The following is a 72,089-nucleotide window of genomic DNA, read 5'->3' as shown; positions in this document are numbered from 1 at the left end:
CGAGACCATAGGCGACGACGACGCCATAATTCGACAAACAACAACAACAAAAACAAAATAAAGTTAAAATTGAAAGAAGTATAGTTTAGTGTTCTTTAAACCCAAAACATGACTAAAACCTCTTCACCCAGGAGAACAAAATTGGTAGCAGAGCGTGGTTTTGTGAGAGACTTATAGGGTTGTTGTGTTTTCGGACGAAGAATAAAAAGTGGTATAGTAATTCGGACGAAACATTCGGACCACGTGAAATATTTACCTTTAAAAATTAGTTCATATAAGTTTATATCAGCATCATGTCTGATCACGAGGATAGTTCACAGATATCTGCAGAAATAGAATATGCCTCATTAAAACAGAAGAAGTCGAGAACCAAAGCAGGTTATACCCGAATAAGAAATAGACTTTTGGATCTGTGTAAATCGGACTCTGACACTAGTGGTGAGGAGCTAAAAGAATGTTTAGACCGATTGGAAGCAGAAATGGACAAATACCAAAGTAGCCTAGACAATATGATTGAACATTTAAAAATTACAAAGAACACAAAAGAGTTGAAAAAAGTTACAGAAGAGGTGGAAGAGTGCGATAGTAGTTATGAAAAAGGGGCAAAAGAGTACCACAGGAAACAGAAAGAGATAAGTACAGGTCAAGGAAGTCATGGCGCTGAAGAAGAAAGTAAAATTGGTAAGGATCTTTGGAAACAATTGAAAAAGGTTTCTATACCAATTTTTTACGGAAACAAAATTAAGTACCCCGCATGGAAAGCTGCATATTACTCATGTGTAGACAGCGCAGAGCATTGTAGTGCCGAATATAAACTTTTGCAGCTCAGGCAATATCTAGGAGGGGAGGCATTGGCTTCTATAGAAAATCTTGGTCATTCTGCGGCGGCTTATGATGCCGCGAAGGAACGATTAGAAAGGAAATATGGAGGTACAAAACGCATTGTAAATAGATTTCTGGATGAACTAGAGAAATTTCCACCTCTTAAAAATGAAAATGTGAAAGGATTAGAAAATTTTGCTGATTTATTGGACATTGCCGTCATAAATTTGAAAGAAGTAGACCATATGGAAGATTTGAATGATGGGTCACTGTACTATAGACTTATGAAAAAGTTGCCGCAGTCTATGCTTATTCGCTACAATAGGAAGGTTCATGAACAAGAATTAGTAGAAGGAGTAGAAACGTTAAGAACATTTGTGAACCAAGAGGCAGAATATGCTGTTAACGCTGAAGAAACCATCTATGGGTTAACAAATCACCATTTTAACAGACAAACTGAAAAGCCAGCTAGATCCTATTTTGGAAACACAGATCAGAAGAAAGGTGCATGTAGAATTTGCTACAAAGATCATAGAGTTTGGGAATGCCAAAGATTTAAAGATATGACAATAGAAGATAGGTGGAAGAAGGCAAAAGAAAATCGTTTATGTTTTCGTTGTTTACAATCAAGTCATACTGGAAAAGAATGTCGATATAAAGGGAAATGTGGCATAGATGGATGCGAAAAAACCTACAATCGATTACTGCACAATGTAGGAAGAGCTGTAGATGCAGGATTAAATGCTCAGGCTGAAACATTTGAACCAAAGGCACAAACACAAGAAAGAGTGTTTACATCTAGTCATTCAAACTACATATCATTAAGAACAGTTCCTGTAATAATCAAAGTGCATGAGAAAGAAATCAAAATAAATGCATTACTTGATGATGGTAGTACAAAATCATACATAAATGAAGATGTTATTGCTGAACTTGGAATTAGTGGTGAAAAACAAACAGTTGAAGTCAATGTAATAAATGGTAAAACTGAAAGATTTGACACAATGGAAGCTAACTTTACTTTGCTTGATACAAGCAAAAACTTTGAAATTGAAATGACTGTTCAAACAACAAAAAATGTAACAGGAAGGCTGCAAGCTATTGACTGGAATAGAAATGCAAAGAAATGGTCACATCTTCAGGGAATCAACTTTCCGAGAATTGGCAAACGGTCAAAGGTTGATCTGCTTATTGGACTTGACTATGTTGAATTACACAGATCACTAGGTGATACAGAGTGAAAATGGGTCTCCAGTGGCGCGATTAACTCCTCTTGGCTGGACATGTGTAGGGCCAACAAATGAGCATCAGACAAATTTCTTTACCTTTCACATCAACAATGATGAAATGGATAGCACGTTACAGAAATTCTGGGAAATTGAAAATGAAGGAGTGCAAGAGAAATCAGTCATGTCAATGAAAGATAGAGATATTTATGAGAGCACAGAGAAAACAGTGAAATTTGAAGACAATCACTATGTTGTAGAAATACCATGGAAAGAGAACAGAAATGAATTGTTAAACAATTATGAAATGGCAAAAAGACGCCTTGAAAGCACAGAAAAGAAACTAAGAAAAGAACCAGTAGTTGAAAAGATGTATAATGAGACACTTCAAGGTTACCTTACAAAAGGCTATATAGAAAAGGTGGAAACGGATGAAAAGGAAGAAAGTTTAAAAGAAAATAACTGGCTGTTACCTCACTTTCCAGTTGTGAAAATGAACAAAGATACAACAAAGGTAAGAATTGTCTTCGACGCGTCTGCTAGTTGTAAAGGAGCAAGTTTGAATGACGTGATAGAGCAGGGGCCCAGCTTACAAAACAATTTGTTCGATGTTCTGTTGCGATTTAGAAGAGACAAGATCGCAGTAGCATGTGATATCCAAGAAATGTATCTTCGAGTCGGAATCACACCTCCAGATAGAAGATTTCATCGCTTTTTATGGCGACCATCTCCAGAACTAGAACCAGATGTCTATCAGTTTAACAGACTTGTTTTTGGGGTGAACGCATCTCCATTCCTGGCTCAGTTTGTGTCTCAATATAATGCTAGACTGTATGAAAATGAGTACCCTTTGGCAGCAGAAACAGTGTTGAAATCGACATATATGGACGACAGCATGGACTCGGTTGATAATGATAAAGTTGCAATTAGATTGTATAAAGAACTTACAGCCCTTTGGGAAAAGGCAGGAATGAATGCTCGAAAATGGATATCAAACTCCAAAACGGTACTAGAACAGATTCCAGTAGAACATAGAGCAAAGACGGTAGATTTACAAAAGAATGAACTTCCCAAGGTGAAAACACTAGGGGTAACATGGGTACCTGAAGAAGATATATTTTCATTCGAATTCACAGCAGTTGATGAAAACAAGGGCATGACAAAGCGTGAATATCTCAAGAAAATATCGACATTATTTGATCCGCTGGGATTGTTAACTCCATACACCATTATAGCTAAAATGTTAATGCAGGACATTTGGATATCAGGTGTTGATTGGGACGAAAAAGTACATGAAAAAACCAGAATAAAAATTGGTGATTGGTTTGAAGAACTAGCTTGTGTTCATCAAATTAAGGTTCCAAGATGCATTTCAAGTTATGAAAGAACTGAAAAACTAACACTGCATGCATTTTCTGATGCTTCACAAAGTGCATATGGGGCAGCTGTTTATGCTAGATGCCAACATGAAAAAAGTGAAATTTCAGTGATTTTAGTAGCATCAAAAAGTAGAGTGGCACCGATATCTGCTATAAGCATTCCAAGGCTAGAACTAATGGCAGCTCAGTTGAGTGCACAACTTACATCAAACATTTGTGAAGCTCTTGAAATAGACATTAGTGAATGTACATTTTGGACTGATAGTATGGATGTGGTATTTTGGGTTCGGAATCAGAGCCGTGTATTCAAGACATTTGTAGCCAACAGAGTTGGAGAAATTCAGAAACGCACAACACCGAGTCAGTGGCGTCACATACCAGGAAAACAGAATCCATCTGATCTTCTTTCAAGAGGGCTGAACATTACCAAACTCATTGAAGATAAAACATGGTGGGAAGGACCAGAATTCTTGAAAGAAAATGAACCGGAATGGCCTCAAACATCAGTACCAGAATCGAAAGAAAGACAAGAGATGAAAAAGTCTGCAAATGAAAAAAATGATGAAAAGACATTTAATGTAAATGCCAAGGACAGTTTCACTATGAAAGATATAGAAACTAGAAGTGCAAAACAACCAAATGTTTGGCGATTGGATCCAACTAGATACTCAAGTTGGAAAAGGTTGAAACGAGTCAATGCATGGGTTATGAGATTCATCCAAAACTGCCTGTTAAATAGTGAAGACAGGAAAGTAGGTGAACTGACATTTGACGAATTACAAGACAGTGAAAGACAAATAACACAGGCAACACAGAAGAAACAGTTTCCAGAGTATAGAGACATTGTAAATGGAAAGTTATTGCAGAAAAACAGTATTTTGTTGTCATTGAATCCAGTGTCAGACACAGATGGTGTTATCAGAAGCAGTTCAAGGTTAAAATATGCTGATTTCATGCCATTTGAAAGTAGAAATCCAATCATATTACCAAGACATTCATGGACAACAAAACTGATTGTAAGAGACATTCATGAAAAGAACGGGCATAGTGGAACAAATCTAACTTTGTCGGAACTGTCTACAAGGTATTGGGTAATACACGCAAGAGAAGTTATTCGTGAAGTTGAAAACTTGTGTTCAGAATGTAAGAGACGTAAGGCGAAACCTGCACAACAGATAATGGCTCCATTACCCCAGATAAGACTGAATATGCCATTAAGAGCTTTTGCGCATGTTGCTGTAGACTATGGAGGACCATTCTTGACAAAACAAGGAAGAGGAAAGAGTAGGCAAAAGCGGTATTTGTGCCTATTCACGTGTTTAGCATCGAGAGCTGTACATCTGGAAGTGGCATATGCGTTGGACACTAGTTCATTTCTTAATGCATTTTATAGGATGGTCAGCAGAAGGGGCTTACCAGTCAAAGTGTTAAGTGACAATGGTAAAAACTTTGTTGGTGCTGAAAAGGAGTTGAAACAACTAGTGAAGTTATTTGATGATAAGGAAATCATAAAAAGAACAGCGGACAAAGGAATAGACTGGCAGTTTAATCCCCCATTAGCACCACATTGGGGTGGTGTCCATGAAATCATGATAAAGGCAGCAAAGAGAGCAATATTTGCTATACTTCATGGAGCAGATGTAACAGATGAAGAGTTAACTACAGCATTTGTAGGAGCAGAATCATTAATAAACTCAAGGCCGTTAACATACCAGACAGCAAATCCTGCAGATGTTACACCCTTGACGCCGAATCACTTCTTGTTTGGACAAGTCGGCGGGCAGTTTGCTCCGCAATCAGTGGACATTGTAGCCTATCATCCGTTAAATAGGTGGAGACGTGTACAAGAACTTATGAGACACTTCTGGCAAAGGTGGCTAAAAGAGTGGCTCCCCAGTCTTGCACCAAGGAGACGCTGGTTCCAAGGGAAACGAGACCTTGCAGTGGGGGACGTAGTGCTCGTGGTAGCTCCAGACACTCAGCGTGGACAGTGGCCGTTGGGACGTATCGTTGAGGTTTACCCAGGAGTCGATGGACATGTTCGTTCAGCTAGAGTGTTCGTCAACGGAAAAGACATGAAGAGACCAATTGTGAAGCTTTGTCCTCTAGAGTGTGATGTGTAATTTAACATAATGTTTGTATCGTCTAGCTTTGTGTTAATTAAAGGGCATAATACTCCCTGAGCTAGACAGAACTATTAATTTAATCCTAAAATACATTTACAGGAAACACACAGATGAAGAGTTCAGAGGAACAGAAAGTGTTGTTTTTGTCAAAGTAGATAATGTCAGCACTGTGCTGGGGCATAATAATCCTTGTGCTGTACAAAATATTTTTGCCTTACATGCACACCATATACTGAACACAAATTTGAAATGTTATTGATGTTTGATATGATGTTGGTATTAATGTTCATTGTATTTGGTGGGTGACATTGTTATGACTGAAGTGGAAATATTTGTTAACATTGCATTGTTTACAATTTATTGGGAATGTGCTTAGAATTGTATTAATTTTAATTTGTGTAAGTTCTGGAAGGTAACATTTTCATATCTATCAAAGTTAAGGCAATAATTCGCAGATTAAATTGTTTTATTTTTTGGAATAAGTAATTTCAAAAATATGTTTAGTGATTAAATCATTTGTATGTCTTTGACAAGTCTGAGTTAAAATTTGTAAGAAGAAATGCTGATTTGTTTAATTTAATAGTTCTATGGACAGTTATAGGTATTACTTTGATGTTGATCAGACTATGTCTTATCAAGGAGGGGAGAATGTTGTGAAGGACTATTGATAATAGTTTTATGTAACCTTCGCTGGGGGATATAAAAAAAAAAGAGAGTTGTTGACTGCTACAAAATGATGTAACATAAAACAAAACAAAATAAAGTTAAAATTGAAAGAAGTATAGTTTAGTGTTCTTTAAACCCAAAACATGACTAAAACCTCTTCACCCAGGAGAACACTGTTAATAAAAATAGAAGGTAACATACTGAGTCTCACAACGAAGGCTGACATTGTTCTGTCAATCATTGAAAACCTTGTGCATTACTTGAAATGTTTACCTTTTTAGCTCCACTATTCGAAGAATAAGGAGGGCTTTACTACTCGCCCCAGCGTCGGCGTCCAGTTAAAGTTTTAGGGCAAGTTGGGATTTTCACTTCGAGGGTTGAAAGCGAAAAGGTTCTAAGTGACATTAAATAAAGAAACAGATAGAACCTTTTCGCTTTCACCCCTCGACTTATAAGTCCAATACCCTTCATTCAATTGACTTAATACACAGTCGTTCAGGGCCATCACATAATGAGGTTAGATAACTCCATATCATCCTTTATACAAATTATGGCCCCTGATTGACTATGGAACTTAGGTTAAAGTTTTAGGGCAGGTTGGGATATTTATTAATAACTTCTATACCCTTCGTTCAATTGACTTAATACTTCAAACAGTTGTTCAGGACCATCACACAATGAGGTTCCATAACCTCATATTATCCTTAATACAAGTTATGGTCCCTGATGGACTTAGGTTGAAGTTTTAGGGCAGGTTTAAAGTTTTGGGGCAAGTTGGAATTTTCACTTATAAGTCCAATACCATTCATTCAATTGACTTAATACTTCACACAGTTGTACAGGGCCATCACATTATGAGGTTAGATAACTCCATATTATCATTTGTACAAATTATGGCCCCTGATTGACTATGGAACTTAGGTTAAAGTTTAAGGGCAGGTTGGGATATTTATTTATAACTTCTATACCCTTCGTTCAATTGACTTAATACTTCACACTTTTGTTTAGGACCATCACACAATGACGTTACGTAACTCCATATTATCCTTAATACAAGTTATGGCCACTGATTGACTTAGGTTGAAGTTTTAGGGCAGGTTAACGTTTTTGGGCAAGTTGGGATTTAATGAAAAACTTCTATACCCTTCATTCAATGCACTTATTACTTCGCACAATTAATGACGACCATCTTACATTAAGGTCACACAACCCCATTTTAACCCTAAATACAAATTATGGCCTTTGATTTTTTTTATGTATTTATTTATTGATTTATTGATTTTTTGATTTTTCTTTTAATTTCTTTTGACATGCACATTTTTATATTCTTAACCACATTTTCATAAAGGGAAAACAAGTTATTCGAAGACTTGCGTCATTGTTCGGGCTGGTTGGTGGGAGGGCAGCGTCAAAGTCATCTTATGTATCGAATAATTTTAGCTAGGTTTGACATAAAGAGACCAAACTTGTAATATACGAAGAGTTTATGAAGACCTGTTATGGGAATGCGTTAGAGGCCCCTAGGATCAAGGTCAAGGTTACTATTAATAGAAAAGGGGTTGGTATTGAATAACTAAAGTAAGGATCTACATATTGTGACAAAACTTGGTATATAGGAAGAGTTTATAGAGACCTTTCTTGAGATTGTGTTTTGGGCCCAGAGAGTTATGGTCTAGGTCATGGTCACTGTTGCTAAAACAATGGGTATATGGTAAGTACTAAATAACTCAAGTAAGGGTTGACATAGTGTAACCAAATTTGGTATATAGGACAATATGCAGAGCTTTCATTGGATTGCCTTTTGGCCCCCTAGGGTCAAGGTCACTGTTACTAAAATAGATTACTGTTTTAGTTATGGTTGACATACTGTGACCAAACTTGATATGTAGGAAAAGATTATGGAGGACTTCCATTGGATTGTGTTTGGGGCCCTTAGGATCAAGGTCACTGTTACAAAAAATAGAAGAGAGCAGTTGAAACTGAATCTCTTCCGCCAATCATTAAAAACCCAGTTTTGTCACATCGCGATTCTTGTTAACTTTTTTAATTTGATTGTTTTATTGCTTTTTTATTGCTTTTGACAGGCACATATTACATCGTTATTGTATTCACTTCTAAGTCAAAGCGGCGTAGTCGAGCGCGCTGTATTACGACAGCTCTTGTTATTATTGCTTTTGACAGGCACATATAACATCATTTTTGTATTCATTATATTTATGTATGTATTTCTTTAGACCTTGCGTTCAAGGATAACCCGTGAAAGTGCAAGCACTTATTTCCAACGGGGTCCTTTGTTTTTTTGCTGAAGGGACAGCACGCTGAAGAGACAGTGGTGGGATACAAGGAAGTCCGGGTGCGATACCCTAGCTCTTTTTCGAAGAAACCCCTTGGTTCTTTTACGTGCTCGGTGTAAAGCGCCGATACACGGGGTACAACTTTCCTGGGTTAAACCAGTACTGAGTACACCACTTTTCCTTTAACTTTGGTATGACGCGGCCAGGGATCGAACCCACGACCGCCCACTTCCTAGGCGGATGCTTAACCACTATGCCTCGGAGACGGTATATAACGACAAAGCGTTGTAAAGTCAAGCGCGCTGTCCTACAACAGCTCTTGTTTTACATTAATTTTGAAATGAGATATTACAAAATTAAATCAATCCCACTCTGTGACACGACGCGAGAGTGTGCTCTTGTGTTGTGGGGGAAATTGGAGTACCGGGAGGAAATCCACTTGTCCGGTTTGGTGACACATGCGCGCAAGGTTCAAATAAGAACAGTCCGGAACACATAGTGACTTAAATTCGCGTCCTTGTCCAGAAATGATACCATTTATGATAACAATCCTGAATTCAGGATAGAGAGGATTCAACCTTAGACAATCTGTTTATGATTTAAGGTTGTTTTGAGATAAGATAATCCAATTATATAGCTGAATGTGATAAAAATGATAGCAGTATACTAGCAGTACACAGGGCCCAGATATCACGAAATACTTCAGTAAATGTCAGTCTCAACTCATTTAGCCACATCACATCAAAAGTTATAATCTCATTCGACTTGAATGATAAAAGCAAAATTAAAACCCATATGATATGTGTACATATAAAAAATGCGATATATATTGGTGTTTTTCGTTTTAAATGGAAAATTTGTGGGCACGAAGTTTATTAATTGAAATCCCCATTTTTTTCAAGAGGCTAATACATTTAATTGTACACAAATCATGTTTTGTGTGTGTGCGTTATTTCATTATTATTTAAAAAAAGGCAAATGAGTAAAACATTTAAGATGCACTCTCACAGATTGAACGTTTTGACTTGAGACGAGCCAATTTTTGCGAAAATCCATGGAAACCAGTTTTATAAGACTGCTGATTTTTTTTTTAGATCGCATATTTATATTTAAGTTCAAAAATTGATGTTTTATGCATTTTTCTTAAACCGTTACTAACGGTTTAAGCCATAAAACATTAATTTTGGAACGGAAATAGGACAATCTACGATCTGATGTTTTGTCAGCAGTCTTATTTCACTGGTTTGCAGATATTTACGCAAAAATTTGCTTCTTCCAAGACAAAAAATAAAAAAAAAATTGTAAAAATGGTATACCTGTGAGAGTGCAGCTTTAATGAATTATATTCAAAAAAAGAAAGGAAAAAAAAGATCTTCATCTATCAAGTGTAAACTTGTAGTGTGCCCCTTTTGCATGAGATTACGTGAGGTCGGTGATGTCCCTTGATCAGTGTAATGTTTGAACTAAGAGATAAACCCCTTCTGTCACTCATCATATTCATGTCTTCATGTGACATCAACACCGTGTGAATCACAACAAAGGAAACAAAGACAATACGCACTTAAGATTCTTAAACTCAAAGCAATCTGTTTGTGTATGTCTTGTATAAACAGGATATTAAGTATCTTCTTCAGCGATCTAATAACGACTTTAAGGGGAAACTCAGGAAATTGTTCTTGAACTTTGACATGTTAAATTTGCACATCACTTAAGCAGAAGCTGCAGGTTAAGTGAACAAATCTCAGTTTCCCATCTTAATTCAAAATCCACAGTTCTCATGTACATGGTTAAGCTCTTTGTTCATATTTTGATTATCATTTTGATTATCAGATATATGCATGTGATACAGAGTACAAACATCTTTAGTCATTTCCGTACTTAAGCCAGTTTTCTATTTTAAGTATCTCGCTGGTCACATGATATAAGTACATGCTCATTTCTGAAATACTTTGTACGCAATTACTGCGTTGAAAATACACACAGGGGCATAGCCAGCGTTACGCACTTACGCACATGCGTAACATCAATTTGAAAAGTGAAAAAAATGGCCAAACATGGAATCAAAGTCGAGGGCTAAGCTATGTTTTGACATCAGAATAAAACCTTAAAGGGAAGATCAGCTATAGAAAGCATTGTTTCTCTGTGCTAGATAGCTAACAGAGCCTTAAAATCACTTGGTTACTACAGTCGTCGACCTCGAACCTATAAATTCCGACAAATACAAATCAATGCTAAACATGTTAGTTCTATGTTCCACTTTTCCGTGGGGAGCACCCCCCCCCCCCCTTTAACCCCTACGGTTACAGGGATTACCCATCCCATAGCCTCTCACATTTGTGCGTAACATTCAGTACAGCCTGGCTACGCCATTGACACACATGTTAAAAATATACATGCCGACGTAGCAGCTGGTATACAAAGGCTATCGTTTGCTTGTTCTTTAATGGTCGGTTGCTGACAAAGCAGCTGGTTTAAAAATGCTATCATTTGCTTGTTCTTTAATGGTCGGTTGCTGACAAAGCAACTGGTTTAAAAATGCTATCATTTGCTTGTTCTTTAATGGTCGGTTGCTGACAAAGCAACTGGTTTAAAAATGCTATCATTTGCTTGTTCTTTAATGGTCGGTTGCTGACAAAGCAGCTGGTTTAAAAATGCTGTCATTTGCTTGTTCTTTAATGGTCGGTTGCTGACAAAGCAGCTGGTTTAAAAATGCTGTCATTTGCTTGTTCTGTAATGGCCGGTTGCTGACCCAGAAGCTGGTTTAACAATGGCTACCAATTGCTTGTTCTGATGTGGTCGATTGCTGACTCTGAAGCTAGTTTAATAATGGCTACCCATTGCTTGTTCTGATATGGCAGGTTGCTGACACAAAAGCTTGTTTAATAATGGCTATCAATTAATTGTCTTGTTATGGCCGGTTGTTGATCCTAAAGCTAGTTACATAATGGCTACCGTTACCAAGTGCTCGTTCTGTAATGGTTGGTTGCTGACCTAGCAGCTGGTATTAAAAAGGATATCAATTGCTTGTTCTGTAATGGTCGGCTTCTGACCAAGCAGCGTTTTTCAATAATGGCAAGCAATTGTTTTTCTGATATGGTCGGTTCAGTCCCTGCAGCTAGTTAAATAATGACTACCACTTGGTTGTTCTAATATAGTCTGTTGCTGATCTAGCAGCTGATTTAATTAGGACCTTCAATAGCGTTTCTGACGCGAGAAGGCGTTCATTTCTTAAATATAGCTGCACTGAACTGCTCAGGGTAGGGAGGAGGGCAACTAGTGGTAGGTTGTTCCAATGGTACACAGTCCTGGGGAAGAAAGAACATTTATGATAATAAGAGGTTGCTGTAATTAACCTGTAACTCAGATCTTTTGCATGAATTGCTTATCCTTTTGTGCTAAATGATTTCTAAAACCACTTTTCGAATGGTCATGAAAAGAAAAAAGGGATAATATTTTTAAGTCATTCATCATTGCTAGTTCCATTAATCTGTGTGGGACGTTTAATCACTATACAACTTTGATGACTACGAAAATGATTCAAATCACTAACAAACACTTGTCACTTACAGTGCACTTACAGTGATTCTGCTTGTATAATTAATAATTATTTAATTTCAATCGCAGAGAGGTTTATATAGTTGACTCCTAATCCAGTTGCACAGATTCGATTCTTAGGCGAGGAAGCTATCGAAGTATGTTACATCAGATCAGGATTAGACGAGTTCTGGTAAGAAGTCCAACGATACTAGATTGAAATCCAGCCACCCTCGCCCCCTGAAAACTAGCTAGTTCTGTGATTATAAATATTTTTGATTGTTGATATTCAAACAGGCCGTAAATTACAACAAGTAGTTGCGTATTTTGTTGATGGAACGTTCCTATGCAGTCCATCGCCTATGTTTTAAATGATAAACTGAGCAGCGCACAGTTTGTATGCCTGTCACCCATACACGACCCTGGTAGGCGTCGAACTCACAACGGTGAGGGGCAAGTGATTCTCGGTCGGAGACTTTAACCATTTTTTCTTTCCACACAAATAGGCATCGGTAGTGGTAATCCCTGAAGCTTGGATCAATTCCATCTAACTGCGGTCAAAAAAAAAACGTGCAGTATGGACGCATGCACGGACGGGTGCCATCTCTCCTCCGATGTCTATGGATGAAGATAATTATGTTGTGCAAGTGTACCTTAGATAGGTTAGGTCAAGGTTTGGATTGGGGGGGGGGTCCTTATTCTATAGGGGGTCACATTTCTACGTGAGGGGTCATTTTTCTACGTGTGAGGAGTCATAATATAATGACCCCCCAGTCATAATATAATGACCCCCCGGTCAATATTTTATATAAAATAATGACCGGGGGTCATTATTTTATATAAAATAATGACCGGGGGGTCATTATTCTATGGGGGTCACTTTACAACGTTACACCGGCTCAATAATGTGTGTCGGCTTATTTTTTTAAAGCAGCTCAAACCCGTGTAAATTTATTTTTAGAAGTGTATATTTTTATTGACATAATGTGTGCATGTAGTATTTATTTAATTTGTGAGCTGCATTTTTAATATATGTATTTTATTATTTAACAATGTACTCAACTTAAACATATTTTATTTCATAATCAGAAATTGGACTCACTACAGGGCATTTTGGGGATGAAAGTATGCTTCCACGTCTGCGCTCGAGCACAACGGCAGAAATGACACACAGAGGGAAGACACTGGTTGCCGTTGGGATGCTGGAGAGGGGACGGGGGAGGATGGTGAGCTGCTTCGCCTGGATACCAGGATTGAAGATTTTTTTGTCGGGATCCACGCGTAAAGACAATGACGAAATCATGCAAGAACCGGGTGAAGATACAGGAACCGCCTTGTAAAACAAGCTGCATTAGCCTGTTTCATTCAGACAAAATTCAGGATTATATCCTTTCAGTGGGAGAAATGGAAAATTTAAAAAAATAGAAATATACGCCATGGGTTGTTTTCATAGTTTAGCACATGAACAAACAAAGGGTTGAAAATAGAGAGTAAGATACGGATGTTTATGATGGGCGAAAAGTGAGCAAGTCAGCCTTTCCTGAGATATTTGATGTAAAACTTAAGACATTAAGAGTGATTCGGCATTGTTTTAGAAATTATTAGACTTTCTTAATAATTCAAAACCTCACTATATGCAAAACTTTTCCGAAGGCCCAAAATCGCACGACGCGCTTATTAGAAACAGTGGATCCTGTATTGACCCCTGTGGCATGCCTGGTGATATGGGAAGCAGGCCAAATGGTATGTTTCAAACCTATACTAATTGTTTCCTGTTCGTCAGTTAGATTGATAAAATTGTAAGGACATACTACGAAAAATGATACAATTTTAGTTTACACAAAATAATTTGATGGTGAACTAAATCAAAGGCTTTTCTAACCTCAAGAATTATAGCCCAAACAAGCTTTACACTGTCAATATCTTTTAATCCATGCGTCTATTAACCTAGTTGAAGTAGTACTGCAAAAGCGATTTTCCCTTAGGCCTCTCCAAACTGATAACTTCTTCATCGGATTTTTCCCCCAAAAAAATGGGGCGAGCGAGCGAAATAATAATAAAAATATTAGTTTTGCACTTAGCAAAAAAGAGGAGCGAGCGAAGAGCGAACAAATATATATAGTCATTAAACTCACTTTTGCTCACATTATATTCACTTATTTACTTAACAATGATATTGAAAACAGTACAAGGATAACATTAAGTGATAGAATGATAACACTACTAGATAGTTCTATACAAATATCAGTTTTGAGATCAAACAAATGCTATTGAAGATCAAACAAATGCTATTTGAGATCAAGCAATTGTATTTTTTAAACTATTTTAAAAAATGAGATAACTCAAAACCAAAGTTTTCCAGTTTTTTAAGTTAAAGCCTGGACACAAGCGCCAATGATCACAGCCACCTTCATGCCCAATGACATACCCAAATCTAATAACCTAGGTTTTCCACTTTTCCTTTGGAAAACTTAGTCAAAAATAATGATCTATTAAAATACATTGTCATATCTCATGCCATGGAAAGGACTAAACAAGGTGACTTGAAAAATAACTCACAGAATGAATATAGGCATTTGCAATCAAATATAAACTACAGCTATCACTCTTGCAATGACTACAGGATTGGCCTTGGTAGCCATCTAAGTTCCGGTAGAGAATTTACAAAAAACCTACACCGTATTATAAACCATTTCGGCACCAAATATGTCACAGAAAATTCCGGCCAGCGCCAGATTTATTTTAGGCTTTCTCAGAATTTAATGCCTACTTTTTTGAACTTGCATATTTTCCTTATTTTTTGAGATATCTTGTTCAAATTTAGACAAGTAATTGAAAACATAAGCATATATACAAAAGACATTTTTATTTCTTTTGTACTGCAAATACTGATTATGTCAACTTTCATATATAGCAAAAAAATACTTCAAGAAAATACAAATAATGCAATATTTCTTTCATAGACAAAAATCAATCTGCATGAATATTTAATAATTGAATGATTTCCATATATAGTTTAAATATACACGTAAACATTTAAAAACATTATTTTGACAATATTTACTGGGTTACTAGTAGCTACAAAGGAATTTAAAAGTAGTTCTGAAAGTTGATATTTCCACTCCTTATTTTGCAGTGAAAATATCAATTTGATATTTTCACTGTAGTTATTTCACTGTTGAAATCCTATATTTCATCGAAAAGCATGAAAGAAAAACATATACACATACCCTGTAAGGAATTGAGAAAAAAACTAAAATAAAACAATGATATCTCTTCTCGTATTGATACAATACATTCGTATACGCGCAAGACAAGTATAACGTACATTCATACTTACTCGAAAGCACGGTTATCCCCCGTTTATAATCAATCGAAGAAAATAATACGGACTAAGCTTATATACACTGATAAAGGTTTTAATCACGTTTGTTATTATATAACTTAAATAGAACCACAAAGAGTTATATGACAATTCATTTAATCATAGGATAGATGATATATTAACTAATTACTGTTACAAGACATAAGGATGTCCTCATGAATTTCTGCATTTTTCTTTAGACTAACTTTAACATGTTTCAGGGTTAGCGCGAAGATGATGCTGTATGGGAGGCACTGTATATCTAAGGTGTTTATTTCGCCAGAGGTGTGGATGTGGAACCGGGCTTGCCTAGTCTGTATGGAAGGCAGCGGAACAGGCCAAACGCCCCCGCACAAGACCCATCCACGTACTCAAGAATTAATATGTATCTTCAATTCGTCGACCACCTCATACAAGAGATGGAAATCAGTCTATTGAATGGAAGGACAGGTTCACGGCTGAAAAATTGCCTTTGGATGTGAAACAACTGGCCCCAGATGATACTGCCTTTATCTACAATACGTATTGTCACAATTTGGACGTTGATGAACCAAACCTTGCAAGGGATGTGGACGGATTGAAGGTCGTGTGGACAAAAATGAACAGGAAACACGGCCGAAATCAATGGCAAACACATTGAATGCTATAAACAGAGATTTATATCCCAACAGTTATATGTGTTTTTGCTGTGTATGCCAGTCACAACCACCACCACAGAGAGGTCGTTTAGCACATTGCGCCGCGTCAAGACACACCTAAGAGCAATGATGAAAACTTAGAATATGTTGAACATTTACCGTGAAAAGGACATTGATGTCCGGCGAGTAATATACTATAGTGCACATAAAAAAGATCTGCGATTAACTTTATTTTTCAGAGTTTAAATTCTGCCTACAATGTACTGTATAGTACTTAGACGTCTAAAATGTGCTTACAAAATTTCGTTGTAAAGTGGGATCTGAGTAGTATACATAACTGAACTGAGGTACAAATGGCAATGAGACCAACAGTCGGGCAGATGATGAGCGATTTGCTTATGTATCAGTGCGTATGAACATTGGTATTTTTCATTGAAATACTAATAAATAAATATATTGCATATAAAGTAGAATTATAATGCAAAAAGGGTGCAACTTCACACTTTTAACGCCAAAAAAAAGAATACAGTGTTAACACGTTTTTTGTTTCATTTTAGTCGAAATATGCGTTACCAAGGATCTTTTTAAAGAGGAAAATTAAAGTGATTCTTGGACCCCCTAACCCCTACCAGCGGGAGGGGGCGACCAACTCCCACATCTACCCCAAGACATCGATCTGTATAATCCCAAGTTGGCCCTAGCTACGCGCCTGAATTATGACTATGTACATTCTGATTATAACGGTGAAAACCTTGGAATATATCATATAGTAATAAGAAAATGTTTTGAAATGCAATAAGCCAGGATTTCCATGAGAGCACAAGGCGTGATCCGTAATGCTAAATAAAAACTACCACTCTTGTACATATGGAACTGGTTAGTTCATGGACATTTCAAAATGTGGTGTATATTTAAACTTTAAAAAAACTAGTTCGTATCCAGCTGTTACCCTATGACCTTTCCATATGGTGTAGGTGTTTTCATTCGGCAAATAGTTAGATCCGCTTGACTAATGGTCTGAAATAGATATTTGTTTCGGTAGTAAATTGTAACTGAAAGGATTTAGATACCCACAAATCAAAGTTCTTAAATAAGCATTACATATAGTCTCATTAGAAAGACTGACTGATCGGCTAACAAAAGGAATATTTACTTTTGGTGTTAAGGAAATGAAATAGTTTGCCATATGAACAGAAACAAACATTTTCTTTCGTTTTTAATATTTGCCTATAAGGATGAAAAGACTGAAGTTTCTCAGAAAGGCGCGCCGAATCGTATGCGAAAATGACGTCATATTGTGTAATATCTTCGTTGGAATTGTGTCCCAACCCTGTGCGCGTTGACGTTTGATTTGATAGTCATAGTGGGCTGAAATTTTAAAAACAGTGAAAACTGTCCAACTGATATATCCTTTATTTGAAACAGTGAAATATCATTATTTTGTATTGTTCATATCTGGTATATATACGTGAGTATCAATAATTATGAACAATAAATAACTGTGCAATTGGAAATACTGCTGTCTTATAGAATTCAATACATGAACCATTTGTTTTTGTTTAAAAGCAGAATGTTTTATAGGTTGCGCATCGGTTGAATACATGTGTATAATTATGTATTATTTCATGAGAGGACATGTGTATGCCCAGACCTTATTGTGAACTGACTTTGTTTGTCGTCCTTCTTATTGCAAAGATCGATTTCGTGGAGTGAACTATTAAGCAACGTTTTAAAATTTAAAAAAAACGCGCATATTGATTGATATGACTTTTAACATGCGCACCGTGTATGGAATTCGCAAATGGTAAGTATTGTGCTCAATGCAGGTCATCGGTAAACTTTTTTTTCGAATTTTAAATGTCTGCATTTCTAAATGCCGCGTGAGCTCGGGTGCGGACATTTCACAGATTTAAGACAAAAAATATAACGCATCGCAAAATACACAACAATTTTTAAGAAATTTGTTTGACTCCAAATATTAAATTGACTGGCCTATAAACACAGACTACACGACCTCTAAACGCCATCTCCACCACTTTACGGTGGTGCAAAGAAAAAGAGTTGTCGACAATTCCGTGGTGGAGCTGTGCCCTATGTTTACATGAACAAACGTGAGTATGGTTTATATTTTATTTTATAATTTCATTTAACGGACATATTTCGAAAATCGGAAGATGTGGTACCGTGTAAGAATACTTGTACTGTGGGCTGGTTACTATTTTGTTTCAATAGTGTGCAAACTGTGGTGTCAGAGCTTTTCTCCCGAATCGGACTTGTGCATATTTTAAGATTTGATTGCATACAAATACATTTCTTGCTTACACACCCCGTAGGAACATTCTCACGCATGTAAACATAACTGTTATGTCTAGTACCTATGCCGGAACACAACAAACCTGATAAGCACTTCCTTAAAAGGAAAAATGCACATATTTATAAAAGTGCTGGCGCTGTTGCCCTAGTGGTGGCGCTATCGCTAATGTTTTTTTTTCTTGAAGGAATATAAAAAGTTAACGCTTTTGGAATGAATATAAAAGTTGCTGGTTATGCATACTTCCTGCGGAAACAAAACTCTCCGCGAAATATCTTAACCTTACTGAAAACTATTTCGAAAACAAAAGACTACGTGCTTTATTTTTACCATAGAACTATAAGTATATATCATGTATGTCGGGTACGGCTAGAAAAAATCCAACCCCAGTGCACGCGCGTAAGCCGAATTACCGGCCACGCAGCGTGACCGAGGGATGTTATTTTTAACCGGACCTGAAAAACATAATTGATATTTTTTCTTGCATATCTAAAATTATCAATTTGTGGAAAAATTGACGAAGAAAACGCACTTTTGTACATTTTACAAAAAGTGCGTGAAACGTTGTTTACTGACGTCATAAATCGCAGAAATTTTAAATTTCTATTGAAGCCAAACGTAAGAATGTCCCGTTAAATCAAGTATCGACTTAATATATTAAGCTGAACATTTAGGCCAAAAAACATACCAGTGGTATCAAGATTTGACTTAAAATGGTCAGCCCAAACAAAGATTAAGTTCCATAAGGATGCAAAGATGTATGAGTGCATTAAGGTACGCCATCCACCATAAGGAGGCAAATATGTGTTAATGCATTAAGGTAAGCCATCCATCATAAAGATGCGAAGATGTGTTATTGCATTAAGGTACGCCATCCATTATAAGGATGCAAAGATGTGTTAATGCATTAAGGTACGCCATCCATTATAAGGAGGTAAAGATGTGTTAGTGCATTAAGGTACGCCGTCCATTATAAGGATGCATAGATTTGTTAATGCATAAGGTACGCCACCCATTATAAGGAGGTAAAGATGTGTTAGTGCATTAAGGTACGCCATCCATTATAAGGATGCAAAGATGTGTAAGTGCATTAAGGTATGCCATCCACCCTAAGGATGCAAAGATGTGTTAGTGCACTAAGGTACGCCATCCATCATAAGGATGCAAAATGTGTAAGTGCATTAAGGTACGCCATCCATCATAAGGATGCAAAGATGTGTTAGTGTATTAAGGTACGCCATCTATTATAAGGATGCAAAGGTGTGTTGGTGCATTTAGGTACGCCATCCATCATAAGGATGCAAAGATGTGTAAGTGCATTAAGGTAGGTCATCTATCATAAGGATGCAAAGATGTGTTAATGCATTAAGGTTTGCCATCCATCATAAGGATGGAAAATGTGTAAGTGCATTAAGGTACGCCATCCATCATAAGGAGGCAAAGATGTGTTAGTGCATTTAGGTACGCCATCCATCATAAGATTGCAAAGATGTGTAAGTGCATTAAGGTAAGCCATCCACTATCAGGATGCAAAGATGTGTTAGTGCATTAAGGTAAACCATCCATCATAAGGATGCAATGATGTGTTAGTGCATTAAGGTAAGCCATCCACCATCAGGATGCAAAGATGTGTTAGTGCATTAAGGTAAATCATCCATCATAAGGATGCAATGATGTGTTAGTGCATTAAGGTAAGCCATCCACCATCAGGATACAAAGATGTGTTAGTGCATTAAGGTAAGCCATCCACCATCAGGATGCAAAGATGTGTTAGTGCATTAAGGTAAACCATCCATCATAAGGATGCAATGATGTGTTAGTGCATTAAGGTAAGCCATCCATCATACTTGATGCAAAGATGTGTTAGTGCATTAATGTACGCCATCCAACATAAGGATGCAAAGATGTGTTAGTGCATTAAGGTACGCCATCCATCATACTGATGCAAAGATGTGTGAGTGCATTAAGGTACGCCATCAATCATAAGGATGCAATGATGTGTTAGTGCATTAATTTACGCCATCCATCATACTGATGCAAAGATGTGTTAGTGCATTAAGGTAAGCCATCCACCATAAGGATGCAAAGATGTGTTAGTGCATTAATTTACGCCATCCATCATAAGGATGCAAAGATGTGTTAGTGCATTAATTTACGCCATCAATCATAAGGATGCAAAGATGTGTTAGTGCATTAATGTACGCCATCCATCATAAGGATGCAAAGATGTGTTAGTGCATTAAGGTAGGTCATCCATCATAAGGATGCAATGATGTGTTAGTGCATTAATGTACGCCATCCATCATAAGGATGCAAAGATGTGTTAGTGCATTAAGGTACGCCATCCATCATACTGATGCAAAGATGTGTTAGTGCATTAAGGTAAGCCATCCATCATAAGGATGCAATGATGTGTTAGTGCATTAAGGTACGCCATCCATCATACTGATGCAAAGATGTGTTAGTGCATTAAGGTAAGCCATCCATCATATGGATGCAATGATGTGTTAGTGCATTAATGTACGCCATCCATCATAAGGATGCAAAGATGTGTTAGTGCATTAAGGTACGCCATCCATCATACTGATGCAAAGATGTGTTAGTGCATTAAGGTAGGTTATCCATCATAAGGATGCAAAGATGTGTTAGTGCATTAATGTACGCCATCCATCATAAGGATGCAAAGATGTGTTAGTGCATTAAGGTACGCCATCCATCATACTGATGCAAAGATGTGTTAGTGCATTAAGGTAAGTCATCCATCAAAAGGATGCAAAGATGTGTTAGTGCATTAACGTACGCCATCCATCATAATGATGTTTTGTACATTTTAGATGTTGACATCGATATTATTTATATGTTTAATCTATATTTATTCATGAATCATCATATTAGTTTTGCATGTATCACATTTTTGATAACACCATAATGACGCTTCTATTTTAATATGATTTATTAAAGGGAAGTAATAAAACATTTATGTTATGATATAATAAAGGGAGGTAATACAACTAAATTTAAATATGATTATTAAGCAGTTTTATTAATTTATTTCTTAAATAACATAATGTCCATAATACAATGCTCTAACTCAAAACATACTTTAACATTTTGTTACTTTTAAACAAAACTTTACCAATAGCAATTTGTTGCATTTTTGTTGGATGGATTACCTTAATAAACTTTGTATGTAACCTCTTGTCGATTACTGAATCTATAGTATACGTTTTGAAACAGATAATAAGGTAACATGTGCCAAACATCACAGATATACTTGTAAGCATCATACTATTGCTTCAAGAAATCATTAAATTCAAACATTGTGGAATGTTGTTACAATTTATAAAATTCAGCAATTTACACTTTTCCACTAAGTTCAACGTTATGTAATGGTCAAAGGTGAACTGGCTTAGTGCTTGAGATTATATTTTGTCTATTTGCCCAGTCTCTTAACCCTACTGATTTACCTGATTCAAATCAATTTTAACAGACCCCCCCCCCCCCATTTTTCCATAGTGGGTCAGTAACAGACCAAATAACTAATAATGTACATATTTAAATGTTTTAAGATTTTAAAAGATTGTAGGACAGAAAAGACACAAAGTTATTTAGTATAAATGTTACAGTTGTAATGGGATGTTTAAATGTATAAGTCTGGTGAAGTGTTGTTTTTTTTCAGAGTTTTTAAAAAATATCCTAGCTCTGTTAACTGAATTGATTGATATTTTTAGCATTTAAAAACATTCTGGTCCGTTTTCTTGGAAACGTCTTGTGTTTGTCAGTAACTGATTAGTATTGAATTAAGAATCAAAATATTTGAAGAGTTGTGTTTAAAACTGCATGCATTTGTGGATAAGCGTAGTTCACATGTTACTTATCCAACGAAACATAACACCAATCCTTATTATGAAGAAGGATCTATATTTCGGGAACATGTACATTGTATATCACTAATTGATGATTAAGGAACGAAATCTATAATTCTAGAGCATTGTATATCACTGGTTGATCATAAAAAAGCAGAATCTATGTTTCTAGAACATGTACATTGTATATCACTGGTTGATCATAAAAAAGCAGAATCTATGTTTCTAGAACATGTACATTGTATATCACTGGTTGATCATAAAAAAACAGAATCTATGTTTCTAGAACATGTACATTGTATATCACTGGTTGATCATAAAAAAACAGAATCTATGTTTCTAGAACATGAACATTGTATATCACTGGTTGATGATTAAGATGCAGACTCTATAATTCTAGAACATGTACAGTGTATATCACTGGTTGATGATTAAGAAACAGATTCTATAACTCTAGAACATGTACAGTGTATATCACTGGTTGGTGATTAAGGAGCAGAATCTATTATTATAGAACATGTACAGTGTATATCACTGGTTGATGATTAAGAAGCAGATTCAATAACTCTAAAACATGTACATTGTATATCACTGGTTGATGATTAAGAAGCAGACTCTATAATTCTGTTACATGTACATTGTATATCACTGGTTGATGATTAAGATGCAGACTCTATAATTATAGAACATGTACAGTGTATATCACTGGTTGATGATTAAGAAGCAGATTCAATAACTCTAAAACATGTACATTGTATATCACTGGTTGATGATTAAGAAGCAGACTCTATAATTATAGAACATGTACAGTGTATATCACTGGTTGATGATTAAGAAGCAGACTCTATAATTATAGAACATGTACATTGTATATCACTGGTTGATGATTAAGATGCAGACTCTATAATTATAGAACATGTACAGTGTATATCACTGGTTGATGATTAAGAAGCAGATTCAATAACTCTAAAACATGTACATTGTATATCACTGGTTGATGATTAAGAAGCAGACTCTATAATTATAGAACATGTACAGTGTATATCACTGGTTGATGATTAAGAAGCAGATTCAATAACTCTAAAACATGTACATTGTATATCACTGGTTGATGATTAAGATGCAGACTCTATAATTATAGAACATGTACAGTGTATATCACTGGTTGATGATTAAGAAGCAGATTCAATAACTCTAAAACATGTACATTGTATATCACTGGTTGATGATTAAGAAGCAGATTCAATAACTCTAGAACATGTACATTGTATATCACTGGTTGGTGATTAAGAAACAGATTCAATAACTCTAGAACATGTACATTGTATATCACTGGTTGGTGATTAAGAAGCAGATTCAATAACTCTAGAACATGTACATTGTATATCACTGGTTGATGATTAAGATGCAGACTCTATAATTATAGAACATGTACATTGTATATCACTGGTTGGTGATTAAGAAGCAGACTCTATAACTCTGTTACATGTACAGTGTATATCACTGGTTGGTGATTAAGAAGCAGACTCTATAATTATAGAACATGTACATTGTATATCACTGGTTGATGATTAAGATGCAGACTCTATAATTATAGAACATGTACAGTGTATATCACTGGTTGGTGATTAAGAAGCAGATTCAATAACTCTAGAACATGTACATTGTATATCACTGGTTGATGATTAAGATGCAGACTCTATGATTATAGAACATGTACAGTGTATATCACTGGTTGATGATTAAGAAGCAGATTCAATAACTCTAGAACATGTACATTGTATATCACTGGTTGATGATTAAGATGCAGACTCTATAATTATAGAACATGTACAGTGTATATCACTGGTTGGTGATTAAGAAGCAGATTCAATAACTCTATAGAGAATGAGTTTGCCAGCAAGGAGTGATATCTCTCTTATGGCACGATGGGCGGCACCTCACCGATGACGCAATGGGTGATACCTCACCGATGACGATATTGGCGACACCTCACCGATGACGCAATGGGCAACACCTCACCGATGACGCAATGGGTGATACCTCACTGATGACGCTATGTGCGGCACCTCACCGATGACACAAATGGTGACACCTCACTGATGACGCACATGGCGACAACTGAACGATGACGTAAATGGCGACACCTCATCGATGACACAACTGACGACAACTCGCCGATGACGGTATGGCTTATACCTAACCGATGAGGTTTTGGGCGGCACCTCACCGATAACGCAGTGGGTGATACATCATCGGTGACGCTATGTGCGGCACCTCACCTCTGACGCAAATGACAACACCTCACCAATGACGCAAATGGCGATAACTCACCGATGACACAAATTGCGACACCTCACCGATGACGCAACTGGCGACACCTCACCGATGACGCGATGGGCGACGCCTCACCGATGACGACACCTCACCGATGACGCAATGGGCGACGCCTCAATGATGACGACACCTCGACGATGACGCAATGGGCGACGCCTTACTGATGACGACACCTCGCCAATGTCGCAATGGGCGACACCTCACTGATGACGATCACTCACCGATGTGGCTATGTGTGATACCTCACCGATGACGCTATGGGCGACATCTCACCGATGACGCTATTGGCGACACTTCATCAATGAAGCTATTGGCGACACCTCATCGATGACGCAATGGGCGTCGTCTCACCGATGACGACACCTCGACGATAAGGCTATGGGAGATACCTCACCGAAGACGAAACATCACCGATGACACTATGGAAGACACCCCATTGATGTCGATACCTCACCGATGACACTTTTGGAGACACCTCGCCGCTGAACGCAGTGGATGATACCTCACCGATGAACGCAATGAACGACACCTTACCGATGACGCTATGGGCTGCATCTCACCGATGACGCAATGGTTGATACCTCACCGATGACGCAATGGGCTGCACATCACCGATGACGCAAAAGGCGACATCTCACCGATGACGCAATGGGCGACACCTCACCGATGACGCAATGGGCGACACCTCACCGATGACGCAATGGGCGACGCCTCACTGGTGACGACACCTCGACGATGACGCAATGGGCGACGCCTCACTGATGACGACACCTCGACGATGACGCTTTGGGCGACGCATTACTGATGACGATACCTCGACGATGACGCTATGGGCGACGCCTCACTGATGACGGCACCTCGACGATGACGCTATGGGCGATACCTCACCGATGACGATTCCTCGACGATGACGTTTTTGGTGACGCCTCACGGATGACGACACCTCGACGATCACGCTATGGGCGACGCCTCACCGATGACGACATCTCGACGATGACGCAATGGGCGACGCCTCACTGATGACGACGCCTCACCGATGACGATACCTCACCGATGACGCAATCTTGTTACCAGTAATTAATATTATCCATATATGCATTATCTAAGAAGTCGTTAAAGGTGTATCACTCAAGATTTATGTTTTTTTTATATACATGTGTATGTATTGATATTTAATACAAGTGTCACTGCAAATTTGTTTTCAATAAAAAAGAAAATCGGTGAATTGCTAAAAGTATAGCTTTGTAGTATTATGTTGATGTTTCTTATTTATAAAATGGTTAAATTTAATGAATGAAATGATATGACTAAACTGTTTTATATTAAATGATAATAATTAACATGGAACAGTGTATAAGGTTCTTGAAGACCGTTCGCTGTGTCTGCAATTTGTTTGGTTTGACGCCTGGTCAATCGTAACAACTCGGCCATCTCCGGCAAAATACGAGATAGACCTCGTAAATAGTAGTAAGGTGATACTGGTAGTAAAATGGTCTGGTAGTTGACGTGTCCGTCAGTCCCCAAAGGATTCATTCATATAAATGCAATCAGATGCATTTCTGAGCCTGCTAGAATCGACTCCCGCAGTGTGTGTATTTGTATACAAAACCATTTTTTTCTGAGTTTTGCTTATATTAGAAATACTATTCCTTGCATGATTATTTTGATATAACGTACTTCTAATGCCCACATCATGACAGTGTGTTGTATGTTTTTTACGTACCTTGCTTCAAGAGCAAGTTAACATTTATTGTCCAGCCTTAAATTTGATTTCTCAGTCATAATTATTAGCTAATCATCATCATCATCATCATCATCATCATCATCATCATCATCATCATCATCATCATCGTTATTATCATCATCATCATCATGATCATCATCATGATCATCATGATCATCATCATGATCATCATCATCATCACCACAACCACCACCACCATCATCATAATCATCATCATCGACGTCGTCGTCGTTGTAGTCGTCATCGCTATCATCGACGTCGTGGCGGTTTAAGTCGTCATCGCCACCACCACCACTATCATCATCATCATCACCACCAACACCACCACCATCATCATCACCAACAACACCACCACCATCATCATCATACTTATCATCATTATAACACATTTTCATCCTTATCGTATTAAATACAAATCAAACAATATTTTCAACGTTTAATTATATCTTCAATTATAAATTTATAATCCAATTGTGTGACATGTTAAATAATAAGCCATTGTATATTCTATTATTTAGGTAACTAAATGTGTTTATTGTTTGGTATTTCTTTTGTAGCAATTGTCCATATATGATATTATTATTTTGAAGATATTATTATATTTACGTGAAATTTATGTGATAGATGATTAAAATTAAAAAAGTCAACATGTTATAGGTATATTTGTCTATTAAATACGGATCATCATCCCTATCAATCAATTTTCCCTAAGCGAAGTAAGTACTTAACATTTAACAAATGATATCACATTAAACTAGGAAATGAGTTCATTTGTAAAGGGATTCTTTTTAAAAAAAGTCGGTCAAGTTGAACCGACTATTGCACGTGTTGATTACGAAAGTTTTCATCCAAAATAGATGTATTTAATAACACCTGCCACAACGACATTGCTGTGTACAGTTAAATCTTTTTTAGGATGCATGTTAATACACAACATAAATCATATTAAATGAATACACATAGAAAGTGGTTGATGATAATTAGTTTGTGGAAAAGTGACATATATTTCTATAAATAGAATGACACTTTTATGATTGTTTCACTGTTTTTCATTGAACATGAATTCCCATAATCGATGCGAACTTTCAACTTATTGTTCATATTTTGGTGAATGTGAAATGAAGGTTTCCAGTCTCATATTCAAACAGAACCTCGAATGACGGCGAACTGTTCATATGTTCTCGGATGTCTTTCATCTCACTGGCAGGTTCCACCGTGCACTCCTCCATGTCGCATGTAATGGTGTGTGGTATGTTCTTCATCGTCTCTATCAGACTCCGCACCGCCCCCGCTGTCATTGTCACCCACTCAAGTGTAATATCGGTGATGGAGGCTGGAGGGAGGAGGTGGAGCTCACCTAGATCTGTCCACTCTATGTCAAGGCTTTGTAACTGAGGGAGACTTGGTAGTGTATCCACAAGTAACTGGACATTCTTAACTTCCCATAACACAACACGTTGTAGTTTACTCCACCTTTGATCGTTTTTAAATAATCTAAATATGTACATTTCAACATTCGATGATACTCTAGCTAAGTAACATGTTGTAATATGTGTTGGATCAACCTGCACACGTGTTGTATTGTCTTCCCCTATACGCAGATATTCCAGCCTGTGACACTGGGACAGGTCATACTGCCCATCACGGTACTCCAGTATCACTGCTTTGAGGGAGTCGGAGGAGGATGTGATCACCTCCTGCAGCTCTTCCCCATTAATTTGATCATTGCATTCCATGATGTCTAGTGACTGAATACGTTCCTTGTTTATCATCATCAGCTTTTTTAACACTACGACATCCTGGTTACTATCCTCGTCCTCGTCACTATCCTCGTCACTATCCTCGTCCTCGTCACTATCCTCGTCCTCGTCACTATCCTCGTCACTATCCTCGTCCTCGTCACTATCCTCGTCACTATCCTCGTCCTCGTCACTATCCTCGTCCTCGTCACTATCCTCGTCCTCGTCACTATCCTCGTCACTATCCTCGTCCTCGTCACTAACCTCACTATGAATCATGAAGTGTGCGAGATAGAGCGGTATGTCACCATAGTTGTTCGCCCTGGCTTCACGGTTCCCGGAGAGAATCAGGCGCTGAAGTAGTTCAGCCTCTCTCCTGTCGAATGATGGTTGGAATGGTGGTCTAGAACTATTGATCCATGAAGACATTTGTACACCGAGCTCGGGCTTCATTCCACATATGAAAATAAATGTCTGAGAAACATCTCCCAAGATATTTTGCTTATCGTCTTGGTCGTACTTGTTTGATAGCTGACTGTAGTCGTTTTCATTCAAACATAAATGAAGAGCCGCTAAAAACTCTTGAAGTGTTTTATGAAAGAATGAAAAGTGAGATGATCTCTTGATTAATGAGTTGGATTTCTTCTCCGTGAGTAAGCCTGACGTCAATGCAAATTCAACCTGCTTCCTGCTTAACAAATCGTCGACTGCTGTGTTGCTGAAGACAACAGACGAATCTCTGCACTCTGAAAACAACGTTTTGTATGCTAACTTTGCCAGCGTAAGGTAAACCATGGGATTTTGCATGAAGCAGTCATGTTCCTTTAATACAGGTGGCAGTTCAATTTTCGGAATCTTATGCTTCCGTTGCATATTACTACATCTACATGACAGCATGTTTATCACGCCAGCATAAATGTCACATTTTGAATCGGTAAACGATTTTCCCTCGAACCACAGGCACACGAGCTGGGTGATAGTGATAGGTGCTGACAATAATCCTTTAAGATTCTTCGCTGACACCATTTTCATGAAATCCTCTGTTGTCCGTTCATCCATATTTCCCTCATTAAGAATGTTGATGATATTTTCCACGAGTTGCTTTGTGTCTGCAGCTCCTTCTATTTCAAGATATTTGTCGATCTTTGAATCCTGCACTCTAAACTGTGACATTCGCCAGGGACGCGTTGTCGTGAGGAGTGTGGCCTTGTTGGCCGAATTTCGGAAAGGGACGACTTTTTCCGCAGTTTTGCAGGTACAGTTTACGTTTTTCGGATGGGTCCATTCGTCGAGGCCGTCAGCTATGATTAAACATGTTTCACTTTCCAGCACCGTCTGTAAGAGCCGGTAGCCATCATCGGCATCCTTCTCGTGGTAGATTTTACGTATAAGTTGATCCTTGATCATTTCTGCTAGGTCACACGTTTTACCTGAATCTCGTAGGGTGACATGAAACAAAAATGCAAACTCTTTGAAGAATTCTGGGTCGGCAAAGCTTGTTTTAATACCAACGTTTTCCTCCGCTGGTAAATACTGGTGAGTCCAATCCAGGGCACACATTACGGAAAATGTGGATTTGCCTTCGCCCGGTTCGCCAACAAGGAAAGCATTTCTGAGCAACTGACCGTTTTTTGAGAAAACATCTGAAAACTTTGCAACTTCTTGACCACTTTCTTCCTTGTCAATTTTGCCGATTTTTCTATGATCTTTCTCCACAATTTTCGGTGCCACGTAGAATTTCCTGAGTTTTGCGTTCTTTTCCTCAAAAATGGGAGATACCGGCATGTCGGCCAAAGTGGTTTGGTAATGGTTTGCCAAACGTAGTCGTAATCCTGAAGTAAATGTAAAAAATATATCATTGAAGACATAAAAAATAAGAACAGATACGTATGCATTATCACAAGATGCTTAGTACAGAAGATAAGTAGCAGCATTATCACAAGAGGCTTTTTGCGGAAGATAAGTAGCAGCATTGTCACAAGACGCTTAGTACAGAAGATAAGTAGCAGCATTATCACAAGAGGCTTTTTGCGGAAGATAAGTAGCAGCATTGTCACAAGACGCTTGTTGCGGAAGATAAGTAGCAGCATTGTCACAAGAGGCTTGTTTCAGACGACAATGAGCAGCAATATCACAAGACGCTTGTTGCGGAAGATAAGTAGCAGCAATGTCAAAAGACGCTTAGTATAGAAGGTAACGAGCAGGAATATCACAAGACTCTTGTTGCAGAAGATAAGTATTATCACAAGACTCTTGGCATAGACGATAGGCGGCAGCAGTATTATCACAAGACTCTTGGCATAGACGATAGGCGGCAGCAGTATTATCACAAGACTCTTGGCATAGACGATAGGCAGCAGTATTATCACAAGACTTTTGGCATAGAAGATAGGCAGCAGTATTATCACAAGACTCTTGGCATAGAAGATAGGCAGCAGTATTATCACAAGACTCTTGGCACAGCAGATAGGCATCAGTATTATCACAAGACTCTTGGCACAACAGACAGGCATCAGTATTATCACAAGACTCTTGGCATAGAAGATAGGCAGCAGTATTATCACAAGACTCTTGGCATAGACGATAGGCATCAGTATTATCACAAGACTCTTGCATATAAGATGACAGCAATATTATCACAAGACTCTTGGCATAGAAGATAGGCAGCAGTATTATCACAAGACTCATGGCACAACAGACAGGCAGCAGTATTATCAAAAGACTCTTGGCATAGAAGATAGGCAGCAGTATTATCACAAGACTCTTGGCACAACAGACAGGCATCAGTATTATCACAAGACTCTTGGCACAGCACATAGGAAGCAGTATTATTACAAGACTCTTGGCATAGAAGACAGGCAGCAGTATTATCACAAGACTTTTGGCATAGACGATAGGCAGCAGTATTATCACAAGACTCTTGGCACAGCACATAGGAAGCAGTATTATTACAAGACTCTTGGCATAGACGATAGGCAGCAGTATTATTAAAAGACTCTTGGCATAGACGATAGGCAGCAGTATTATTACAAGACTCTTGGCATAGACGATAGGCAGCAGTATTATTAAAAGACTCTTGGCATAGACGATAGGCAGCAGTATTATTAAAAGACTCTTGGCATAGACGATAGGCAGCAGTATTATTACAAGACTCTTGGCATAAACGATAGGCGGCAGTATAATTAAAAGACTCTTGGCATAGACGATAGGCAGCAGTATTATTAAAAGACTCTTGGCATAGACGATAGGCAGCAGTATTATTACAAGACTCTTGGCATAAACGATAGGCGGCAGTATTGTAAGTTGTTAGGTTATATGAGTTTGAAAAATGCAGCATCATTTCTCTTTACTTTAATGAAAAAGAGACACAACTAAAAACTACTCTTGTTAAGTATCTTATGACTTTATTTTTGCTTAACAAATCATACCAAGTCTCATGTGAATATACTTTTTTTGCATAATTATGACAATGTTAAAACTTTTTTGCAAACCGAAGGCACTGAACACCACTTAAACAATTTTTTTACGAACCAGAAAGTTTAATATGATTATAAACACTTTTACATGATGCATTCATCGTTACAGTTTTTCACACTATCAGTAGATATCTGGGCCAATCGTTTCCAATCAGAGTTTGAAAATCACTACTCAAATGTAGCCATTTTTAGAAGCTTGAACCCCCTCCACCATTGACATTGACTTTGAATCCAATCCCCCTCTAACGCAATCCCAAGCTAGCCCTTTACATCAACTACCTTCATACCAAGATTTATTACTAGCCACCAATGGTAGCTTAATTTATTGGGCACAAACCAAAGTTTGACGCCCGCCAACCAAAGACATCCTCATTCTGATAACCCAGTTTTCTCTGAAAGCCTGTTTGAAGAAGTCCCTTATTGACGTTCATTGATTGAAGCATGAAGTTTCAGTGCTCGATACGCCATTGATGAAAATCGTCTCTTACCTTCCTTCAACATCTCTGCTTCGTTCTCTGCGCTTATCTTGAAATCGTCTGTTTGCAGCTGTCAACAAAACAGATCAAGACATTAAGCATACCATAACTCAAAGGCTATTTTACAAAAAATATAAACTAATAAAGACAATATTGTAACGAAAAACAATATAACTACATTAGTGTATTTCATAATTAAAAAAAAAATGCATGTTACAAACCATGAATGAGTTACCTTAAGTCGTGGCCACAACATGTGAGTTGTTGGAAGTCAGTAAGTATGTCGTGAGCACTTTTTATGTACGCTGTCATTGAGGTGACAGGCGTATTTTTAATATCTGTTTTAATCTCGTGCTCACGACATACTTACTGACTTCCAACAACTCACATGTTGTGGCCACGACTTAAGGTAACTCGTTCATGGTTTGTAACATGCATTTTTTTTTTAATTATGAAATAAAGTGTGGCAAATCATAAGGAGTGTTAAAACAAAAATGCCAAAAGCTGGAACCCTTATTGATGCACTCTTACTCCGATGTAAGATTTACCACAATTAATATTATTGTTCAAATATAATAAAAAGGATGGATAAATGTTGAAAACAGTTGTTTTTGTGAATATAACAGAGTTTAATTTGAAAGAAAGGTGTAGAAACACGGTATTTCTACCATATGCGACTATAGTAGATCACCGTAAATCTTTTAGCAATTACCAATAATTTAATATTTTTGCTATTAAATCCACGGTTATAATCCTATTATCAGTTATAAATAGTTTCCATAAATGCACTATTAAGTAAGTAGTTTATCACTCAAAATAGATGTTTGCTATACATGTGTATGTATTGATGTTGAATGAGAATGTCACTTTTAGCAGATGATGTTGCTCAAATAGCGTCTTTGAAGACCACATTTTTGTAACGCAATTGAAAATTAATTACGGCTGTGGTGTTGCGTGATTCATTGATTGACATTCTCACGTGATGTTATCAATGTATTCAAAACAGGGCTACATATCCACCACTGTTTTTAAATCCCGGTGGCTGTGAGGCTTAGTTGGCTGTTTCCATCTTTTTTTCTTGACTTTACCGGCGTGGGTTCGAACCCCACTAAAACCAAAATACTTTGTTATGCTATAACTGTATTTTTTCTGCAATTTCGACATCATAGAGATGCATTACCGGGAAAACTGATGTTTGGCTTAAAACATAAGGGAGTCACTTTAATAAACTCGATGCCACCACTTCGTATGCAATATACGCGGGAGAGCTCAGACAGGTTCAGTTTGTGTCATGGGTGGAGTCCCAATGGTACGCAACCTTGGTTTGGCCTTACATTGAATAAGGTCACCACGCAGAAATATGCACCCCAAAATCCCTGCATATACCCATATAGGGACCCCCACCTAAACCAAAATCCGGTGATCTTATATGACAAGCTGTTTAACCAAGAATACGCTGTACCAGGTTGTGCATTGTTTCGGTAAGCTAACTCAGTTGTGTCCACTATCATGTAAAGTCATACCTGTCTAATATGTTCCACGGCGTGCTGTGCCTGTTGTCGGTATGCTAGTTCAGTTGTGTCCACTATCATGTAAAGTCATACTTGTCTAATATGTTCCACGGAATGCTGTGCCTGCTGTCGGTAAGCTAGTTCAGTTGTGTCCACTATCATGTAAAGTCATACCTGTCTAATATGTTCCACGGAATGCTGTGCCTGCTGTCGGTACGCTAGTTCAGTTGTGTCCACTATCATGTAAAGCAATACCTGTCTAATATGTTCCGAGGCGTGCTGTGCCTGTTGTCGGTATGCTAGTTCAGTTGTGTCCACTATCATATAAAGTTATACCTGTTATATGTTCCAGGGCGTGCTGTGCCTGTTGTCTGTACGCTAGTTCAGTTGTGTCCGCTATCATGTAAAGTCATACCTGTCTAATATGTTCCGAGGCATGCTGTGCCTGTTGTCGGTATGCTAGTTCAGTTGTGTCCACTATCATATAAAGTTATACCTGTTATATGTTCCAGGGCGTGCTGTGCCTGTTGTCGGTATGCTAGTTCAGTTGTGTCCACTATCATGTAAAGTCATACCTGTCTAATATGTTCCGAGGCATGCTGTGCCTGTTGTCGGTATGCTAGTTCAGTTGTGTCCACTATCATGTAAAGTCATACCTGTCTAATATGTTCCACGGCGTGCTGTGCAGGTTGTCGGTATGCTAGTTCAGTTGTGTCCGCTATCATGTAAAGTCATACCTGTCTAATATGTTCCACGGCGTGCTGTGCAGGTTGTCGGTACGCTAGCTCAGTTGTGTCCACTATCATATAAAGTTATACCTGTTATATGTTCCGAGGCGTGCTGTGCCTGTTGTCGGTAAGCTAGTTCAGTTGTGTCCGCTATCATGTAAAGTCATACCTGTCTAATATGTTCCACGGCGTGTTGTGCAGGTTGTCGGTACGCTAGCTCAGTTGTGTCCACTATCATGTAAAGTCATACCTGTCTTATATGTTCCACGGCGTGCTGTGCCAGTTGTCGGTACGCTAGCTCAGTTGTGTCCACTATCATGTAAAGTCATACCTGTCTTATATGCTCCACGGCGTGCTGTGCCAGTTGTCGGTACGCTAGCTCAGTTGTGTCCACTATCATGTAAAGTCATACCTGTCTAATTTGTTCCAGGGCGTGCTGTGCCTGTTGTCGGTAAACTAGTTCAGTTGTGTCCACTATCATGTAAAGTCAAACCTGTCTAATATGTTCCAGGGCGTGCTGTGCCTGTTGTCGGTAAGCTAACTCAGTTGTGTCCGCTATCATGTAAAGTCATACCGTTTATATGTTCCAGGGCGTGCTGTGCCTGTTGTCTGTACGCTAGTTCAGTTGTGTCCGCTATCATGTTAAGTCATACCTGTCTAATATGTTCCACGGCGTGCTGTGCCTGTTGTTGGTATGCTAGTTCAGTTGTGTCCACTATCATATAAAGTTATACCTGTTATATGTTCCAGGGCGTGCTGTGCCTGTTGTCAGTACGCTAGTTCAGTTGTGTCCGCTTCCATGTAAAGTCATACCTGACTAATATGTTCCACGGCGTGCTGTGCCTGTAGTCGGTACGCTAGCTCAGTTGTGTCCACTATCATGTAAAGTCATGCCTGTCTTATATATTCCACGGCATGCTGTGCCAGTTGTCGGTACGCTAACTCAGTTGTGTCCACTATCATGTAAAGTCATACCTGTCTTATATGTTCCACGGCGTGCTGTGCCAGTTGTCGGTACGCTAGCTCAGTTGTGTCCACTATCATGTAAAGTCATACCTGTCTAATATGTTCCACGGCGTGCTGTGCCTGTTGTCGGTATGCTAGTTCAATTGTGTCCACTATCATGTAAAGTCATACCTGTCTAATATGTTCCAGGGCGTGCTGTGCCTGTTGTCGGTAAGCTAACTCAGTTGTGTCCGCTATCATGTAAAGTCATACCTGTCTAATATGTTCCACGGCGTGCTGTGCCTGTTGTCGGTATGCTAGTACAGTTGTGTCCACTATCATGTAAAGTCATACCTGTCTAATATGTTGCACGGCGTGCTGTGCCTGTTGTTGGTATGCTAGTCCAGTTGTGTCCACTATCATGTAAAGTCATACCTGTCTAATATGTTCCACGGCGTGCTGTGCCTGTTGTCGGTATGCTAGTCCAGTTGTGTCTGCTATCATGTAAAGTCATACCTGTCTAATATGTTCCGAGGCGTGCTGTGCCTGTTGTCGGTACGCTAGTTCAGTTGTGTCAGCTATCAAGTTAAGAAATACCTATTTAATGTGTTCAACGGCTTGTAATGCCTCAGGTCGGTATATGCCAGTTCAGTTGTGTCATCTTTCATGTAATGTCACACCTGTTTAATCTGTTCCATTGCGTGTTGTGCCTAGGGTCAGTATGCTAGTTCAGCTGTGCCATCTATCATGTAAAGTCACACCTGTATAATCTGTTCCACGGAGTGTGGTGCCTCAGTTCGTGTATGCTAGTTGAGTTGTAACGGCCATCTTGTTATGTCACACCTGTTTAATCTGTTCCACGGAGTGTGGTGCCTCAGGCAGTTCAGTTGAGACAAAAAGCATACAAGTTCGTACCTTCTTAAGCTGTTCCACGGCGTGTTGTGCCTCGGGTCGGTTTGCAAGTTCAGTTGAGTCATAAAGCATGTAAGTGCGTACCTTCTTAAGCTGTTCCACGGCGTGTGGTGCCTCGGGTCGGTTTGTGAATTCAGTTTAGTCATTTAAAGCATATAAGTTCGTACCTTCTTAAGATGTTCCACAGCGTGTTGTGCCTCAGGTCGGTTTGCTAGTTCAGTTGAGTCAAAAAGCATACAAGTTCGTACCTTCTTTAGCTGTTCCACGGCGTGTTGTGCCTCGGGTCGGTTTGCAAGTTCAGTTGAGTCATAAAGCATGTAAGTGCGTACCTTCTTAAGCTGTTCCACGGCGTGTGGTGCCTCGGGTCGGTTTGTGAATTCAGTTTAGTCATTTAAAGCATATAAGTTTGTACCTTCTTAAGATGTTCCACAGCGTGTTGTGCCTCAGGTCGGTTTGCTAGTTCAGTTGAGTCAAAAAGCATACAAGTTCGTACCTTCTTAAGCTGTTCCATGGCATGTTGTGCCTCGGGTCGGTTTGCAAGTTCAGTTGAGTCATAAAGCATGTAAGTGCGTACCTTCTTAAGCTGTTCCACGGCGTGTGGTGCCTCGGGTCGGTTTGTGAATTCAGTTTAGTCATTTAAAGCATATAAGTTCGTACCTTCTTAAGATGTTCCATAGCGTGTTGTGCCTCAGGTGGGTTTGCTAGTTCAGTTGAGTCAAAAAGCATACAAGTTCGTACCTTCTTAAGATGTTCCACGGCGTGTTGTGCCTCGGGTCGGTTTGCAAGTTCAGTTGAGTCATAAAGCATGTAAGTGCGTACCTTCTTAAGCTGTTCCACGGCGTGTTGTGCATCGGGTCGGTTTGTGAATTCAGTTTAGTCATTTAGAGCATATAAGTTCGTACCTTCTTAAGATGTTCCACGGCGTGTTGTGCCTCGGGTCGGTTTGCAAGTTCAGTTGAGTCATAAAGCATGTAAGTGCGTACCTTCTTAAGCTGTTCCACAGCGTGTTGTGCCTCGGGTCGGTTTGCTAGTTCAGTTGAGTCATAAAGCATGTAAGTTCGTACCTTCTTAAGCTGTTCCACAGCGTGTTGTGCCTTGTGTCGGTTTGCTAGTTCAGTTTAGTCATAAAGAATGTAAGTGCGTACCTTCTTTAGCTGTTCCACGGCGTGTTGTGCCTCGGGTCTGGTTGCAAGTTTAGTCTTGTCCTCCAGCAGGGTGCGGAGCTTGAACAGAAAGTCCACTAGTTCCGTGTCCTTGACTTTCTGGTCACTGGAGTGGCGTACGTGTCGACCAATGTCCCGAACCTTAAATGTAATGTTTCAAATGTATTGACAAACAAAGCTACAAAACATACAATATGTAGTAACGTATCTATATATATATATATAGAGAGAGAGAGAGAGATAGTTAGATATAGATATAGATATAGATATGTTACTACATATTATATGATAGTATGCATGATAGTATACATATATATTATATATGTGCCCGGTAAGACTCCTTGGTTGTTTGGATAAAAGTAACGAATGTACAAAATAATCAATAAGATAGAGTACTTGCAATGGTTGTCATTGTATTTAATAAGTACACAGAGGAACTTCAAGTGAATACTAAAACATTCTGCATTAATTATGAACATTCATTAAAGCTGAACTCTCACAGATTGTTTAGACAACTTTTTTATGTTTTGTATGGGAACAAGCCAATGTTTGCGTTAATGTCTGTAAACCAGTAATATAAGACAGCTGACAAGATCAGATCACGTTTTATTCAAATTTTCGAAAATTGAAGTTTAATGGCTAAAAGCATAAGAAACGCTTTAAGAAAAATAAGTTTTTCGGCAGTTCTTTAGTGAGTAATCTTATATGATTGAATTAAATGTATTAATGCCTAAATCAGCTGATTCTGGGATACAAAATGAAATAAAAGTCAAACTGTCTGACAGTCTGTGAGAGTGCAGCTTTTATAAGTCATCTAAATCGCATAATATGATTATAGTATGATTCATATGTTTACCTCTGTTAACAAATTTGGCTGTGTCGCAACGTTAAACGACAGCTTGTTCTGGAAATCCTTACAATTCATCATGACGCTGATCACTCCGTTGAAGTCACTGTCGTTGATGGAGGACTTGGTCTTGTAACCATCAGGAGGCAGGAAACACTTGCCGATCTCCCAGTGGCTCGTACACCATTTGTTGGCATTCGTGTTCTTCCATGATGGTACCGGAAACCTGTGATGTTGAATTATTTCATCACGGACGCCTTCACAAATCCTGTTTGGACACGGAGCATACATCTTTTGAGGGGAGTTATGAAATTTACAGTTTCTAGTACTGGTGCATATCCCACGAGTAGAGCATTTCAACACGTTCTCGGTGAAACATTGTGCACATGTTGCCCCGCCTGGAAGACCCTTAGATGTTCTGACGTTGTTATAGATGTCCTGGTGAACGCATGTCAGCACATCCTCTACCAGAGGCTGTAGACCATCCTTGGTTATTTTGAGGGCGAAGGCAGCCTTAACCCAGTTCTGGGCTTTCTTATCCCTCAATAATTGGCCATAAGTCGTCATTGTTTAGCCATGAGATTGTATTCATCACCTGGTAAAAGAAACAAGACACTTGAGTTATGATCTTTTATTTATTGAAAAAAATACTAGTTACGTAACTAGTTAACCCGATAACTAACTAGTTAATTAAGTGGTTAACTAGTTACGTAACCAGTTAACCACTTAATTGACTAGTTAGTTTTATGGTTATCTGGTGGCAGAAGTATGCCACCATAAGACTCACATGTAAGATATGAGCCTGTTTTTTGTAACATGAGTACCAAGTTTCATATGGATACCTTGACCCAAGTTTAAAAGGTGTCTTCAATCCTCATTTGTGGAATTTCCCATTTTGAGACATTTACGCATTTAAATTTTCAAATTTGCAGAATTTCACGCGTTTAAATTTCCCAAAATGAAAAGGCTAGGCCTCTTCACAATTTTTGGTGAAAAGGCCCTGCATTGGGCAAAAATATAATTTCGACCACCAAATCGCAGGTTCGATTAGTATATACAAATTTATTTTAGCTCGATATTGTGACGAAAGCATATATAGCTTACAGAATCACTCCCGAGTCTGTTTCCTGGGCAGAAACTAGTACTGTGTCCTTTTTTGAGAGGCCATGAGAAAGAACCCCTGATGGGGATCGAACCTACTACCTCTTGGGTAAGAGACGGATACCTATACCACTAGACCACTCTCATCCCCTCTTGTAATAAATCCAATCTATGAAACGCATAGCATCATCACTCTGGTGGACGAGAATGATTAAATTGATGCTGATCCGTGGTCGAGTGGTGACACACTTGAATGGCACTCCAGGGGTCGGAGGTTCGACTTCCATGCAGGCCTGCAGCCTATAGTATCAGGTATCACCAGATAAGGAAAATGAAATGATAGAACTATGTTTCATTCTCTATATTTCAGTGGTCGAAATTAGCACAAGCCCACAAGCCCTGCACTGGTAAAATGCTTTCCGGGCTTGCTCAGATTCTTGATTTTATACAGCATGGCTTGTTCATGAATTGACATTAAACAATACCATGAGTATTTTGGCTTTTTCATCCAAAAGTCTTATTTCGATGACTGATATTTCAGCAGTGGCGGATCCAGGTTTCTCAGTTAGGGGGGGGGGGGGGGGGGGGGGGCGTAAATTTTGAAATTGACTTCTGTTGGCCGCTAAGGCCCCCATGTGTTTTCACGGTAATTCTGGGGGTCTTAGCCCTTCGCGACGGCCTCAAGCTCTTAAACTATTGCATGTGTTTACTATGGAACGCCGGGGCTCAATGCTTCTGGGAAATGCGTTATGCAAATGCTATATATAGAACAATAGTTTCATTTTCGACCAATCGATTTAATGCATTAATTCAAGCAATCCACATAGATTTGCATGAACTGTCGTGGAGGCTTTTATTTATGTCTTATGATCTAAAGACACCTCTGACTTTTGCACTCGGTAAAATTGATATCTTACTTGGCGATTAATGAGGATGATGATGATGATGTTAGCATTGTACTACAGTAGGACAATGTTTTTGTCCGATTAAGTATTCTACGTTACGTGTCGTCTGATCTGAGCAGGGTCTTAACTTATCAATGTAGACGGCATGTGGTTATTTTGAGTTGTTAACAGTGCAGGGTCAGATCATATGCCGTACATCCAAAGCAGCGTCTGATCTTATTCTAAATTTACTGCCATTCATTTCTAGTTTATTGTTTTAAGTCGCTTTATAGTTTATACTGACTTCTGCGAATATATTCAGAGAAGGTGAAATATTAACTCCTTTCCGGCTGATGATATAATTAATATGGAAACAGCTTGGATCCATATAAGATGACAAGCTTCTCGGCGTCTGATATGATTCAAAGCTGTTTGACACTCCCGCCATATCAATCTTTCGAACAGATTTGTTTAGCATAAGACAGTCGCTTATAGTAATTAACTTTAAAATACTTTCAAAGTCATAGAAATGTGAAGACAAATAAAAAAAATGTTTGCACAGAACGTAGTCTGCTGGGTGCTATTCTGTACATTGTATTTAGTCATTATGACGAACGATCCGAAAAGTGAAACAGACGAGCAAACGTCTGTTTCACTGACTTCTCAGGGTTAATACATTCAACACAATGTTGAATAAAACCAGAACATATTTTATTAAAATAACTGTAGTGTCCGATATTCCCCGCATGTATTTCAGCCGTCCGATATTCACTACAAAACTACGCTTAGTCCGATTGAACGGCGTTTTACTTCCTGCGTATAGCCGTAAAAACGGAGGATAGCCAAACGCTAACACATTCTACTGAATACGTCATAATAGATAATTTAATCGATAAGAGCGTTCCACAACGTCTCGGACCAATTATGTTTCGTAAGAGTCGGTTAATCTGTAAGATTGCAGTTTTAAAGGTGCATGTCCCTAAAGGTCAATTGGCAGGAGATCTCATCAAATTTAATGAAGAATCATACATTCAATGATGCAATTCAACTTATTCATTTTGATGAGAATCAGCATTTAAAGAAGTTACCATGAGCTCTGATTTTTTTTGCTGTGTTTTTTTTATGACAAATTTATCATTTCTGTAGAAAATGTCTGACACTATCATACAAATTGTAGCAAAAGAAACAAAAAATGGTTGTACAGAATTAATGTTTATTTAAAAATCTATAAAAAGAGTTGTTCATATAATAAAACATTATGATGCACATTGTAAATGTAAAACATAACTAAAGTACATGGACATAAAAAAATATTTAATTTTATATATTTATATGATTTTTGAATAATACTATTTCTTATGATAACAATAATAATAATAAGTGTTGAATACTAAGCGTTTAACATATTATACATGTATGAATATCAATAATAACAGTCAAAAAATAACAGTTCAACCAACAAAAGAGATCCAACAAGTACTAGCAATGGGAATCCAACCAATATGACCCAACAGTGATTCAAATAACACTAGTTGTCTATCACACATTCTGTCCAACAAGCAGTCCAAACAACACTGGTGGTCCAACCAACACTTCCAGTCCAACCATTTATAATTGTTCAACCAACACGTATGGTCCATCCAATATAGCGGCCCAGTAAGCAATAGATGCCAAACCAACAATAGCATGTCAGGTACTAGCTGTCCATCACGTTGCTACCAATCTAGCAGCCCAACCAATTGTAGTGATGTTCTTCATTGAAAGTAATGATCTCAGAAGGTAACATCAGCATATTTGAATCATATCTGTAAAGAAAGGAATGGAACATAAAAAGCATATTTTTATAAAAAAGTAAGTTACTCTCAGACTTATTTATGAATGGGTTTTAAGACAATCTGGAAACCGATTTAATTCCAGGCCTGGGGGTATGCGACTAGTCCGGTGGCCATCATAATATTTGAAAATAACAAATCATTCAGGAGACTACACAGGTGACAGCATGGCATAATTACTCTATGTAAAATGTTTATTACATAGTAATAAAATACACACAGCAGTATAAATATCATAATTTATATTGATGATGATTTATTTATGTTCATTCATAAGACTATTAGTTATACCTGGTAATGTACATACAGATTCCTCATTAGATTATGACTGTCAGATAGTAAAACAGACTAATGTATTATTTGTGTTAATTTTCAAAACAAATGTTTTAGAATAGATGAGAATTTGTTGTTTATAATACTCCAATAAGAATAGTAACTGCAGTCTTTTCTGAACCATCTACCCCACCCACCAGAACTAACTGTCCAAGTAAACAGTCAAGCGATTTATAGCTCATGACATTCAAATAATATCACAATAATGTAATATAAACTCATTAAAATGACAAATCTAATAAAAATAAATAAATTATAACAAACCTGGAATGATAATTTGTCCGTATTTATCGCTGTTATTGTACTTCGTCATAACCCGGAAATAAACCGGAAGTCACCATGCCGCAAAGGATTATGGTCTATTGGAAAGTCGAGATTGGCCAAATAGATGTTCGATACAACCACGGTAAATCGAGATCTATTTTTTGTGTGGAGCAAATCATAACCTTAAAAGCTATCTACAATGATGGAACGATATTAATAATTTATACATTTACTTGGAAAATTTTAGGGGGGGGGGGGGCGCCGGGTCCCCCCCCCTGGATCCGCCTATGTTCAGTACATGTGTAGATGCATTGTTATTAATACAGTATTATTCATTGTATTATTTATAGTTATACTTCTTGATATACCTGATTTATATGTTTATAGTATACCATTTATGTATTTTTTGTTCTATAAGACTGTATGTTTCTTTGTATATGTTCTGATTATCATGTGTCATGTATCTTCATATCAGAGGAAATAAATTATCTCTCTTTACCTTTTGACATGACATGTTAGAATAATTAATGGTAAATGCGATTGTGTTAAAAATTAGGACGAAGCGCGTTAATTGTATGTAGTTTAATTTCTGCAAATTAAAAGACTGTTTTATTTAAAAACGTTCATAAAATCATAATCATACATGTGAACTCTATCGGCGGTAGGTCAAATATACCGCTTTTGAGACCCTTCTAACGCCATACCGCTTTCCTGTCGAATTCTACCGCTATTCAAAGCTCTTTAAAAAACGCAAAATTATATCAAATTGGCCTTAAATTTTCTTTTAAAAACTTTAAAGAACATGGTGCAATAAACAACTTGTCAAATCACTTAACACTTTGTCGAGATCGTTGCTAAGTTACCTGTATGGTACACCAGACTACTAATCAGCATTTTTAAATATCAAAAACATTATAAAACTGTCAAAACATCAAAGAAAACAACAGTTTCAATGTGTTAACTAGAGATTGCCTTTTTGAAAAAGCGCATGTCTCCCCCATTGTGTGGTCGTAGGTGAGAAATAATCAATATCTTTGACCTTCTGATCCCAAAATCAATAGGGGCCATCAACTAGTCATGACTAACTGGCATACCAAGTATGAAGTTCCTGGGTGTAAACGTTCTTGAGTTATTGAGCAGAAACCGGTTCTTCACCTCAAGGTCAGTGACCTTGACCTTTGACCAACTGATCGCAAAATCAACTAGACATCATGACCAACCTCACTTCAAAGTTTGGTGAACCTAGATCAAAGCATTCTCCTGATATTGCACGGAAATATTTTTTTACATTAGAGGTCACAGCGACGTTGACCTTTGACCTTGTGACCCCCCAAAATATAGGAGTTTTCTAAACCTCATGATCAACCTCCCTACCAAGTTTGGTGAACCTAGGTCAAACCATTCTCAAGATATTGAGCGGAAATGTTTTTTACATTGGGGGTCGCCGCGACCTTGACCTTTGACCTAGTGACCCCAAAAACAATAGGGATCTTCTACACCTCATGACCAACCTCCCTACTAAGTTTGGTGAACCTAGGTCAAACCGTTCTCAAGATTTTGAGCAGAAATGTTTTTTATATTGGGGGTCGCCGCGACCTTGACCTTTGACCTAGTGACCCCAAAAACAATAGGGATCCTCTACACCTCACGAACAACCTCCCTACCAAGTTTGGTGAACCTAGGTCAAACCGTTCTCAAGATTTTGAGCAGAAATGTTTTTTATATTGGGGGTCGCCGCGACCTTGACCTTTGACCTAGTGACCCCAAAAACAATAGGGATCCTCTACACCTCACGACCAACCTCCCTACCAAGTTTGGTGATCCTAGGTCATGCGGTTTTCCAGTTATCGATCGGAAACGAAGTGTGACGTACGGACTGACGGACTACCGGACTGACGGACAGGGCAAAAACAATATGTCTCCCCCAGAGAGGGGGAGACATAATTATCTACAGTGTATCATTAAAATTTTACGACATTTTGGCGGGAAAATTGACATACACAATTCTGCAGTCGTCTGTACTTACATTCCGACCTGCTTTGGCAGTCTAATTTGATTTTTTTAGCAGCTCTTCTGAATATAAACTTGTTTTTACAAGTAAGAGGCAATATTCCTTCTGTTTCTCGGCAAAAACACTGACATTTGACAAGTCTCTTAACCATGACGTATTTTATGTGTATTTTCCGAAAATCTAAAAATAGCAACAAATATCAAGTTTTTGTTTACATTGTTTCCATCATTGTTATTGACTGAAAAATAAAGGTATTAGAAATTCTACCGCTTTTGAACCCGAACTACCGCTTTTAAGACCTAAATCTACCTCTCTGTCATTGCCAAGGTTCACATATTTGCATAATGTTAATGTGAATTTGAAGGCATTTTTGTACTCAGGGGATCTAAAAAGTCAAATCACCCTTGTCATGTCTACAGTACAGCCATTTAGCTCGCAGAGTCAGTGTTAATATCTAAATTATCATATACCAAATTGATGATTATCTGTTACTATGATTCACAGCCTATAAATAGGTTTGCACTGGGATAACAAGATGGTTTATCACAAAGTTATATGAAAGAAATGGTTTCCTATCCTAACAGGCGCGTAGCCAGGCATACTCCCATACTCCCGGGAGTACTTCGATTTTGAAAAATGAAAATTCTAAATGGCCTAAATCCAGTATAAAACTTGAACCCTAAGGGGGTACAGGAGAATTTGAAACCAATCCAGCTCGGCATTATAAAATTTAATGTTAAATGTCATACATATCGGTAGTAACTGTACATAGTATCCTTTACTACGATGTTCCAAGCACACTTTAAACATGAAATCTTAAACACGGTAAACAACTTAGCTTTACTTTTACGTATTATAACTATGATCAACCATAGTTACCTCCCGTCTTTATTACGTCAAGTCGAGTTTTAAACAGCGCAAATTTTAAACAAACAAAAATGGCGTCTCCGACAACCTTTTGCCCACCAAAAAAGCAGATCATTTCTTAGCAATAATGAAGGGCGAAAAAAGACATACTATGTAGCATGTCATCCCAATACAATGTGGTCGTTGAAAAGAACAGAAAGATCCTTGTTAGTATAACAGAAGCGATAGTGTTTTGTGGGTAACAGAACATTGCCTTGAGGGGGCATGAATGCGATAAGGGAATTTTTCAGGCCCTATTGAGCTTTCAGGCCAAGCAGGATCCCATATTAAAAGAGCATCTAGAACACGGAGATCCAAGTACAGGCAAGGATCCAACAGCCTATTCCTGGGGCTGTGTACACCCACTGCAAAGCCCACTGCCTCAACCTGGCTATTATCCACGCATCAAAAGAAATGTATGCAAGGAACATGATGGCTACCGTACAACAAATAGCGTTTGCTTTTAACTACTCCGCTAAACGCCTCCTACGCTTCCAGGATAACCTTGACAACGATGAAGTTGCCCGTGTCGAGATGGATAAGCGCACTAAACTGCAATCTCTGTGCGAGACCCGCTGGGCAGCTAGAGGGGATGCTTTGTACACTTTCCTATGCTCATTTGGGTAATCTTGAGTAAACATACTTAAAGTATACAATGCCTAAATGCTCTAAATCAATATTTTTCAAAGTGTTTATTGTATTTTTACCTAATTATGTGATATTTCTTAGTCTGTTTTCTTATCACTTTTTTAGTTAAAATAATGCACGTCTGAATAGAAGGCTTTCGATGTTCATGTTATTCGCTCACAAACCATTCTCGAAACATTGATTTAATTGTGTCATGAATTTCCAGAGTTGTTGTAAGTTCCTTGGACGAACTCGCTAGCGACTATGGTGACAGCAAAGCCGCGGGATACAGTCGCTCTATCAGAACTTCGAGTTCATCACTACCCTAGTGGCTGTCGAACATGCGTTGTCAGGGCTCGTACACCTGTCGAAACTCTTCCAGAAGAAGACGTGTGATTTACTGGAGGCAACAGAAGAAGCACGTGTTGTTGTCGCTATGTTAGAGAGTTGTTATTTAATTCATTTTCCTAACGGCTAGTTGTGGGCTGAATTCATTTCGTTATGACAGAAAAGTTATAGATTAGTGTTATTTTAAATCAAGCCTCGGTTAACCGACAAAATCATATGTAAGTCAATATGTACCAGTGTACTTGATCTTACTTCGGGTCGGACTATAGTTATACTTTTCATCGGCGTAAATGGCCATGTATATTTTTTCCTAGACCCGTCACTCATTCACAGTGCACTAATTTCATTGCGTGTATATATGTTTACAGAAACAATTCATATTTTTGTGTGTACATGAATTGAACATATTTGCAGTCATATGTTATTAAATGTTTTTCCCATCTTTTGACTTACAAAAAGAAAGATGGACGTTGCCGTGCGCTTTACTAATGCGTTGTTTAATGTTACGTCACTATCAAATATCATTTCAGTCTGAACGCAACGATCCAACAGTATGGGACAAGCTGTACGAAAAGGCTATGTCACTAGCAAGAGACATTGGCGTGGAGCTGTCCATTCCTCGATGCCCGGGGCGACAGACAAACAGGCCCAGCGGCAGCACCCACAGAATACTGGAATGTCAACATGTTCCTTCCTTTCATTGACCACCTAGTTGTTGAGTTAACAACCCGCCTGCTTAAACCGCATGGGAGATTTACTGCACAATATCTTCTGCCGCCAAAATCATCTTTTTTTGATGAAATAAAATATGTGATATCAATGAAAATACTTGGAATTGCGTAATGTTATACATGTATAGTTAAATAACACATCAATTATATTATTGTTCCGTAAAAAACACAGTGTGTGTACCAAAACGTTAAGTTCTGTGCATATCTATATTTTTCTTTAAAGCAATTGCTTATTTTATTGTTTAATTATAAAAAAGTGGGTCATGTTTGTTTTGTTATAGGCTACTGAACTGACACCTGCCAGGGCCGCAGAGATTTTTGCAGAGTACAGTCCAGACTTAGAGTGTGACGAGGAGACGTTTGTCCGGGAGTGTAAAAGATGGATTGCTAAATGGACCACAACATCCCCAGCTGAGTATCCAGACCTGGAAACATCTTTGCGAGTGGCCACTGAGGCATCATATCCAAACATAAGACTTTGCATGATGGTGTTGATGTGCATGCCCGTTTCCACAGCTACGGCAGAGCGGTCCTTCTCCACGATGAGGAGAGTCCAGACGTACCTCCGCAACACGATGACCACCAAGAGGCTTTCAGGTCTTAGGCTTCTTAACATTTATCAAGAGCGAGATATCAACGCTAAGTACGTAGTGGATGTTTTTGCACGTAGAAAAACACCGTCGGCTGGCGTTAGTGTTCAAAGTTTAAACGTGTGTTGTTGTGTAAAACTGTTTCAGAATGGGAAAAAAATCCATAAGATAAACTATGTATACATTTGTGTATTATTTGCTTGTGATGTTTTCCATGTTTAAATCAAACTATATGTGATATTTGTCATTAATGCAACTTGTTCATCTGTATATCCTATATATTCGGAGGGAGGCATCTCCATCAAGTATAGTTATGTTTTGAATATTTATTGCTTGATCTTGCAGTTTCCTTTTTTGCTTCAGTTATTATTAACTTAAAACTTGCATTTCAAGTTAACAGATATGCGTCAAATGCCACCAAATCGCACGAGTAAACAAAAAAAATCAGGGGGAGGACCCCCGAACCCCCCGCTAAAAATGGGAGTACTTCAAATTGGGTTCCAGCTACGTCCCTGCCTAATATAAAAAAAAACACAACATAAAACATAAATTAAACCAAAATGCAATACTTTTGTCATAAAGAATGAAAATTCGTATAATATATGTATAACTACATTTATGATAATCAAGTCTAATTTCATATATTCATCATATTTGTGCAACTGTTATGGATGAATGGGTACAGTATTGAAACCAGTAGAATCCATGCGATATAATCTTAAAGTATTTTGTTAACTCTACAGTAAGGTATTCCCTTTATAAATTACTTATCTATTATTTCCCCCCTCTTTAACCAGTATGTATATCTATACCTAATTGTTTATTTGGAGGTCTTAATGGGAAAATGACTTTCAAGGTTTGAGCAGTATACATACACGTAAAACGAAAGCAGTTAACAGTGGGCGTTAACAGTGTATTAAACAGGTCGAACAGGATCATGAAAATATACGTGTAATGAAACATGATTTTCAAATATTAAACTCACAAAATATGGTTTTGCATTTCTTTATGTCTCTGTTTTACACATATAATGTGATGCTGATCTGAAAAGTTGTTGAATTGTGTTTAAAAAAATGAAAACTCACATTCACGGCCGCAAGGTAACTTACACCGTCTAGGTTACATTACACTAAATTATATAAGCTTTTGTAAAAGCTTGTCGATATGTCAATGCATAACAAAATCAACAATAGACGCCATATTGAATATCATTTTAACTGAAGGTGGCGCGAGGCCATCAATCGGAATATTGAATAAGAGAGTCTAGCTACAACAATATGTTAAACTGCAATTTACGGTTTAGGCTTAACTACCCCGTTTGGTTGGCGAACATCAACGAGTATTGCTGCACTTATGCGATTTATAGTAGTATGTAACCGTTTTGTCGATATCGACGAATTATATTCGTTTATATATCTTGACCGGAAGCTCTGACGGATCGATCCCCGAAAACACCCACTGGTGAATAATTTACCGGTAATTTCAGTAGTTTGTTTATTTGTCAATCTTTCTACACCTATCATTATTTTCATTTTGCAATAAAGAATTCATTTAACATAACGAATTCACCATCGTATTGCATACTAGTATAGCTTTTTGTACTTTTTAATAACTTATTTTTTGGGATTCACTTCCCCACCCACCTCTTCAGTTGTCAAAATATGTATTGATGATGAGTGACAGTGGTTCAAAGTCATACATTCTGAATTGTGTTGTAAAACTAATAAATTATGTTAATAATGATCGCGGAACAACAGAAAATAGCTCAACGCGAAATTCTAGGTCCTCAATAGGGGTTTGACATTAATGGAAGAGACGGATACCTCAGCGTTTGACTATTCAAGCTTTTTGATTGCTGAGAATCATATGCTTTTTACATATGCAGGCAGAAATAGCATGTTTTTATTCAAGCTTTCCTGATAAAATGTCAAAGAAAGAGAATGAAAAAAAGTAATAAAAACTCAATCTAACGCTTAGACATATTATTTGAATTCTCCATGATGTGAGAATACAGTTGGGGACATGTTAGACAAATTAATTAATAAGTTTGTACCCAAATTAATTAATAAGTTTGTACCTGTTATTGTTTTCTGTCACACAAAGAAAAGACAATTGTTCACTGTTGATGCTCATTTAAAATAAAATCGAAAAACTAAAAGAAACTTGAAATACTCATTGATAGTGTAAGATACCAAATTTATTTCAAAACTTACACATTACATTTGACATCTTATCTGGACTATATATATCGTTATTTATCAAAAAGAAATTAACCAGTCCTGTATAATTTTTACCAGATAGCAGTCATCGAAATAAGACTTGGATGAACAAGCCCGAATTCTTATACTATTGCTTGACATCAACTTTTTTTAACAAGCCCTGCTATATAAAATTCAGAATTTGAGCAAGCCCAAAAGACATTTTACCAGTGCATGGCTTGTGGGCTTGTGCTAATTTCGACCATTGAGATAGTACCGTCCAGTCTGATGACTAGCAATTTATTTAATTATTAAATAAAATTTGATGCATTTTATCCTACTTTATTTCAGATGATGTGAAAAGTTCCAATACTTCCTCAAAGGCTAGCTAAGAGCTTTAAAAATGATAGGGGGTTTGTTTATATACAACCATAAAGGAGAAGTCCTTATCTCCAGAGTGTACAGAGATGATATTGGGTATGTTTTCAACACTTCATTGAGTTTTTTTCTGAATTCCTATGAGTTGCATTAATAATTAATCTATAAATCAACATAATCATTCTCCTAGTCATGGCTTCCATGATTTCCCTTTTATGTTATTGAATTTTGGAAATACAGTCCGTTGAAAAGCTACAGCTGTAACAGTATAAAAAAGGGTTTGTTTGGATATGTAGTTTCAACTTTAAAATGCTTTGTAATAAGATTGCTATTAATAGTTATTACTGGAACAGTGTTCTAAATAAGAATTGGCTGCTGGCCAAAATGGACGGTTTAAACAGCAATTGGGCTGGTTCAAATCTGAAAAAAATAAATGAATTTTTAGTAGAATAAGTAATACTAATACCTGTTCGGTTACTTTACTATTTGAAACGATTAAACCAAAACTTATTGAGAACCCTACCGGAAAGACTTTTCATTTTACAAGGTAAGGTATAAGTCTTACAAAGGAAAATGAATCAATATTTTCAAACACAAGTGTGGCTAAATTTCAGCGACAAAGCTTCACCATATATTTGTCTTTTATCCCGAAAGTATCGTAATAGTGTTAAGGGAATCCCAACCATTTTGTGGAAGGGGTAAGCGGCTTTTAGTTTCTGTTTGGGAAAATTTGTTTTGTTTGGATTTTCATTTGGTATTCCTGTTTTTCCAAGAATTCTAAAATGTTGATAGAAAATGTTAAAGACTGTGAGAAGGTTGTTAAAGAAAACCATTTGGTCTTGAATCTGGAAAACATTTTTTTGTGATTTTAACCCTTTGCTAACATTTAATCTTATCCTTGTTGTAGGCGCAATGCAGTGGATGCCTTCCGAGTGAATGTCATCCATGCTCGGCAGCAAGTTAGGTCTCCTGTCACCAACATTGCAAGGACAAGTTTTTTTCATATCAAGAGGTAAGTGTGTTTGCAGGATCCGTTTTATTTGTGGTGCTACACTTACGTGTCACTCAGGTGGTTTCATATCCTATCTCAACACTAAAAAAACCTAAATTTTGTATTATAAAGTCTAAAATAAAAAAAGGCTACCTGACAAGCTTATGTGATGGCACAGTGTTTGTGTGTCTTTGAACATTTGCATGTGAAGTTTTTCAGTTTTAATTGTATCTTAATCAAACTTATGCAGTAGTAAGATATCCATGGGAGCTCGGATCCTTTAGGAAATCAGTCAGATTCGCCCATGTATGACTGTATTATGGCCCTTGAAATGCAAAATAATTTTCTAATAAAGACAACTCTGTACAGAGAGTTGTGTATTATTGTATTGTTTGTCTCTCGAAATGGTTACATGCTATGAATTGAAAATAACCAAAAGCCAAGGGAGAGAACTTTGTATGCATAGAGTTGTATATTATTGTAGTGTAGCCTCCCTTTGAACAGTTACATGATCTGAATAGGACCTTGTGTTATTTATCCAAATGGATTGAAAGAAATTTCCTGTTTGTCAACACATGATCTGAGTAGGACCTTGTGTTATTTATCCAAATGGGTTGAAAGAAATTTGCTGATTGTCAACACATGATCTGAGTAGGACCTTGTGTTATTTATCCAAATGGGTTGAAAGAAATTTCCTGTTTGTCAACACATGATCTGAGTAGGACCTTGTGTTATTTATCCAAATGGGTTGAAAGAAATTTGCTGATTGTCAACTATCATTGATTTATTTGGATATATTTCAGGTCGAACATCTGGTTGGCTGCGGTCACTAAGCAGAATGTCAATGCTGCTATGGTGTTTGAGTTTCTTCACAAAATGACTGATGTTATGGCCGCCTACTTTGGCAAGGTCACGGAAGAAAATATCAAGAACAACTTTGTTCTCATCTATGAGATACTGGATGGTAAGATAACTTACAATGTAAATTGTGGTAAATGATGAAGCACAAGCGCTCGAGTTTCTATCTCATTGCAGTGATTGTTTTTGGTGCAATTTACTGCAAAAAATGTCCATTTTCCCCAAAAAAGTATAATTTTTTCACAATTTGATAAATGCACATTATGTTAGATAAATGCACATTATGTTACTTAGTGAATATAAAAGCAATGAATTTCTTGATAAATAACAAATTTTTGACATGATTAACTCTCTCACAGCATAAATATGCATAGATAGGTGAAAACATGTATATTTGCCATTATTTTTGCTTTTTTGATCTGATTTTGTATTTTTCCCAATTTGCAAGGCACGGGCGGTAAAAATATTTCCCAAAAAAATCACTGCTCATTTATTTTTCACATAGAATCTGTATCAGCACATAGTTTTAAATCCTTAACTTTTAAAACAATGCTATGCATTTTGTTAGGATAGATATGTATACAAAAACAATGATGCTCACTCACACGAATGCATAAAATACATATCCATGAACTGACTGTCTTTCTTAAATACAAAAATAAAACAATGAAGAATAATTTAATTTTATTTATTCTAATTATTCATCTTTTTACAGGTACTGTGAAATTATTAATGTTCGTGGGGCATTAATGTTCGTGGTTTTCGTGGGTTGGGTGATCCACGAATTCAAGATCCCACGAAATATAAACCCTTTATTCACTTTTTCATTTGCCTTGTTACGTACATACTCTAGTATATTATTTACAGAGGTTGCAGTATACAGTGTTAACATGATGAGTGTCCATACTCGATTTTTTTATTTAATGAAATAATTAATCAATTACTAGTACATCGAAGGTTACTAAGCACCGAACGTGACAATATACGCAACGTTTCGGTGTTTTCACAGTTTGCAAAATTCTTAATTGGCATTCAATGGCTTCCCCTATCTTTATTTATGATCAGGGTACATCTTCTTTTATTACCTTTATTCCCAATTAAATCGATAAGTGACATGGTTATATGCACTAATTGGCATGTCGTATCACATTGGCGAGTGACATAGAAGACGGAAATCACGGGCCAGCGCGTGGATATTATGCAGACGATCTAGGACGATCGCATCTTCGATTTCATTTTTTTTTCAAAAATGAAAATCCACGAATTCAAAGTACCCACGAAATTGTTTTTTTTCGGCAAACCACGAAATTTCATGCCCACGAACATTAATGATTTCACAGTATTGCATAAGCAATCAATACAATCAAAGCTCTCAAAGTTAATTGTCTATATCCTCCACTTTATTGTGACAAACAATCTATTTGCAGAGATTCTTGACTTTGGTTACCCCCAGAATACAGACACTGGAATCCTGAAAACATTCATCACACAACAAGGTGTCAAATCTCAGGTAAGATGTTAAAAGAGTTTACCTGATCCGTTCTAAACTGGTTTGTTACTTGACTGTCAACTCAGAGGTCGCTGGTTTGATCCCTGCCTCATCGCTAAAAATCATTATCGTCTTTCGGAAGGATGTTAATTGGGGGTCCTGTGTGACAGTGTTTAAGACACCAGGGACCTGAGGATAGCTCCAACCAGGGTTACTTTCTGTCTGTACTCTATGCCTGATAAGTGACTCATAACTTAGCAAGACTCACTCTCTGGGGCTGACGCCATGGAAGGCCAGTATTCTTTGACAATGTGTTGGATTTGTGTATGGGATATTCATTTCTGTACCTGCCTTCTGTAGTAGTATACAGAAGTGTATATTTATAAGATTTTCATAAGATTGAGTACAAGCTCTATTCTAAAAATAGTTTTAAAACTCATCTCATATGAGTAGAATCAGTTTTTCCTTACAGAAAACCAGGTTTTCCCCTAATTTTGTTTGAATATTGATATTAAACAAACATGTTAATATTAAATATGAGTATTTCATTAAATTGTGTGAGATAAATGCACAAATACTCCTCCCTGAGCCCTGAGTATTCATACTGGTAATAAACAGTATGCTTTGGAATGTAAACAAAACTCTAAAATATGCTTTGTATTTTCAGACTAAGGAAGAGACCAGCCAAATCACCTCCCAAGTTACAGGCCAGATCGGCTGGCGTCGGGAAGGCATCAAGTACCGACGGAACGAGCTCTTCCTGGATGTTCTGGAGTCTGTGAACCTCCTTATGTCACCACAGGTCCGATTATGGCCAAGTTAAAGCTTTGTTGTATTTCGAAGAAAACAAATTGAAGTATTGTCATAGACTTGGTGACTTTGGCATCAGTGGTGTTGTCATGAAAAAACTTGGCCATAACTCAAAAACCATTACCGTAAATGACTGGGTATAAGACGATAGGGGGTATTAGACGCAGGGAAAAAAATCGGTGAAAAATCCGAGGAAAAAACTTTTAATCTATGTTTTTGGTTAAAAGACGCATAGAAAAAAGGTCAAAATCGTCCGGCATTTTCAGCCACCATGTTTGTTGACAGTGACAAAATTTATTTTTTTCGTGAAAATGGCGATGGTTATCTTTAAAACCATACTGTCGAGAATGACAAGTTATGTTAAGCAAAAAATATTTTGACAGTGCCCAACTTTGCTTTTTTATATGTAAGTTTGATTATTGTTTAATTCAATTTATTATTCAAAATGATATTGAATACCGTAATTCACAAGAGTTCGGACACCATAAATTAATTATTTTTTTCGCTAAGAATACATAGAAAATTATCATTTTTACATTTTAATTACATGTTTGTTTAACCTGCCTTTTTTCTTCATGTTTGCTTTTTACCACTTATTAATTTATCCGTAGTAATCAATGGTCATAAACTTATTTATTACGCCTATAAGTGTAAATCCTTCATGAAGTTAATTAAAACACCATTTTATACAAGCACTGAACTGAATAAACACATTCTATCGGCTTCAGATCAAAGAGTCATACTGTGTGACGTCACATAACTTACAGTTATGCCCACGAGGATCTCGTGGAGAGCATGGACATTGCTATGCAGGATTAATGTATAACTGTACGATTATTGCTTCATATAGTCTATAAGTGTGGTACAAGTTTGAAAGCTTATTGGCAGATCGTTTTACAAACATGCCATGTCAATGTTTTCTTAATCCCTTGATTGCCCTTGTTGTTTGTTTAATCCTCAAATAAATATATCACACTTCCTTTTCAACAGGCAATAAATCGTTTAGGATGGGTAGTAACTAATTAAATTGTCTGTATACGGTTAGGTAATCTAACCAGGCAGTGTAAAGATAAAAATCAATATTCTTCGTCTGTGAAACTTGGTAACTATGAAAGTTATGATTGATGTCTTTTGGGTGTCCGAAATTTAGGTACGCAAAATAAATTATTTTGGGAAATAATTATGGGTGTCCAAATATAAAATATTTTTGTTGAAATTATAAACGTCTTACAATATACCGTATCCCGATCTTCAACTGCCGTTTTAACCCGTATATACTCGATCAATATGACGCGAGTAACATCCCTTTCTACATAAATCTAAACAAACTCTCGGCTTGAAATTGACATCAGAAAAAAAGTTCAAAAAATTGTTACTGGGTATAATACGCAGGCATTTTTTTGCACCAAAATCTGAGGGAAAAAAGTGCGTCTAATACCCAGTCATTTACGGTAATGTTTTTTAACTGAAACTTGGTACATATGTTGCAAGAGACATGGTACCCAAGTACAGCAAGGCCCACTCATTCTGTCTTTGATAATACATGAGTGATGCCCCTTTTTTACTGAAAAACAACAACAACAGAAGAGCATTTGCTTCCATGCTGCAGTGTTCTAGTTAAAGATTCTGGATGAGAAAAAAAAAAAGATTTTTGTCTGGCCTGAAGTTACTTAACTCTTCCATTACTGATTTGTTATTTTTATGGTCCTTTAGTGTCATTAAATAAATTGGTGATTCTTAAAAAAATTATACCGCTTCAACTGGTATTAGTGGGTATTGATGGTTATGCACAAATCATCAACCATCTCAATCAAACCGATTTGTGCTTCTTAAGTATCAACTTTCCAGAGCTAGTTTATCATGTTCAATTTTGGTCAATATGAGTAAAAAGAAGAACACTGGACAGAGCTGTAGATATGGGTGGAAATGGGCTTCAATATGCTTTTAAATGATCCAATTTCTATAGAATATTAAGCATATGTTAGTATCAGTACAGTATTAATACAACTTGTCATAAGGGTTTACTATTACCATGATCAATTTCAACCATTTTATGAACTACCATTTTGACCAAGTTAGACTGAATCAGAATCAATTCAACTCCTATACATTGATCTTTCTGTAGAAGCATAGCGTCTTACAACGCAAACGGAAGTAAACGCTTTGAAGTGATTTTAATCGGCTAAGTTCTGTATTTAGAATCAAGCCTATCATGTTTATAAAATACATAAATTATATGTGTTTGCAATTAAATGGTTTGTACACTTAACAATTGCCATTATACTTGAAAAAACCCAATGTGTACAATACACTTTTAAAATAACATGTATGTAAGTGTGTACAATTCATTTTAAGTAAAATCTTATATGTAGCTCTGCACTTGGTCAAAATTATGTAAAAGTTTTGTAGGACTACCGTATATATGCTATTCATTCGTTATTTAGTTAAATGCAAAACATAAATTCCAGTTGTTTTTAAATTCTTTAAAATCTTAATGATGGAAATTACAGCTTAATTGACAATATTGCTAGTTTTTTTTGTCACATCCCAACATCAATTCTTTTAGTTTATGTACAGTTTAAAAAAAAACGGAATCATAAATTTCATTGTCAAATAAACGAAAATTATATTTTGTTTTCAGGGCCAAGTGTTGTCAGCCCACGTAGCGGGTCGCATCGTTATGAAGTCTTATCTATCTGGAATGCCTGAGTGCAAGTTCGGCATCAATGACAAGGTTCTCATGGAGAGCAAGGGGGGTAAATCTGGGCAGGATGAGGGACGTGGAGGGTATGTCAAGAGCACCTCAGGGTCAGTTATCTTTCCTTACCTCCTTCCAAAATCATGAGCTCATTATATTGTCCAGTGTATGGTCTGTATTTGGTTTTTTTGTCGTTTTAAGAAATATATCATCATGTTCTTGGTGTTATCATCAATGGTGTGGTTGTCTTGCTGAAACTTACCATAAACCATGGGCGACTAAAAATCATTCAGGGCTATTCCAGTTAAACATATCACCCCCGGGAGAAGGCAATTATTTTCATAGTATATGGCTGGGTGTCTTTTTTCGCCAATTTTGACCCGGGGGTTATATGTTTAAATGAAATAGCCCTCATCATATTCACATGAAAATTGGTACACATGTTAACAATGATAATACTCACATGTATACAGAGATGTGATTTGCCTGTGGATTTGCGGATTTCTGCCAAAAAAATGGAACTAATTAAATTGACTAATGCTAAAAACGGTTTAGTGCATTGGTGGTTAGGCTTTGATTTTATATTGAGACAAATTGAACCATGTTTTTTCAAGTAAAACTTCATCAGAAGTTGAGAGATATGTTTATTTAGTTACTTATGTAAATCAATACAAACTTGTTGATATAAATTGATTTTTGAAGTGAAGTTTCTAAATACATTTGATTTAAGAACAACATTTTAATCATGATTTCTAAGATTTTTATAACAAACGTTTTATTTTATTTCAGTGTAATTGAATTAAGAGATTTAAAAATTTTTTTTTTTATTTAAATACTTTTTACGTCAATTAACTATAAATGAGCTCCTGAGAAGTGTTATCATTTCCCTGTTTTATGGTATAATGTAGCCTTACTAACCTCTTAGTGCAGTTTTCTTGCAGAGTCAGGCATAATCTTACCTGTGTAGGTTTAGATTGGTTAAAAAGTATGGAACGGTTTAAGATAAATGCATAAAACATCAATTTTTGAACATAAATATAAAAATCTGCAATCAAATTTTTTGTCAGCAGTCTTATATGACTGGTTTCCATGCATGTTTGCATAAATTGGCTCGTTTCAAGACAAAAAATAAATAAGTTCAATCTGTGAGAATGCAGCTTTAAGACACAAGAATTTGTTCTAAATTTCTGTTTAATAACCTGCATTGACTCATATATTTTAAACAGCAGCATAGATAAACCTATTAAAGCTTACAAAACAATTTTGCATGAACATATAATTGATATGATGTTGCAAAATGGAACGCAAATCAAATGTACATTATGATTATAACCAGTAATTTTCGTTCAATGTATAATCAAGTTTGTACCACATTCACCTCAAACTATACTGCTGTTTGAATGGCTTCAATAATTCTCAATATCAAATAATATAATATAATTAATTCTATCTATATAAGGTGACTATATAAAATTGCTGGATTTTCATCCCCGTCTGCCCCCTCTTTTTTTCTGCCAACCCTTAATTTCTATTGACTCAAATAACAAAGTTGAACTGGGATGCGTTTTTGCTTATCGGGCCAGTACTGTTCAGGAAGGCATTTATTTATACCAGCCGGTGTTGATGTAAAAAGTCACATGTAAAAAAGAGAATTTTAGATGGTGTTCGTGGTTTGTCTAATATCTCATGTACATGGTCCCTTATGCAATAAAAAAGAGTGTGAACACATCAACGGTGAAACAGTCATCTAAGAAAAATAAAAGATTTTACACCCTGCCCCTATTAAAAATAAAATTTGGATGAAAATCTAGCAATAAATTAGTATTGACATTATTTCTATGTAAAACCCCCCAGCTCCTTATGCTTATAATGTAATTTGCCTTCCCACGATTATTGGCACTGACATGTAAATCATGTTTCCTTTACAATCAAAGTTGCTAAAGATATAAAATTTAATAAGTTGTTAAAATAGAATATAAATATTTGATAAGTGAAACTTTTAAATTCTAAATTCATTAGTTTGTGAAAAAAAATAATTTGATAACAATTAAAATATGTGACATTTTAGTAATGAAATGGACTATTTCAGTATTTTGAAATTTAACTATAAAAAAGGTAGAAGGATACCTCTGTTGATTTCAATGAGGGCAGAAGGTAGCAACACCCGTCTATAACTGAAACACTATGAATCTATTTAACTTCAAAGTTGTTAATTAAAGTCTTGATTAAGGTGACTGCTTTTTATTTTCAGTATATTATTCACATGAAAAACTGATTTTTTTATCTTTAAAATTTTAGTGCCTCCTCGACAAAGACGTCTATCGCCATTGATGACTGTCAATTCCACCAATGTGTGAAACTGAGCAAGTTTGAAACAGAACATAGTATCAGCTTTATACCTCCAGATGGAGAGTTTGAACTGATGAGGTGAGTTGGACTGATGTTAGCTCAGTAGGAATAGGTGTGTAGCTTGTAACTCCTTCCATACACCTTCCATATTCATATGGTACATGTATGATGTTAAGGGTTTTAAAAAGGGCAGGGTCCTGCAGAAGAGTACTTCAGGTAAATGGGTACATAGTATTGTAATTGGGCTGTGAAGAAATTGAATGTTATGAATATAGACAGATTAAGTCTGAAATTGTGTTAAAATTGAACTCAAAACAGTTTTTATACAAAATTAGTTAAACATAAAAAATGTATCTTAAGCATTGTATTATATAAAGGCAGAATAGAGTACCCAAAAAACACAGATTGCCACACTCTTCAACTAAAACTCTATTTTAACATAACAACTTCAAGTTTAAAGAAGATCAGTTCAAAGCCTGAAGGTCAGGATTGTGGAGGTTAAAACGTGGTACATTAAAAGTGCATTATACTTATCTGTAGGTACCGCACAACCAAGGACATCAGCCTACCGTTCAGGATTATCCCCCTTGTGCGAGAGGTTGGTCGCCAAAAGATGGAAGTGAAGATTGTTGTGAAGTCAAACTTCAAACCCTCGCTCCTGGCACAAAAAGTTGAGGTATGTTGTGGTTATATTTGTTATTTCATGTCGCTTGCAAATCATTGCTGACAGACATCGACAACTTCGACCAGCATCCTTGTACAGGTTGACCTTTAATAGAAAAGTTACAAGCATTTCCCATTAATAACTTTTGAATGATTTGGTGGAGAATCTTTAAACTTGGTATGCACATTGGCCATGGCCAGTCGATGACCCCTATTGATCAAAACTAAGTCTATAAACTGTCTGGAAACCAATTCTGGTGCTCTTTTCTTGAGGTTCCATGAAGATGCTTCCCCTTTTCCTGTTTAGGATCAAACATCAGAAAAAACACAGTACTATGTATAAAACTAATTAAACCAACTTTGTTAAAACATTTGCAATGTTTGTGTCAACCCATTGAAGTATTGTTTATAGAATCTGTCATATTAGACTGTTTGGGTAAAGATGTATAACCATTATTTTAAAGATAGTGTCAAAGAAATACAATCAGTTATAAGATCATTATTGTTACGGAGGCATAAACTCTTCTGCAATTAAATTTATTTCTTCCCTGGAAAATATTTAGACTCCCAAATTTTAATTTAGACCTTCAAAGTTTACAAGTGTTGCAGTCCTTATAACTCCTAGAGTATTGTACACCAAGGTTTCTATAAATAAACTTTAATGGAGATTGTTAATGTCTACTGGCAAGTGCAAACAGCATGTACTTTACAAATACGGTGGGGTTGATCCTAAGAGCAGATCCTCATTTTCTATTAAAAACACTGGTGGACAGCATTTACCTCCCTTTGCATAATAAAAAACACAAAACTCGACAAGGGAAATCACTGTGTAGGAGTTGAAGAGATTATACACTGGTTTTGCTGCCATCATTGATTTGGTCAGAAAGGTTGTTCCTGACACCTTCATGAATTGATCAAAGTATTAGTAACAGTACACACTTATATAAACATTTGGATTGGTAGCAAAACAAACAGATGTTTGATTTTATATCGTAATTGGCGTATTTTGAAGCATATTTAACCAAACTATGTATTAGGCTAATTATGACCCTATTCTGTAGCTCTGCTGACACATATGTTCCTTCCATGTTCCAGGTTCGCATCCCAACCCCCCTGAACACCAGTGGCGTACAGGTGATATGTATGAAGGGAAAGGCGAAATACAAGGCTAGTGAAAACGCCATCGTCTGGAAGTATGTTGTTGTTTCTCAGTTCTTATCTTTCAAGGATGGTATAAATCTGAAATCTTGATTGAGAGCTTTTAGAATAACATACAGTTTTTGTTTAATTTAGGTTTGAAGTTTAACATTTTCACCAAGATGCTTTTCTTGCCCACCTCAATGATTTCAAAATTTTGAAACACAAATAACTTACTTTTATGATTGATTTGAAAAATTATTTCATTTTAAAGTTCAGTTTAAGTTCAGAGTGAATCAGGATTGCAGATTCTATTAAGAAAGTTTCTCACCTTGAAATTGCATCTTAGTGAATATTTAAAACTGAGTGAGGATTTCGTAATTTTTAACAACGATTATTATAAATACCTGCTACTTTTCATCGAATTTATTCATATGCGTATATTGTTTAGACCATTTTCTTGCTTGTTTTCATATTTTTGTTATACAAACTTTGTTTGTTTTCTTAAAATTCAAATTAGAAAAAAGGCAATTTTTCACCAAGTTGAAAATTGTTACTATGATGTTTATTGAAATGGCACTTGATCATTAAAACTTTTATAAGCATTGCATGGTACATTATATTGTAGTTAACCTTAAGATACTTAATGTTATAAGCTTGTCGGCTGTTCAAAGTTTAAGGTGAACATATTGTCATGGCTTTAGTGTGTTTGTTTTTATGCATAAACCTTGGCTATAGCCCCAAAAACTGTTACACAAGATATTCACATGAAACTTAATACAAATGTTACCAGTGACAGTACACACATATATTAAGGTCCTTAACTGGCTTTAATGAAATTCTAGTCACATGTAGGCTCAAAATTGACTGAGAAAACAAGCGGAGACAAGCATTGGTATCTACTTTTCTCTTTTTGTTAGCTCACCTGTCACGTAGTGACAAGGTGAGCTTTTGTGATCACTCTTCGTCCGTCGTCCGTCCGTCCGTCCGTCCGTCCGTCCGTTCACAATTGCTTGTGAACACAATAGAGGTCACAATTTTGACCTAATCTTTATGAAACTTGGTCAGACTGATCATCTCTATAAAATCTAGGTCAAGTTCGATATTGGGTCATCTGGGGTCAAAAACTAGGTCACTAGGTCAATTAGTAGAAAAACCTTGTGAACACAATAGAGTTCACAATTTTAGCCTAATCTCAATGCAACTTGGTCAGAATGATCATCTCTATAAAATCTAGGTCAAGTTCGATATTGGGTCATCCGCGGTCAATAATTAGGTCACTAGGTCAATTAGTACAAAAACCTTGTGAACACAATAGAGGTCACAATTTTAGCCTAATCTCAATGCAACTTGGTCAGAATGATCATCTCTATAAAATGTAGGTCAAGTTCGATATTGGGTCATCCGCGGTCAACAACTAGGTCACTAGGTCAATTAGTACAAAAACCTTGTGAACACAATAGAGGTCACAATTTTAGCCTAATCTCAATGCAACTTGGTCAGAATAATCATCTCTATAAAATCTAGGTCAAGTTCGATATTGGGTCATCCGCAGTCAATAACTAGGTCACTAGGTCAATTATTAGAAAAACCTTGTGAACACAACAGAGGTCACAATTTTGACCTAATCTTTATGAAACTTGGTCAGACTGATCATCTCTATGAAATCTAGGTCAAGTTCGATATTGGGTCATCTGGGGTCAAAAACTAGGTCAGTAGGTCAATTAGTAGAAATACCTTGTGAACACAATAGAGGTCACAATTTTAGCCTAATCTCAATGCAACTTGGTCAGAATGATCATCTCTATAAAATGTAGGTCAAGTTCGATATTGGGTCATCCGCGGTCAATAACTAGGTCACTAGGTCAATTAGTAGAAAAACCTTGTGAACACAATAGAGGTCACAATTTTAGCCTAATCTCAATGCAAATTGGTCAGAATGATCATCGCTGTAAAATGTAGGTCAAGTTTGATATTGGGTCATTCACGGTCAATAACTAGGTCACTAGGTCAATTAGTACAAAAACCTTGTGAACACAATAGAGGTCACAATTTTAGCCTAGTCTCAATGCAACTTGGTCAGAATGATCATCTCTATAAAATCTAGGTCAAGTTCGATATTGGGTCATCCGCGGTCAATAACAAGGTCACTAGGTCAATTAGTACAAAAAACCTTGTGAACACAATAGAGGTCACAATTTTAGGCTAATCTTAATGCAACTTGGTCAGAATGATCATCTCTATAAAATCTGGGTCAAGTTCGATATTGGGTCATACGCAGTCAATAACTAGGTCACTAGGTCAATTATTAGAAAAACCTTGTGAACAAAATAGAGGTCACAATTTTAGCCTTATCTTAATGAAACTTGGTCAGAATGATCATCTTAACATAAGCTAGGTCACGTTCCATATTGGGTCAACCCAGGTCAAAAACTAGGTCACTAGGTCAATTAGTACAAAAACCTTGTGAACACAATAGAGGTCACAATTTTTGCCTAATCTCAATGCAACTTGGTCAGAATGATCATCTCTATAAAATGTAGGTCAAGTTCGATATTGGGTCATCCGCGGTCAACAACTAGGTCACTAGGTCAATTAGTACAAAAACCTTGTGAACACAGTAGAGGTCACAATTTTAGCCTAATCTCAATGCAAGTTGGTCAGAATAATCATCTCTATAAAATCTAGGTCAAGTTCGATATTGGGTCATCCGCAGTCAATAACTAGGTCACTAGGTCAATTATTAGAAAAACCTTGTGAACACAACAGAGGTCACAATTTTGACCTAATCTTTATGAAACTTGGTCAGACTGATCATCTCTATGAAATCTAGGTCAAGTTCGATATTGGGTCATCTTGGGTCAAAAACTAGGTCAGTAGGTCAATTAGTAGAAATACCTTGTGAACACATTAGAGGTCACAATTTTAGCCTAATCTCAATGCAACTTGGTCAGAATGATCATCTCTATAAAATTTAGGTCAAGTTCGATATTGGGTCATCCGCGGTCAATAACTAGGTCACTAGGTCAATTAGTAGAAAAACCTTGTGAACACAATAGAGGTCACAATTTTAGCCTAATCTCAATGCAACTTGGTCAGAATGATCATCGCTATAAAATGTAGGTCAAATTTGATATTGGGTCATTCACGGTCAATAACTAGGTCACTAGGTCAATTAGTACAAAAACCTTGTGAACACAATAGAGGTCACAATTTTAGCCTAATCTCAATGCAACTTGGTCAGAATGATCATCTCTATAAAATCTAGGTCAAGTTCGATATTGGGTCATCTGCGGTCAATAACTAGGTCACTAGGTCAATTAGTACAAAAACCTTGTGAACACAATAGAGGTCACAATTTTAGGCTAATCTTAATGCAACTTGGTCAGAATGATCATCTCTATAAAATCTGGGTCAAGTTCGATATTGGGTCATACGCAGTCAATAACTAGGTCACTAGGTCAATTATTAGAAAAACCTTGTGAACAAAATAGAGGTCACAATTTTAGCCTTATCTTAATGAAACTTGGTCAGAATGATCATCTTAACATAAGCTAGGTCAAGTTCCATATTGGGTCAACCCAGGTCAAAAACTAGGTCACTAGGTCAATTAGTAGAAAAACCTTGTGAACACAATAGAGGTCACAATTTTAGGCTTAACTCAATTCAACTTGGTCAGAATGATCATCTCTAGAAAAAAAAAAGGTCAAGTTCGATATTGGGTCATTCGCGGTCAATAACTAGGTCACTAGGTCAATTAGTATAAAAACCTTGTGAACACAATAGAGGTCACAACTTAAGCCTAATCTAAATGTAACTTGGTCAGAATGATCATCTCTATAAAATCTAGGTCAAGTTCGTTATTGGGTCATTTACCGTCAATAACTAGGTCAATAGGTCAATTAGTAGAAAAACCTTGTGAACACAATAGAGGTCACAATTTTAGCCTAATGTTAATGCAACTTGGTCAGAATGATCATCTCTATAAAATCTGGGTCATGTTCGATATTGGGTCATCCGCAGTCAATAACTAGGTCACTAGGTCAGATATTAGAAAAACCTTATGAACACAATACCAATGTGCAGTATATCACAGGTGAGCGATTCAGGGCCATTTGGCCCTCTTGTTAATAACATATATGACAGGGATGCCAACTTTCCTCTTTTGAGCTGATTTCCTCTTTATGGCCACAAAATTTTAAAATTAAAATTGTTGCCTTTTATCAGATCTGTATGAAAAATGAACTCTTGTGAATAGTGTGATGGTAATCCTCCTATTTTGTACTGGTTTCCTGTTTTTGTTACAAATTTGCATTGACATCCCTGTACTATATACAAATGAACTCAAGATGGTTATTCCCTGCTTCAGGATCAAGCGTATGGGAGGAATGAAGGAGTGTCAGCTGAGTGCAGAGATTGAGCTGTTGAACACGAACGACAAACGAAAGTGGACCAGGCCTCCCATCTCCATGAACTTTGAGGTAATAATAAATAAGAGGATAAATGTTTGTTTCCATGTAATATCGCAATACATTTCACCAATTGAGAACCAAAAGCTATATTTCATGAGGTGAAATATGTTTCTATCTTACATTGATATATTTTTTTACGCCTCAAAAGCATGTTAATGACATATAATTATAGTTTTTTTTTAAAAAAGCCACTATTAATTTTATGTGAATGTAACATCATTGTTATATTTTTATTATAAAATAGCTAATTATTTTCACAAATAAGAAAATTGTGTCTGCTCTACAGGGATATAACTTAACTTTTCCGGACCACTAGACAGCTGGGCTCATAGCTTTTTAATAAAAATCAACAAGCCCAGCATCAAACCCACGAGCCCACCATTTTGCATGCATCTTTTATTTACATTCGCTTCAATAAACATAATGTTTTAAGATTTTTATATCATCGAAATCACACATCCAATTACATTCGCTTCAATAAACATAATGTTTTAAGATTTTTATATCATCAAAATCACACATCCAATTACATTCGCTGACTGGCCATTTGTTTATTACAAGTGCATAACAGGTTCTTAACATTACACATAATTTATCATAGGCAGCTTTGTTAAGGTTATTCAAAATGTTTCCTGCCTCGCAATTTTCAAATAGCTTTTCTCTTGTGTGCATCACTAGTTTCAAGTTGTTTTTTTTTAATGCTGTCAAGTTTATACGATTCACAGCCAGTGACAAAATATTTGCAAAACCGGCAAACTTAAAAAATGAACAAACCATACATTAATCAGTTTTGGACAGCCACGGGTGGTCATTTGCATTGCCCAAAAAAAAGAATATTTATGAACCTTCCATTTATTTTTTTCATTTTCTGCAAAATACTTTCTTTTTCCGTCCTTGCTAGCTTCGTTATGCTGTCAAGGAATTTCCACACAATTCTACATGGGGGTGACCATACTAGATTTTTCTGATGCACGATTGGCTATTGCAATTATGTTATTTCCCGGCACCCAGTACCCAGTTTGTCTTTTTTAATTTCCCTTGCCCAGATCGGAAATAGGTCGCCATTAGGGAGTGGCGAGTGATAAGTTATATCCCTGATTCTATTAATAGTCAATATTGGCTTTATATAGAAAATTGGCCAATATTTAAAAACTGATAAATATCAAATTGAAACAGTAAAATTTCACTTCACTGATTAATCTGGTTAGGGTTATCCACTTCAAGACTTAATTGTCTAGCTATGACTTTGGCTAGTGCTCCAGGCATTCTTTAATAAAAAAATTATATATTTCATGATTCCATATAAAACAGATGGACTTAATTCTGTCAGCTTTTGCGACATCAATAAAGTACTGCCCTGCAGTTAGTAAATGCCACCACTTGCTCACCATAGGTAAAGTTTGCGATTTGGTTCCCTGATTCCATTGTATCACTACGATATAACAGAAACAAAACAGTTTGCTAGTGTGAGCAGCTGTTAGCTTTAAATGAACGCAGGACTAGTTATCAGCATATTATGTGAAATACTTCATAATTGAATGCTACTTAACTAGTTTAAAAACAAACAACTTAAATTCAGTTCAGGAAAACTGGATGTATGTTTATGCACTGAATTTTATGCTAGATAGTATCTGGGCTTCCATTAATGGAAGTTTGGAAGTATATTACTCCCTAGAAATGGGTTAAAACTTCCAAAATTGATTCCTTGGAAGTACAAAAACTTTCATAATTTTGAAGAAAACTTACAAAGTTGAAAGCTTGAAGTTCAAAATATCAAAAACTTTTGTCAATATTACTTTTATAGTCACAATTTCAATCATTTTAACTTTTTAAGTAAAATGAATTGTCATGATATATGTTGAAGTTGCAAATTATTTGTTTACTTGTTGATAAATAGTTGAAAAAGATATTGTATGTGGGAGACTTAAACTTCCACATTTTAGTGTAAAACTTCCAAAATTGATTGACAGGAAGTTCATACTTCCAGTTTAAAAATCTTAATGGAAGCCCTGTAGTATGCTTTGATAGATATTACACGGGGAAAAAGTAGTGACAAAAATCCGGTAAAATTTGATTTGATTTTCAGCAATCTTTCTGAAATCAGTCATAAAACTTGATTATGATAAAAAGTTAAACTATTCAATATGTACTGCTTCAATAAAAACCTTTCCTATTTCCTATGAAATTGTGATTTTTTTATTTTGGTAATTGTATGAACCCTGTATTAAACATTATTGTTTATGAGTGATGGCCCATGGGGTTGGCCCCAACCCCATGGTCCCTATTACAGGGTAAATAAAAGGGGTCTCTGAGCCTCGAAAAGAAAAAAACAGCTAAATATTATCTGTTGTATGCAGTACATAATTATGCCCCCCTTCGAAGAAGAGGGGTATATTGCTTTGCACAGGCATGTCGGTCGGTCGGTCGGTCCGTCGGTAGACCAAAGCTTGTCCGAGTGATAACTCAACAATTCCTGGACGTATGGTCATCAAACTTCACATGAAGGTTGGGCCTGACCAGTAGATAACCCCTATTGATTTTGGGGGTCATCGGGTTAAAGGTCAAGGTCACAGTGACCTTTAATGGTAAAATAATTTTAAAGCTTGTCCGAGTGATAACTCAACAATGCCTGCACCCATGGCCCTCAAACTTGACTTGGAGGTTGGGCCTGACCAGTAGATGACCCCTATTGTTTTTGGGGGTCATTAGGCCAAAGGTCAAGGTCACAGTGACATTGAATGGTAAAAGGTTGTCCGAGTGATAACATGACAATGCCTGCACCCATGGCCCTCAAACTTGACTTGGAGGTTGGGTCTGACCAGTAGCTGACCCCTATTGTTTTTTGGGCTCAATGGGTCAAAGGTCAAGGTCACAGTGACCTTGAATAGTAAAAGACTGTTCGAGTGATAACTTAACAATGCCTGCACCCATGGCCCTCAAATTTGACATGGAGGTTGGGCCTGACCAGAAGATGACCCCTATTAATTTTAGGGGTCAAAGGTCAAGGTAACAGTGACCTTGAAAGCAAACTCGACAATTCTTGGACCATCAAACTTGACATTAAGGTTGGGCCTGCCCAGTAGATGACCCCTATCCACTTTGGGGGTCATCAGGCCAAGGTCAATGTCACAGTAACCTTTAACGCCAAAAAGTTAAAGCTTCCCCCACTGATATCTCAACAATGCCTAAACCTATGATCATTAAACTTGACATGGATGTTAAGCCTGACCAGTAGATCATCCTTATTGATTTTAGGATTCATAGAGCCAAAGGTCAAGGTCACAGTGATCTTGAATGGTAAAAGGTTGTCCGAGTGATAACTCAACAATGCCTGAACCCATGGCCTTCAAACTTGACTTGGAGTTACATCTGACTTGTAGATGACCCCTTATGATTTAAGGGGTCATTGGGTCAAAGGTCAAGGTCACAGTGACCAGTCATAATGTTTGACAAACATCTCTTGTTTTAATCTTATTCTGTGGTGAATGATATACTTTATACAGTACAATTTGTTACTAGTACTTCATGTTACATATTTTGAGTGTGCTACCATTGTATCAAATTGCAGGTACCATTTGCACCATCGGGCTTCAAGGTTCGCTACCTGAAGGTGTTTGAGCCCAAGCTGAACTACAGTGACCATGATGTTATCAAATGGGTGCGCTACATCGGGCGCAGCGGCCTCTATGAGACAAGATGTTAGTCTGCTTGTGACTCCCAACACCTGCCAGCATGTCTTGGGCGATTGAAAGACTTAAACTGAACAAACAACATAGATGATATAGAATTGAGATATTTCTGTAAAAAATCATCTGGAAAAGCGTTATCTAAACAAAATACATCCACTCAGATACATGATGAAAGGTTATAATTTGACTTTGAAAACGCTCAGTCGTTGATTTTTAATTTATCTTTTTAGTTATGAGGTTGCTCTTCTATGATTAAAATATGTGAACTTATTCAGTTTGTACCAAAGGATTTTTGAAACATAAACCTATTAAGGAAGGCTTTCCTTAGGTTTTCTAGATAACAGCACTAAGTACAGTATATTGCATGGCCAAAAAGGTTTGAAGCCATGAATTTTTCTATTGGACCGCAAATAATTTAACCAGCCTTAAGCCGTCAAACTAGTGCATGGTGCACAGATGGACATTGCTTTGGCGCAATCAATTGTTAACATTTTAGAGATAAAAGTTTTTTTGGACTACAGTATTTTTGAAAAAATGTAAAATTTTAATTCATATAATAGATATTTAACTTTTGTTCAGAATGTTATGTATGCGGTTGCTGCCCTTGACTCTTGGAAGTTGGCTATATTTACAAACATTAAAAGAGGCCAGACTTTGGATTAAGGCTTGATGCAATATGTTTAGAATAATGAATTTTGTTGAGTGTTTTCACAATATATGTATACATTGTCAATAGCTAGTGGACTGGTGTATGTGTATATGATTTTTCTCTTCATTTTAATTCATTCATTTACATGTACCTACTGTAGTTATGAATAAAAAAAAACATGAAAAAATATTCAGTTATTTACTTTGTGAAATATTGGCAATGTATAGCAAATAAAATGGTTTCTTATTTATTTATCAAATGTTTAATTAATCACACATTCTGTATTTTGGTTCATATAGGATATTGAGAGTTGAGCCTATGAAAGAAATTACATAATTGTAAATTCTGTTGTTAAAATGGTTTTGCCCATGAATATAATGAGAGTTCAAGTAAGCAAGTATATATACGATTTATCAGTGTACTTTTGATTTAATTGTTATATTTCACAAAGACCGGGCCCCAATACCACGAAATACTTAAGTCAAATCTCAAACTCAGGCTCAACACATTATACCACATAGCATCAAAATTCATTAAAAATCATATATGTTTTTTTTACAGTTTTATAAGCACATTCTATCATAGAATATGCTGAAAAAAGCCTTTGGTCAAATTCCAAGGGAAATCTATTCTACAGCCAAAATTGTATATGAGTACAATTCTGTATTAATTATAAAATACTCGAGTATATTTTTTGCTCTAGAATTTGTTTTCTTTGAAATAGTGAAAAAATCTTTTTAACAACAAATTCTATAAGAAAATATGTTTTCAAAAAGTATAAAACACGGAAGATTTTGAAGAAAATTATGCTTTAATATAGTGAAATGAGTTGAGACTTAGTTTGAGATTTGACTTAAGTATTTTCGTGATATTGGGGCCTGGTTGCAATATTCTCTTTAAATGACATATCCTCAATAGATATTATTTAACAATAATTTTGACTTGATGAAACTGACAAAAACATTTTGGCCACATAATGCGCAATCATTCAGTAAATATTTTGGTACTCTTGTAATCCAACATCTGTTCTGAAGAAGTAGAAAACTAATAATATGGACAATTTGACAATAGATATTTGCACTCTCTGATTTTATCAATATATTGATGGAGTCTTCAATATTGCCCACTCATGTTCAATTTTATTGTCATTAACATTTATCATGGAAAGACTCTAAGTCCTAGTTTCAGACTTAAGACTGCAAATCTTAATTTCGTCATAAATTTGCTCCTAGAACAGTTGGTAAGATGGTAAAATTTGTTACATACTGAATTATAAATGACCCAGATGTGTGTTTTACAATGACGTACACAGAAATGATATGAATGATGTGTTTGGCATTTTAAATCTAGTTATTATGAACATTTCTTAAACAAGGGCTCGAATATTGGCTCAGTACATGTATAAACATTCCCAATGTCGTTGCTTCATAGTGCTAGAAATTGTCATCAAGTATTCTGGTATTTCTTATACATTCTGTTGTGTATTTACTGTGTTGTAAAATTGGCATTCAGACCGAAGTTACATGTGTATTTAATGTGTATACTGCATGCATACATTTAGAAATTATGATTTAATTTCATTGCTTAAGACCTGTGTTATATACTCTGTTCAGTTATGATGTTAAACATACCTTCGGTTAAATATGTATGTAAGTATGTATTAAGACTAGAATATAATGTAAATATGTAAAACTCTGTTGTTCTTGATTTTCGAACTGAAGTTGTGATATTGGAACACAACAGTTAAGATTATAATTACCTTTCTAGCCAATGACATTACCCGTCTGCTATTATTTGTTAAAATTTGCAGTTTAACAACTTCACAGACATGATGTTATACAACTGCAGCTTTACAACTTCACATATATGACGTCATGAAATTGAGGCTTTACAACTTTACAATCATGACGTTATGAAATGGCAGCTTTACACATTCACATGCATGGTGTTATAAAATTGCGGCTTTACATCTTCACA

At 36.8% G+C, this 72,089-nt stretch overlaps 4 protein-coding genes across 6 annotated transcripts; 3 read left to right on the top strand and 1 right to left on the bottom strand.

Annotated features, from left to right (window-relative positions):
* The first annotated feature begins 293 nt into the window (after positions 1-293).
* On the top strand, positions 294-2,063 carry LOC128246077 (uncharacterized). The gene has a single exon (XM_052964285.1). The coding sequence runs from the start codon at positions 294-296 to the stop codon at positions 2,061-2,063; it is 1,770 nt and encodes a 589-aa protein (XP_052820245.1).
* A 106-nt stretch (positions 2,064-2,169) lies between these two features.
* On the top strand, positions 2,170-5,550 carry LOC128246076 (uncharacterized). The gene has a single exon (XM_052964284.1). It carries the CDS (start codon positions 2,170-2,172, stop codon positions 5,548-5,550), a length of 3,381 nt encoding a protein of 1,126 aa, XP_052820244.1.
* Positions 5,551-26,737: 21,187 nt separating this feature from the next.
* On the bottom strand, positions 26,738-48,846 carry LOC128203372 (uncharacterized). 2 transcript variants are annotated; one of them, XM_052904774.1, is made up of 5 exons: positions 48,817-48,846; positions 38,114-38,699; positions 37,240-37,398; positions 32,011-32,068; positions 26,738-29,878 (listed from the first exon to the last, which is right to left on the bottom strand). In XM_052904774.1, the coding sequence occupies exons 2-5, from the start codon at positions 38,669-38,671 to the stop codon at positions 27,405-27,407; spliced, it is 3,249 nt and encodes a 1,082-aa protein (XP_052760734.1). In that variant the 5' UTR covers positions 38,672-38,699; positions 48,817-48,846; the 3' UTR covers positions 26,738-27,404. The 2 variants fall into 2 exon arrangements, with proteins under 2 accessions (XP_052760734.1, XP_052760733.1); XM_052904773.1 differs by having other exon boundaries at positions 48,717-48,836.
* A 269-nt stretch (positions 48,847-49,115) lies between these two features.
* LOC128246896 (AP-2 complex subunit mu) lies at positions 49,116-71,804 on the top strand. Of its 2 annotated transcripts, none has more exons than XM_052965432.1 (12): positions 49,116-49,207; positions 50,281-50,406; positions 51,215-51,319; positions 52,102-52,262; positions 53,584-53,666; positions 54,313-54,447; positions 57,097-57,242; positions 59,452-59,580; positions 60,043-60,178; positions 61,261-61,358; positions 65,672-65,783; positions 69,343-71,804. In XM_052965432.1, the coding sequence occupies exons 2-12, from the start codon at positions 50,333-50,335 to the stop codon at positions 69,475-69,477; spliced, it is 1,314 nt and encodes a 437-aa protein (XP_052821392.1). In that variant the 5' UTR covers positions 49,116-49,207; positions 50,281-50,332; the 3' UTR covers positions 69,478-71,804. The 2 variants fall into 2 exon arrangements, with proteins under 2 accessions (XP_052821392.1, XP_052821391.1); XM_052965431.1 differs by having other exon boundaries at positions 57,097-57,263.
* Positions 71,805-72,089: the final 285 nt, after the last annotated feature.

This window comes from Mya arenaria, chromosome 9 (assembly GCF_026914265.1).
Source record: "Mya arenaria isolate MELC-2E11 chromosome 9, ASM2691426v1".
NCBI classification, from domain to species: Eukaryota; Metazoa; Mollusca; class Bivalvia; order Myida; family Myidae; genus Mya; species Mya arenaria.
Note: the sequence above shows the minus strand (reverse complement) of the source record. Positions and strands in the feature narration are given on the sequence as shown.

Coding starts and splice junctions, on each gene's coding strand:
- LOC128246077 (XM_052964285.1), top strand. CDS start 294: ATGTCTGATCACGAGGATAGTTCACAGATATCTGCAGAAATAGAATAT.
- LOC128246896 (XM_052965431.1), top strand. CDS start 50,333: ATGATAGGGGGTTTGTTTATATACAACCATAAAGGAGAAGTCCTTATC. Junction 51,320..52,101: donor AGTTTTTTTCATATCAAGAG/GTAAGTGTGTTT, acceptor GATATATTTCAG/GTCGAACATCTGGTTGGCTG. Junction 60,179..61,260: donor TCCTGGCACAAAAAGTTGAG/GTATGTTGTGGT, acceptor TCCATGTTCCAG/GTTCGCATCCCAACCCCCCT.
- LOC128246076 (XM_052964284.1), top strand. CDS start 2,170: ATGGATAGCACGTTACAGAAATTCTGGGAAATTGAAAATGAAGGAGTG.
- LOC128203372 (XM_052904774.1), bottom strand. CDS start 38,671: ATGACGACTTATGGCCAATTATTGAGGGATAAGAAAGCCCAGAACTGG. Junction 37,399..38,113: donor AGCCAAATTTGTTAACAGAG/GTAAACATATGA, acceptor ATTACATTTAAG/GTTCGGGACATTGGTCGACA. Junction 29,879..32,010: donor AGCAGAGATGTTGAAGGAAG/GTAAGAGACGAT, acceptor CATTTACTTCAG/GATTACGACTACGTTTGGCA.